Source organism: Nomascus leucogenys, chromosome 10 (genome assembly GCF_006542625.1).
Source record: "Nomascus leucogenys isolate Asia chromosome 10, Asia_NLE_v1, whole genome shotgun sequence".
Lineage (NCBI taxonomy): Eukaryota > Metazoa > Chordata > Mammalia > Primates > Hylobatidae > Nomascus > Nomascus leucogenys.
Genome location: NC_044390.1, coordinates 89654028 through 89714352, shown reverse-complemented (window position 1 = coordinate 89714352; position 60325 = coordinate 89654028). Strand labels below are relative to the sequence as shown.

The following is a 60325-nucleotide window of genomic DNA, read 5'->3' as shown; positions in this document are numbered from 1 at the left end:
TAAATGGATGAGGTGAGGCGTCGCTGAAGAAGGATTTGTTTGGGAAGGGAAGGAGGTGACATCTGAGCTGAGACCTGAGTAACAAGAAGTACGCAAAACTTAGGCGGAACGCGACGTAGGCAGAGGGAACAGAGTGCAAAGACTCGGAGGCTGGGTAGGAAGCGTTTGATGCTGCTGCCGGGTCAAAGCAAAAGCAGAAGACAGTGAGGGAGAGAGCAGTGGAGCCCAATAAAACCTCGACTTCAAGATTGAATTTTATTCTCAGTACAGGGGGTAAAGGGGGAACTCAGCAAACGAGTGGTCTGATTTGATAATTTTGAGATCACTCTGGCGGCGGAATGCAGAACAGATTCGCGAATAGGAGAGAATGAGCAAGATGAAACACTTGTCAGTTAGGCCTCCATACTTAAAACGCTCTCCGCTGGACATCGCCGCCAGCAAAAACCGACTCCAACCTCTCTCCTGCCGGCGTCAAGGAGAAAACAACAGGAACTGAGCAGAGGCTGCAGCTACTTCGTCCCGAACCCACCCCCAGTTCCCTACACAGCGCAGCTCCCCGTCCTCACCTGCAATTGAAGAAACTAAAGAGGAACACTCAAATATCTGGCCCCTCTTCCTGACTCACACAACCGCCTCTAGTCTCTAGGTTCCATCCCACAGGTTTAAATTGGCGGGAGAACACTAAACCCAACCCCTTTACGGCGGCCGGATGAGACCAAGATTACTTTAGACTCGAAATAGGAAGTTGCCCCACCCTGAGTTCCGCCCATTCCGTTCTCCCGACTGCGCATTCCTAGGATGTATTCTTGGCCCCGCCCTCTTCATGGTCCTTACACTCCCCTGTGAAAGAACACCCAATCACCGCCTCGAATTGCGTTGTTATAGAAACTCTTGTTACCGCCCCTTTTCCTCCCAGCAAGCTGTGCGACGCGCCTGGCCTTCTCTCCTTTGTGCCATCCGGGTCTCTCGCGCGAGCGATTTAGTCTGAGGCGAAGCTTCGGAGCGGCCGGTACTGTTGAAAGCGACAAGTGGAGGCGCCGCTCTAGCGGCCGGGACTCTGAACTATGGCGGTAGGTACCGAATCTGAGTTTAAAGCCAGGGATATTTTTCTGGTACGTTCCAACAGTGGGTGAACGGCTCCCAAAGCCTTGTTCGTGTGTGTGTGTGTGGACAAAATGGCGCCGCGGCCTTCTTCTGCGCCCGCCATCACGGCTGCCTGCTGTAGGGAGGGGGAAGTAAGGCGGTGTTGGTGGGGGTGGGGAGCCGCAGGGAGTGCCTTTTTTTTCCAGAACTTTCCTCCTCTCTTCCCCAACCCTACGTTCCTTTCGCCTCACTGAACTTCCTCCATTTTCGCTTATTCACCCTGGCTAGTAATTTATTCTAAGTTTTTTTAGGGCTTGAGAATTTGCGGTGGAGAAAGGGGCTGGGGAAGAGAAAGACGATCAGGAGTGGTCTCTGAAAAGTATTGGGTCAAAAAGGCGGTGTCTGTAAGGGATAGTGTGGGAGAAGAGAGCGACTTGTAGATTTTTTTTTTTGTACGCTCAATGAGATGCTTCTAGTTGCATAATTTCAATTAGTGTTTGTCAGTGTAAACCTTATTATTGTGTATTAACGAGCTAAGAAGGTATTGCTGAAAGGGAGTGAAAATTCAACTTAAAAGGTTGTGGAACTACCAATTCTGACTGATGCGCGGTTTCCGAAGTGGCCCGTGATGTAATCAGTTTGAAGTCCGAGAAGCATTATAGTTAAGTCTTGTCACTGACCTTGTTCCTTTAAATTTAAACCCTTCGTTGACCCCAGAGGAGCTACAGTTTGTGAATTATCTATTCTGAACAATAAGCCTGCGTGTGTATAAGATACCCAATTCTGACGGATGCACATTATTTTGTGCTTACCTCATTTTTCTTCCGTTAAAAGGAAAATGTAAAGATTTTGCATTCCTTTTTACTGACTAAAAAATTATATCATTTTCGATAATAATTATGATTCTTAAACGTAGTGATAATTTTAAAGTTTGCTCTTCCTAACGATTGGAATGCCTGGGATTAGGCAGATGATTTTTCTTTCTCCCCCATACCCCTCTAATATCTAGTTGATTGAGTTTAGACTCGTTTCTTTTACTTACTGTTTTCCTTTGTTTAGTGTTTTGGGCCTCAGTATACTTAAAGAGTAATACTATTTTTCTTGGGTTGCAGGTTTTTTGTGTTTTTTTGAGACAAGAGTTTTGCTCTTGTCGCCCAGGCTGGAGTGCAATGGCGCGATCTTGGCTCACTGCAACCTCCGCCTCCCGGGTTCAAGCGATTCTCCTGCCTCAGGCTCCCGAGTACCTGGGATTACAGGCGCCCACCACCACATCCGGCTAATTTTTTTGTATTTTTGGTGGAGACGGGGTTTCACCATGTCGGCCATGCTGGTCTCGAACTCCTAACCTCAAGTGATCCACCCGCCTCGGCCTCCCAAAGTGCTGGGATTACAGGAGTGAGCCACCGCGCCCGGCCGGGTTCCAGTATTTTAAGAAGTGAATTTAAGCATTTATTTATGCCGTGCCTTGTTCAATAAAAAGACAATCCCCTAGAGAAGTGGCCTAAGTATTCAATCCAGTGCTTACCTCCTTCACAGTGGAAAAAGATTTGTCTACTATGTTTCGAGCCGTTATTAGAGTTTTGCAACAAAATGTAAATTATAAGAAACCAAAGTGGCTACCTTGTAGAGCCATTGCTGGAATAGAAGGCTGTTTTGCAGTTAACGTTTATGTGTACACATAGATTCGTACTAAATTAAATCTTAGAAAATTTCAGAGCAATTTTAATATTCAGTTTTTGGTGGGGTTTTTTCCTGGATACATGTATTATGCTACTATAAAATATCTTCAGGGAAATAAAAGTTTTCCATGGCCTCAATGACCACCTATCATTCCTGTTTAGTGTTAAGATGGTTTTTTTTTGTTGCTCCGTAGTATATTTTACAGATGAAAATGGTTGATATAAGTTTAAGTTAGCCTGTGTCACAGAGGTTTCTCTGTTGCGCAGCTTTGTGATGTTAAGCATAAAGTTAAAGTTAGATAAACCATTGCCTGAAAACTGCCTAGGCTAAGCACTAGCTTTTCCATGCAAAGGTTGTCTTCGATTCTAGTCTTGTTCTCTGCAAAAGTAAATGGGATTTGCCACTAGTTAAGGAATTCTGTCTCTGACAAAAGTGTTGTGCAACTGAGAGAAGTGATAGCGGTGCTTAAAATTTTCGAGATCACTTCTGTTTACCAAGTGTAAGCTGTACAAACACTCAGCAAGTAATAGATGAGTCCGAAATAGTCCTTAAGGATAATGATGGAAAAAAAAATAAAGTGTGCAGTATTCATTGTGAAAAATCAGAATCATCCTTAATGATACAGCATCATTTATTAGTAAACACAGTAAAGAGATGGAGATGCAGTATCATTTTAAGCAAGTCAACTAATGTTGCTGGATTTCATCTGTGAAACGAGAAAGTTGAACTCTATTCTAAGGGATGAAAACCTTTCAGCATAAAAATTTTATGGTTCCAGAAGTCACCCAGACTGGAGAAATAAGTACATACACAATATGCTGGCATGAGAGCCTCCCTGTAGTTACTTTATTTCTTACTGTTTTTTTGTACCATTGTTAGAGGAATAACACGTAATTTATGTCTTTCATCTCATAATTGAACTGCAAAACCTTTCTTTTTTAATTTATCACTTTATTCCCTAAGTCTAGCATTGGTTTTGGCACATTTTTGACCCTTAGTAAATACTTGTTGAAGTAACTCGACCTCTCACGACTTCATTTATTGAAATACAATACCCCCATTTATTGCACTTGATATTTGGTATTCATTTTCTGGACTAACCTTCCTAAAGGAGGAAGTTCTCTAATGTGATTCCTCCTGCTGAAGACTATGGATTCCCTATTTATTCAATCCAGATTCCGTCTGATGTTCTAAGTGAAAAGTCCGTAAACTGTTTCTGTAAAGGGCCAGATGGTAAATATTTTTGGCTTTGTGGGCCATGTGCAGTCTCTGTCACATTCTTTCCCAGGCTGGAGGGGCAGTAGTGCAATCTTAGCTCACTTCAACGTCTGCCTCCTGGGTTCAAGCCATTCTCCTCTCTCAACCTCCTGAGTAGCTGGGATTACAGGCACACCCCACCACACTTGACTAATTTTTGTTTTTAGTAGAAGCGGGGTTTTACCATGTTGGCTAGGCTGGTCTCAAACTCCTGACCTCAGGTTATTCGCCTGCCTCAGCCTCCCAAAGTGCTAGGATTACAGGCATGAGCCACAACACTGGCGTTTTAAGTGCCTTTAGTTTTAACGGTTAAGTCTTTACAGTGCTATTTACTGAAGTTATTTATTAAACATGCCTAAAATACTTTTAAAAACGTAAAAAACCATTCCTAGCTCAAGGCCATACAGAAACAGGATGAGGACCATAGCTTGCCAACCCTTCCTAAGTAATCAATTCCCCAGGTGTATCAATTATTTTATTTTCATATTCTCTGGTCAGATAGCCGACCATTGTCTACCTTCCGCATTAGTTGAAACTTGTAAAATTTATATTGTAATAATTATAAAATGCTTTAAAGCAGAAACAACTTAATGTTTTCATAGCCCAGAGCACATTTGAGGAGAGGCAGACCATATTTTGCAGCAGCACTGTGCCAAGGGGCTGTTTTCATTAAGGAGGGTTAATGACATTAAGATGAGGTTCTCACTTAGGTAAGTTAATTTTCTGTTTATTATTTTATCATATTCTTAGGCATTGTTTTAAGGTTTTATGGTCTTGAGTACCTTTAAGCTTTAACAACTCATTTTTGATGTTTGACATGTATGCTAATTTAAAAGTATTGGTAAAGTCAGCTAAATGCATTTGCACATCTAAAAAGGACTGTATTTTCTCTGCTTGAATGCTTATTAGAAATACTTAGAGCCCTTATTCCTCCCCCACCCCACCCCATGTTTTAAAAGTTATAAGAATCATCATTAGAAAATTAAAGATACATCAGTCTAAATATGTAGGTCTCGCTTTAGTATCAGGTTCGTCATTTCAAGCCATTCAGGCTTATTAGTGTACAAAGCATATTTAGTTACTTGGAAAGCAGGCATTCTGATTTATTAATTGGGGGGCTATCTTCCCTCCCTTTGTCCCTCTTTTAAGAAATTGAAAACATTCAAAATGTAATTAAGAACTTTAATCATTTGTTTTTAAACTTTTAGGCTAGTGATACAGAACGAGATGGACTAGCCCCAGAAAAGACATCACCAGATAGAGATAAGAAAAAAGAGCAGTCAGATGTATCTGTTTCTCCTAGAGCTTCAAAACATCATTATTCAAGATCACGATCAAGGTCAAGAGAAAGAAAACGAAAGTCAGGTATGAAATCTTAGAGGTGGTTACAACTGTCAGCATTTGTATAAGATATGTAGACCTGTTGTATAAGAAGACACATACATTTAGTTTGTTGGCCAGGCGTGGTGACTCAAGCCTGTAATCCCAGCACTTTGGGAGGCCAGGCAGGCAGATCATCTGAGCCGGGAGCAAAAATACAAAAATTGACACAATCTCAGCCCAATGCAACCTCCATCTCCTGGGTTCAGGCAGTTCTCCTGCCTCAGCTTCCTGAGTAGCTGGGATTACAGGCATGCGCCACCACGACCAGCTAATTTTTGTATTTTTAGTAGAGACAGGGTTTCGCCATGTTGGAACATATCAAATATAATTCAACCTGTTTATTTCCTTTAGTTTTTATTTTTCTTAATGGCTTACCTCTCACTGCTAAACCCCCTTATGAATTTGCTATAGACTAGGAAACTAGATGGGCTGGTCAGATTATATGTAAAATACAAAAAGTCTATGACTGTTTAAAAGATGTATCTAGGATGCTTTATGTCCTGGTTTGCTCAGATTTCTTGATTTGTTTCACATATGTGTTGTATTAATGTAGAATAATCCCACCCGTGCCATAAAAAAATTAGTCATTGGAAGAAGACTAATGGGAGTCATTTTTCTCCAGCATTAAGAGTTTTTTAAGATGAAATGTTTCTCCAACTTTGTTTATGGTGATTATTTTTTGTGTGTATTCACAGATAATGAAGGAAGAAAACACAGGAGCCGGAGCAGAAGCAAAGAGGTAATTAACACTTTGTAGTGAATAGGTACTTTAAAATACTTATAAAGTGTCTGGTAGAAAGATTTGTATGAATATAAGACATTGTCAAGGTAAGTACAAAACTTGAAATTTAAAAGGTTTATTGGGTTATAAAATAAGCATGATTTTGATTCATCATTTTTGAAGAAGATGTTTATGTGAAAAGTACCTTCAAAACTTTAATTTTATTATATTGTGAAAATATTCACAAAAATTTCATATGAAGAATATGATTGGTTTTTTTAGGCCTGTCACACAGAGCTTCCATTAATCTGAGGTCCCGAGTCTCCTGGTGCCTGACAGTTGCTCAGGATTTTTAAACAGCAATCATCTTTACATAGCAATACCCTAGATATCTGTGGGCTGCTTTTTCCTCATGAACGATAACAGGAGTTCTTTCTTTTGCAAACTAGTTCAGTTTCCCTAATAGTACTATTGAATTTTGAAATAAAGGTTTGAGTGAGGGACAGCTGAAAAGGTGGCAGTGACACCAAAACTTGAGGAAAAAGAAAGGAACAGCTGTATTGCAGAGGAGTTACTTGTTCACCCACCTGAGAAGACAAGGAATGAGCCAATAAGGAAGTGTAGAAGTAGTAGCCAGAAAGGGAGAAGAGTCTTGTGGGGGCTGGGTAAGGGACTCCTAAAACAAGTGTGGGCAGGGACTTCACCTCTTCCCCTAATGGAAGCTCTGTTAAATTTTTAATTTAGGAGAGTTTTTGTGAAAATGACTATTTTGTTTAGCTCACATGATAACATTTCTATAATAAATCATACTCAGCGTGCTAATGCGCGAAGAGACTGAACTGAAGACGCTGCAGACTCAGATAGCAAAATAATAAGCCTACTTCATGATAAGGTAACTATTAGTCATTCAAACTCCTATTTCCCTTAAATATATCTTAAATCAGTTAAGGGTTTTAATGTTTTTTTTAAATTAATAGTAATGTTATGTTTGAAAAACTGGTTTGAAATAAACTTTAAAACCTTTAGAAGTTTAACCACTTAAGACTTTTCCAGTCTGCCTCTTTATAGCAAAACCAAGGAAAATTTCTTTTCTAAGCTCCTATAGAGAACTGGCAATGAAACTAAAATTTAGTTGTGTCTCCAGGTCTCTTATTTTTCTGCAAATAATGAATTACGTACTATGATCATTTTCAGCTATGTCATCATGCATGTTCCAAAATGATTGGCCAAGTTTTATTTTTAAGAAACATTAATCGTGAGTGGAAAGAAACATGCTATGGCCTTTTGGGAAACAGTAGTGTCTTATTATACTGGAAAAGTGGTAGCCTGGGCATCAGAAAAACATGGGGTATAGGTTCAGCTCACCCATGTAGCTTTGTAACTTTAGATCTTAGTTATACATAAAATAAAGGGATTAAGTTAGAGGATCTGAGTTTCCTTCCAGATTTAAAATTTAGTGATTCAGAGATGTCTAGGATTTTAAACTTTCACTACAAGATGAATTTGACAGATCTTCCTGTAGGGAACTGTAGTATGTAGCACTTCTACTTTGGTATTTGGTAGGATGAGACTTGATCATGCAGTTAATTTTAGCTGAGTCTCTGAATGCAAACGTGAAGGCCTTGGTCTTTTTAAAGTATTGGGGCAGTATGTATTGTGTGATGATGGCACATGGATTAATTGTTACACCTAGTTTGGTTTCTTTAAAATTGAAACATACAGTTGCCATTTCTACCCTAGGTACATGAAATGTAATACTCCTCTAAGCCTATTGGGATACTGCAGGATGAAAAGTGATTGCTTCACAGTTTAGACATTGGGAGGAAAATCAAGAGCTGTCTTTTAGAGGATGTAGCAGGCAGTATAACTAAAAGGGACACTGCATCTCTGTGTAAAATAATTTGAAATTATAGAAAATATTAGTACTTAGTAATAATTATATTTAGCTACCTAATTGAAATGTGTTTCTGGTGCACTTTTTGTGTCATCTCCATTACTTACTTAAACTTTACATTATGTACTCTGGATTTAGAAGTTGATGTATATACATGGTCTGTATTCTTTTAGATAAACATAAGGGATTCCTCTTTTGTCTGGCATAATGGCTTTTCAATATTTCAACTTTAAAAATCATTGTTTCTGTTGTAGTATTGAAAATATTTTGGGGAGGAACTACATTTTGGGTGTTCATAGTAAAAAAAAATAGTAATTACATCTGCAACATTTGGGTGATGTGAAACTAGATCTTTTTTTATTTGCCACACACTCCTAAGGTTACTAATGTTGCATCACAACATTTTTGTCTACTGATACCCATACTAACTCTCTTTGTTGCACTATTTTCCTGAAAGAACCAACTTCTTCTTAAAACAGGCAAGAAGACATGAATCCAAAGATAAATCCTCTAAGAAACATAAGTCTGAGGAACATAATGACAAAGAACATTCTTCTGATAAAGGAAGAGAGCGACTAAATTCATCTGAAAATGGTGAGGACAGGCACAAACGCAAAGAAAGAAAGTCATCAAGAGGCAGAAGTCACTCAAGATCTAGGTCTCGTGAAAGGTAAGTCATGTTGTATTCTAATTTAGTACCTTCTAGTAAGATTTGAGTTACATAAAGTTTCTCATTAACCCAGCAACACCCAAAAAAATCATCATTAGGGAGTTTTTCTTGTTCGTCTGTTTGGGTTTGTGGTTTTTTTTTTTTTTTTTTTGCTTTTGGGCTTTGGGCTTTGCTTTCTCATCATGCAAAAATGGTTTCCAAGAATGGGGTATAAGGGATGACTAAATCTCAAGTGCCTAGATTTCTTTTCTCTTTTTTTTTTTGTTTTGACACGGAGTATTGCTGTGTTGTCCAGGCTGGAGTGCAGTGGCTTGATCTCGGCTCACTGCAACCTCTGCCTCCTGGGTTCAAGCGATTCTCCTTTTTCAGTCTCCCAAGTAGCTGGGATTACAGGCATGTGCTACCATGCCTGGCTAGTTTTTGTATTTTTAGTGGAGATGAGGTTTCGCCATGTTGGCCAGGCTGGTCTCAAACTCCTGACCTCAGGTGATCCACCTACCTTGGCCTCCTGAAGTGCTGGGATTACAGGTGTGAGCCACCGCGCCCAGCCTAGATTTTCTTTTTTGAGGTGGTCTCTCTGTTGCCCTAACTAGAGTGCAGTGGTGTGCTCTCAGCACACTGCAGCCTCTTGGCCTCCAGGGCTCAAGTGATCTGACCTCAGCCTCCCAAGCAGCTGAGACCACAGACATGTGCCACCACACCCAGCTAATTTCTTTGTGTTTTTTTGTAGAGACGGGTTTTGGCCATGTTGTGCAGGCTGTTCACGAATTCCTGGGCTCAAGCAATGTGCCGGCCTTGGCCTCCTGAAATGCTGGGATTTCAGGAGTGAGTCACTGCCCAGCTGAGATTTTTAATCACTTAATCTGCCTGGCACTGAAAAAATCATATTGTTAAACTGTGTTGTTTAAGCTGATAAACAGTCCTTTTGCATCATCGATGGTGATGTAGGTGTTTGCTGCTAAACTGCAATCTAGATTTTTTTGATGTTGGAGTATAGATAAAAAGATTTTTGAGAAACTGGATCACAGCTCAAATTTGTGAATGGTTTTTGGTGAGGGTTTTTTTGGAGAATTCTGTGGGTTGTGTGTGGTATCAGACTCAAAAATTTTCAGTAGATAAACTAAAGTATTAAGCTTTGTAACTACTGTGGGAAGAGTATTAAACGGAAGCTTAAATTTGGGTAGGATGCATTGAACACTTTTGACATGGTAATAGGTTTACTATGTTCTAGGACAAATTATCAAACAAAATGAAGGGTTTTTAGTTAGTATTTCCTTTGAAAACCTCGCTTATTTCTGTAAATAATACAGTGCAGTTACTTGCTTGTCTTAATTGCGTTACTAATTCATGATGTGTATAACTAATTCATGATGTGTATAACTAATTCATGATGTGTATAAATGAAACAACACAACTCTTAATTACAGATCTGTGCACTTTAATTTCAGACGCCATCGTAGTAGAAGCAGGGAGAGGAAGAAGTCTCGATCCAGGAGTAGGGAGCGGAAGAAATCTAGATCTAGAAGCAGAGAGAGGAAGAAATCGAGATCCAGAAGCAGGGAAAGAAAACGGCGGATCAGGTCTCGTTCCCGCTCAAGATCAAGACACAGGCATAGGACTAGAAGCAGGAGTAGGACAAGGAGTAGGAGTCGGTAGGTGACCATCATCTTGAATAAAATTTAATAGGACCCTCAGAGAGTCCGTTTATCTTCCTCAGTAAGAGAGTATTAACATTGTGGGTCACAATTCTATTTATAGATTATGGTAAAATTATTTTAGTCATTACCTAACGTATGAAGAACACACCTAAACACTTGAATAGCATTCACAAGTATTCTCATGATTGATAAATCTCTTGCGAAGTGCAGGTATGAATAGGCCTATTAAAATCGAGTTGTTGGCTAGGTGTAGTGGTTTACACCTGTAATCACAACGAGGCGAGCAGATTTTTTGAGCCCAGGAGTTCAAGACCAGCCTGGGCAATATGGTGAAACCTCATGTCTACAAAAGATACGAAAGTTAGCCTGGGGTGATGACCCACACCTATGATCCCAGCTACTTGGGAGGCTGAGGTGGGATAATCCCTTGAGCCCAGAATGCAGAGGTTGCAATGAGCCGAGATCATGCTGTTGCACTCCAGTCTGGGCGACAGGAGTGAATCCTGTCTTAAAAAACAAAAGAAATTCAGTTGTGTTCAACACTGGATTTGTTGTATTAATTTTATTATCACAAATAACTAAAATCTACTTTTACATACTTACCATATGCTGTATGCTAGAATTCTTTGCATGTTATTAGCTCGTCTAGTTCTCAGAAGAACCATGTTGAAAGGTAACGTGTGTCGTGCTTAAAGACGTTTAAGAAATTTGCCCCAGAATTCCAAAACAGTATCATTATTAAGTGTTAGAGCCAGGACCAGGTTTCAGATATATCTAAGTGCAAATTCCATGCATATGCTTAACCCACTGTATTGTACAAACTACCTCAGATTTTGTTTGTAAATGAACACAATTTAGATTTATCTTGATTGGTGGGAGGAGGCTTTGTTGAGATAGGAAGTGTACAATAGAGCACAGGAGGAAAACTAATTATAAATATTCTTCAACGAATGTGTTATTCTCTGCTTGTTTACATAAGACAGTAGTATACTAACTTTTGTTAATTTATTGCAACTTAGGTCAGTGTATAAAAGATTGAAATATACATTTAAAAAGGGACCTGTACTTAAAACAGTAACTTGGTTTTTATGATTTATCACTTGTTTGATCTTTATTAAATCAATATGAATTTTTACTCAGTGGTTCTAGTTTATAGTAGTTTACTACTTTCAACCTTACCAATTAAGAAATTTTTTTTAAGTGCTTTTTTGGTCAGTGACATCTAGTTTTTTTGTTTTGAGACGGATTCTCACTCTGTCGCCCAGGCTGGAGTGCAATGGCACAATCTTGGCTCACTGCAACCTCTGCCTCCTGGGTTCAAGCGATTCTCCTGCCTCAGCCTCCCGAGTAGCTGGGATTACAGGCACCCAGCATCACGCACGGCTAAATTTTGTGTTTTTGTAGAGATGGGGTTTCACCATGTTGGCCAGGCTGGTCTCGAACTCCTGCCCTCAGGTCATCTGCCCTCCTGAGCTTCCCAAAGTTCTGGGAATACAGGCATGAGCCATGGCACCTAGCTAGACCTAGTTTTTAGTGGTTAATAACTTTTTATTTTTGAAAAACATCTACAAATTCACTATAGATGAAAATAGGAATGATTCCTGTGGTATACATATTGACCTACACAAGCACAAAATGACTAATGTATAAGGCTAGCTTTTGCAACATTGGATATACTATGCAAAAGATTGGAAACAGCCAGATGCCGTGGGGCATGCTTGTAGACCCATGTACCCTGGAGGCTAAGGCAGGAGGATCACTGGAGGCCGGCCAGCCTGGGCAACATGGTGAGACCCTGTCTCTTAAAAAGGGATGAGGGAGTTGGAAACAACTGTTGTTTCCAATGAGTTCAGCTTAACACATGTTTAAATCTTTTGCGTCTCAAACTGAATGTTTTTGTATTGTTGGGATTTTTATTGACTATCAATATAATTGATTTCTTATTAACAAAATAGTTATGACTTGGCCATAATTTGACATATGAAATACGATTTACTACAGAGATAGAAAGAAGAGAATTGAAAAGCCGAGAAGATTTAGCAGAAGTTTAAGCCGGACTCCAAGTCCACCTCCCTTCAGAGGCAGAAACACAGCAATGGATGCACAAGAAGCTTTAGCTAGAAGGTGTGTATATTTCTTAATTCATTTGTTCCAGTTCACCTTTAAATAAATGCTCAGTTGTGTGGATAAGATGAATTCTTTGAGTAAGAGAATGATTCACATACTTTAGTAATATGGTGGCATATTTGTGATCTAGAACTATGTAAATAGTTTTAATTCTCATCTTAAACATTTGCACAACTAAAAGATTGAGATGTCTACAACAATTTCTGTTTTTTCCTTCATGATTTAACTGATTTCATTTTTCTCAAACTTAGACTCCCAAATATTTTCAGTTTGCATTTGAAACTTTTTTTTTTTTTTGAGTCTTAAATCTGGTTCAAGAACTATTATTTTCTCATCTAAGATGACTTTTCCTTTACTTTTTTTCTCCCTCAAATAGACAAAATACCTGAAACAGTAAGTAAAATTTTGTCAATATTATTATTTTGAAGATGGCAATTAACAGATAATACATTATAAGCTAACTTATTTGATCTTGTAAGTTTTATTCCTGATAACTATGGGAGAACTTTTTTTTATTATTATTTTTAATATTCTGCTGTTTCGGCCGGGTGCAGTGGGTCACACCTGTAATCCCAGCATTTTGGGAGGCCGAGGCGGGCGGATCACTTGCGGTCAGGAGTTGGGAGACCAGCCTGGCCAACATGGTGAAACCCCATCTCTTCTAAAAATACAAAAATTAGCTGGGCGTGGTGGCAGACACCTGTAACCCCAGCTACTCTGGAGGCTGAGGCACGAGAATCGCTTGAACCCGTGAGGCAGAGGTTGCAGTAAGCCAAGATCGCGCCACTGCTCTCCAGCCTGGGCAATAGAGTGAGACTCAGTCTCAAAACACACACACACACACATAAATTTTCTCCTGTTTCAAAGATGAGTAATGGTGGAACCACACACAGCACGGCTATATATTGAAATCTGCAAAACTATTCAAAGAACTGCCTCAGAGAGGCAAAAAGTAAAATAAAATCCAAGCACTTGTTTGGAGCATTTCTCATATTTTGAAAAATAGACTTTTTAGGTTTTAAATTTTTTTTCTCTCGTTACAAAATTAAGGTGTTTTGTTTTTAGAGATAGGGTCCCGCCCAGGCTGGGGTGCAGTGGCACATGATGACGGCTCACTGCATCTTGAATTCCTGGGCCTAAGCAATCCTCCCACCTCAGCCTCTCAAGTAGTTGGGACCACAGGCATGCCTGGCTAATTTTTGTATTTTTTGTAGAGAAGACGGGGTCTCCCTATGTTGCCCAGGCTGGTAACACAATGTAACCTGATGTGCTTCCCTGGGAACCCAGCCTGACAGAAACTGCAGCTGAACAGCAGCAAAAGTGTGAGCCTACCCCTTCTTTCCATTCACCTTAGTGAATGGTATTGATTCCAGATCTTCAATGGCCATTTTAATGCAACCAGTTGTAGTCACACATATCTTCTTTCTGAAACTAGTATGGAAATAATTTACTATAAAATCGGATTTAATATATACTAGATTGTAATTTCATTAACTCTGACAAATATTTTTTAAGCCCTTAAGTTATTTATTTGAATGCCATAAGTCTATTCTGTTTGTGTTTTTGGATTTTTTTAAAAGTGAAGCCGTTAACAGCATCCAAAATTTCATTGACATGTAGACTACTTGGTGATCTTTCAGATAAAGTTTTAAATGTAGTCCTTTAATTTCAGAATATGAGATTATTTACTACCTTGAAATCTGGAGAATTTTTTTCTTAATAAGAAACTACCATGTATAGACCTTTTATATTGGTTTCTTTTTTGGTCTTAAACGTCAGGATTTAAAACTGTTTAGGAAATAGATTTCAGATCTGTGACCTACTTTTTTTATTTTTATTTTATTTATTTATTTATTTATTTTGAGACAGAGTCTCGCTCTGTTGCCCAGGCTGGAGTGCAGTGGCATGATCTCGGCTCACTGCAACCTCTGCCTTCTGGGTTCAGGCAATTCTCGTGCCTCAGCCTCCCAAGAAGCTGGGATTACTGATGTGCATCACCACACCCAGCTAATTTTTGTTTTCTTTTTAATAGAGATGGGTTTTGCCATGTTGGCCAAGCTGGTCTCGAACTGCTGGCTTCAAGCAGTCTTCCCACCTTGGCCTCCCAAAGTGCTAGGATTACAGGCATGAGCCACCTTGCCAGGCCTGCGACCTACATTTTATTGTTACCGCTAATTTACAAACTTTTATTCTCAAGGACAAAATCAAGTCTATGCCATGCCTTCCATGCATATGTGCTTCATAAAAGGGAATAAAATTACAGCTTGTTAAATTTCTTTTATGTAAATTTCAACAATTTTTTTTTTCCTTTTCCTTTTTTTTTTTTTGAGATGGAGTCTTGTTGCCTAGGCTGGAGTGCAGTGGTGTGATCTCGGCTTACTGCAACCCCTGCCTCCTGGGTTCAAGTGATTCTCCTGCCTCAGCATCTCAAGTAGTTAAGATTACAGGTGCCCACCACCACGCCCTGCTAATTTTTTGTATTTTTAGTAGATGCGGGATTTCACCACGTTAATAACCATGCTGGACTCGAACTCCTGACCTCAGGTGATCCACTCACCTCAGCCTCCCATAGTGTTGGAATTACAGGCGAGAGGCGCGGAGCCGGGCCAACTTAACAATTCTTAAAGCAAATCCAATTTACTACCCCTACATTATATTACCCGTAGTGCCCCAAAACAAAAACAAGTTTTGTCAGTCCTGTACCCTTTATACCACATTACAGAGGGCGTTAGTGGCATTTGGCTTGATTGATATATCAGGGAATCCTTATGAAGAAAAGAGTTTCTCTTTCAGGAATTCATTGTGAAGATAGTATTACTTGTTATTTGCTATATAGGAAGGGTAAACTTGACATACAGGTTGTTCAGTGTGCATACTCATTAGTGAATTTAATGTGTGCACACTACTCATTCAGTAGAGTGAGTAGAGTGAACAAGCATTCATTTTTGGGCTGGGCATGGTGGCTCACGCCTGTAATCCCAGCACTTTGGGAGGTCGAGGCGGGCGGATCAGAAGGTCAGGAGTTTGAGTCCAGGCTGACCAACATTGGTGAAACCCCGTCTCTACTAAAAATACAAACATTACCTGGGCATGGTGGTGCGTACCTGTAATCCCAGCTACACAGGAGGCTGAGGCAGGAGAATCGCTTGAATCCCAGAGGCGGAGGTTGCAGTGAGCCAAGATCATGCCATTGCACTCCAGCCTGGGCGACAGAGTGAGACTCTGTCTCAAAAAAAAATTCATTTTTGTTTTGGGATGAATTTGTGTTTCATGTTACAAGTTCCTTTGTAAATGATAAATTTGTTCAACTGCTAGAAGTAATTTCCTAATTGAGAGAAGTTTTCCTCCCATTTTATTGGATTACAGAGAATGGCAAGGTTTGCTTGACCTTTTAGTTTTGGCTTTTTGATTTTTATTAAATTGAAGATTTTACTAAGGTCTGTTCAATATAAAAAATTATCCGAATGTCTTGATTGGCTGGCTTTTTCTGCCTCAAGAAACATTTAGATAATTCTGTAAATTTAAGTTATTTACTACTTACCATGCTCTAAAATTTACTCAGCTTTCAATATGTTACTTGCAAGATGTAATTTTTTTTTCACTTCTTAATTGGAACTGCATATAAAAACTGCTCATTTCTATTTAGTCAGTTCAAAAATGTTTAAAACCACTGTTGTAGTGTTCTTCAAATGTAGCTTATATCATCAAGAATGATTGCTTTTTCTTCACATATGGCTATCGGTGGAGGGATGCTAAAAATTTAAAATTTTATGGAAATTGGCTTGTCTCTGTACATGCACATATAGAGAGATATATACAGAATGGTTTTATATTGGTTATTTTAAATTTATTGAAATTATTTTTGCAGGTTGGAAAGGGCAAAGAAATTACAAGAACAGCGAGAAAAGGAAATGGTTGAAAAACAAAAACAACAAGAAATAGCTGCAGGTAATTTTTTTTTTTTTTAATTCTTTTTTAGTCATCTCTATTTGAGCTCTTTCAAGTTTTTTTGTTTTTCAGACAGGGATTTGCTCTGTTATTCTGACTGGAGTGCAGTGGCTCCAGCATAGCACATGGTAGCCTCAAACTCCCAGGCTCAAATGATCCTCCCACCTCAGCCTACGGAGTAGCTGGAACTACAGGCCCACATCACCATGCATGGCTAATTTTTTTCTTACTTTTTGTAGAGAGGACCTTCCACTGTGTTGCCCAGACTATTCTTGATCTCGGGCTTAAGCAGTCCTCCTGCCTCAGCCTCCCAAAGTGCTGGGGTTGCAGGCATGAGCCATTGCACCCAGCCTAAGTTTGACATGTTTTTTGTAGAAAAATTGAAAAATACAGAAAATAGGAAGAAAATCACCTATGATTCCTACTTCCCGTCAGTACACTGTAAAAGTTTATTTTAGTGTTCTCACTTAAGTGTTTTGTAACTTGTTTCTGATGTGGTCCATGTGGATAATTTTTGTTGATAAATTAGTAACGAGTATGTTTATGTAACACTGTAGTCATCACAACAGATTTTGTTGTTGTTGTTACGGAGTCTCGCTCCGTCACCCAGGCTGGAGTGCAGTGGCGTGATCTCAGCTTGCTGCAACCTCTGCCTCTTGGATTTAAGTGATTCTCCGCCTCAGCCTCCCCCGTAGCTGGGACTACAGGTGTGCACCACCACATCTGGCTAATTTTTGTATTTTTAGTAGTGACAGGGTTTCATCATGTTGGACCAGGATGGCGTTGATCTCTTGACCTGGTGATCATCCATCTTGGCCTCCTGAAGTGCTGGGATTACAGGCATGAGCCACCACGCCCAGCCCCAGTTGTCTTTTACGATTTTGGAAATGCAGTTTATGCAAGAAAGTGAACTGATCTGGGCCAGGCGCAGTGGCTCACACTTGTAATCCCAGCACTTTGGGAGGCCGAGGCGGGCGGATCACGGGGTCAAGAGATCGAGACCACGTTGAAACCCCGTCTCTACTAAAAATACAAAAAAATTAGCCTGGCATGTTGGCGGGCACCTGTAGTCCCAGCTACTTGGAGAGGCTGAGGCAGGAGAATGGTGTGAACCCGGGAGGCGGAGCTTGCAGTGAGCCGAGATTGCGCCACTGCACTCCAGCCTGGGTGACAGAGAAAGACTCTGTCTCAAAAAAAAAAAAAAAAAAAAAAAACAAAGAAAGTGAACTGATCTGAAATATGTATTTCTCTTTCAAGAAATCAAGTTTTTATGCATAACAAACATTGCAGATTTTGAAAATTATCACTCCTGGCTCAGTGACTCACTCCTGTAATCCCAGCACTTTGGGAGGCCAAGGCAGGTGGATCACCTGAGGTCAGGAGTTCAAGACCAGCCTGGCCAACATGGCGAAACCCCATCTCTGCTAAAAATACAAAAATTAGCCAGGCATGGTTGCGTGCGCCTATAGTCCCAGCTACTCAGGAGGCTTGAATTCGGGAGGTAGAGGTTGCAGTGAGCCAAGATCATGCCATTGCACTCTAGCCTGGGTGACAGAGTGAGACCCTGTCTCACAAAAAAAAAAAAAAAAAAAAGGAAAAAATTATCACAGAGAGCTTACTATTGATTTGGTATGAAATTTAATCTGGAAGATGGCTTTTTGTTGTTGTTTTTTACATTTTTGTTAAACAATGGCACTTATTTGAAACTCTAAAAGTTTACAAATAGCCATTTTATTTTTACTACATCATTACTGTTTCATAACTCTGGTTCCCATAATGTTGGTAATTTAAGAACTTTTTAAGGTTATATTTTGGGCTGACAAAAATAGGTAATCAGAGGTGTCTTTGTTTACAGAGGGCTGCTCAATCACAGTGGAAATACCAGGGCTTTATTGAACTTGGCCTTAGCATAATACCTGCATACGGTTTTTGTTTTTTTTTTGTTTGTTTGTTTGTTTTGAGACAGAGTCTCGCTCTGTCGCCCAGGCTGGAGTGCACTGGCGCGATCTTGGCTCACTGCAATCTCTGCCTCCCAGGTTCACGTCATTCTCCTGCCTCAGCCTCTCCGAGTAGCTGGGACTACAGGCTCCCGCCACCACGCCCGGCTAATTTTTTTTTTTTGTATTTTTAGTAGAGACGGGGTTTCACTGGTCTCGATCTCCTGACCTTGTGATCCGCCCGCCTCGGCCTCCCAAAGTGCTGGGATTACAAGCATGAGCCACCGCACCTGGCCTGGTTTTTTTTTATTTTGTTTCTGTTTTTGTTTTTTGTTTTTTTTTTTTTTGAGACGGAGGCTCATACTGTCACTCGTGCTGGAGTACAGTGGCACGATCCTGACTCACAATAATCTCCACCTCTCGGGTTCAAGTGATTCTCCTGCCTCAGCCTCCTGAGTACCTGGAATTACAGGCGCCTACCACCACACCCGGCTAATTTTCTTGGAGTTTTTAGTAGAGACGGGGTTTCATTATGTTGGCCAGGCTGGTCTCGAACTCCTGACCTTGTGATCTGCCTGTCTTGGCCTCCTAAAGTGCTGGGATTACAGACGTGAGCCACTGCGCCCAGCCTTAGCTTCATACTGTTTTTCAAGTATATGATGTGAGCATCAAATGAAATGTCCATGAGAACATTTCATAAATTAAAAAAAAAACAAGGTTTCATTGTTTTGTAATTATACCTTAGAAACACTATAGTTCATTTCCACTGAAATCATACTTTCTTACTATTTGCAGAATTCTCTATCCTCAAAGTAAATAAATGGATTTTTGTTTTGTTTTGATACGGAGTTTCGCTCTTGTTGCCCAGGCTGGAGTACAATGGCATGATCTCGACTCACCGCAACCTCCGCCTTTTGGGTTCAAGTGATTTTCCTGCCTCAGCCTCCTGAGTAGCTGGGATTACGGGCATGTACCACCATGCCCAGCTAATTTTGTATTTTTGGTAGAGACGGGGTTTCTCCGTGTTGGTCAGGCTGGTCTCAGGTGATCCGCCCACCTCAGCCTCTCAAAGTGCTGGGATTACAGGCGTGAGCCACTGCACCTGGCAATAAATGGTTTTTATATATATCAAGGGTTTATGTAGAAATATGTCTGTTGATGAACACAATAAATGTTTGCTAAAAACCTACTTGTGAGCTAATACTCAGTCGTTTCCTTGTATTTGGTGAAAATCCTGCCTTTTTGCACATTCATAGCTTTTTATAAATCGTTTGTTAATGTAAATCAGGAGGTTTATGTTTTAAAATCCATTTTTGTATTCTCTTCAAGCAGCTGCAGCTACTGGAGGCTCTGTTCTCAATGTTGCTGCCCTGTTGGCATCAGGAACACAAGTAACACCTCAGATAGCCATGGCAGCTCAGATGGCAGCCCTGCAAGCTAAAGCTTTGGCAGAGACAGGAATAGCTGTTCCCAGCTACTATAACCCAGCTGCTGTTAATCCAATGAAATTTGCTGAACAAGAGAAAAAAAGGAAAATGCTTTGGCAGGGCAAGAAAGAAGGAGTAAGTTCTCTTATTCTGCTTTTCTGTCATTTATTCCTAATTAGTAATTGCTTAGAAAAACAAATTTGGGTTGAAAAATATTACTTTGGGCTTAACTTTCTAAGAACGTGGGGTGGCCAGACGCGGGTGGTTTATGCCTTTAATCCCAGCACTTTGGGACGCCAAGGCGAGTGGATCACTTGAGATAAGGAGTCCAAGACCAGCCTGGCCAACATGGCAAAACCCTGTCTCTACTGAAAAAATAAAAATTAGCTGGGTGTGGTGGCACACACCTGTAATCCCAGGTGCTCGGGAGGCTGAGGCAGGAGAATCGCTTGAGCCTGGGATGCAGAGCCTACAGTGAGCCAAGATCATGCCACTTAGCCAGGCGTGGTGGTGGGCACCTGTAATCCTAGCTACTTGGGAGGCTGAAACAGGAGAATCACTTGATCCTGGGAGGCGGAGGTTGCAGTGAGTGAGTTTCCAGCGAAACTCCATCTCAAAAAAAAAAAAAAAAAAAAAATCTTGCCACTGCACTTCAGCCTGGGTGACAGCGTGAGACCCTGTCTCAAAAAAACAAACAAAAAGCTAGGATAGTCTTATTTGCCAATTACTAATACTAAAATAAAACATAATTGATTGAAGTCAAGCTTTCAAAGAAAACTAATATTAGGCCGGGCACAGTGGCTCACGCTTGTAATCCCAGCACTTTGGGAAGCCGAGGCGGGCGGATCACGAGGTCAGGAGATCGAGACCACAGTGAAACCCCGTCTCTACTAAAAATACAAAAAATAAGCCGGGCGTGGTGGCGGGCGCCTGTAGTCCCAGCTACTCGGAGAGGCTGAGGCAGGAGAATGGCGTGAACCCGGGAGGCGGAGCTTGCAGTGAGCCGAGATCGCGCCACTGCACTCCAGCCTGGGCGACAGAGCGAGACTCCATCTCAAGTAAAAAAAAAAAAGAAAAGAAAAAAGAAAACTAATATTACCATAGAAGTAGTAAGGAAAAGAGGCTACTTGGTTTAGAATTTTTCGTAGATTATGAGGTACTTTTTTTTTTTTACATTATTTGCAATGACAAATGACATTAAATGCAAATGACATGCAGTCGCAAAAATTGCATGTTAAAAAAGGTCTATGACAGGAAAAGAATCCTTTTTTTTATTTTATTTTATTATTTTTGAGACAGGGTCACGCTCTTGCCCAGGCTGGAATGCAGTGGCGTGATCTCAGCTTACTGCAACCTCTGCCTCCCGGGTTCAAGCAATTCTCCTGCCTCAGACTCCTGAGACCCTCCTGGGTCTACAGGTGCCCACCATCATACCAGGCTAGTTTTTTTGTATTTTTAGTAGAGACGGGGTTTCACCTAGTCAGCCAGGCTGGTCTCAACCCTCTGACCTCAGGTGATTTGCCCGCCTCAGCCTCCCAAAGTGCTGGGATTACAGGAGTGAAGCACGGCGCCCAACCTCTTGCTTATATTTCTTTACTTTGTGGTTTCTTAAGTCTTGAAATAATTAAACTTACATTGATTGAATGCCATCCATGTTTTTTTTTTTTTTAATTTAGAGATTGTTGAGAGATTTCATGTCCTAAAAAATATTTAAATTTTACATATTTTAAAGTTCAGTGTTTCTTAACAGGACAAATCCCAATCTGCTGAAATATGGGAAAAATTGAATTTTGGAAACAAGGACCAAAATGTCAAATTTAGGAAATTGATGGGTATTAAGGTGAGTTTCAAATGTGCCAGGGGATCTTTGTATTAGCTATTAGCCCTTCTGCACTGTTCTTCCCTCATTTTCTTAGTTCTGGTCTTCGCTCAGGTGTCAGCGTTTTTGAGTTCTTTCCCCCACCTTTTATAAAATGACAAGCAATCCCATTCCGAAACATTCCTATCTCCCCTACCCACTGTCCTCCCTACACACACACTTTGAGTGAGAGAGACGGGGTCTTGCTCTGCTTGCTCTGTCACTCGGGCTGGAGTACAGTGGTGCAAACTTCGAGGCTCAAGCAGTCCTTCCACCTCGGCCTTTCAAAGCCCTGGATCACAGTTCTGAGCCACTGCGCCCAGCCTCCATCCCATTTTCTACTTTACTTTCCTCTGTGGCATTTACACCCTGACATTTCTACATATTATGTTTTTTCCAACCTACTGAACTGAAGTTAACTTTTGTTACACCCTGCTATATTCCAGACCTAGAAAGAACATTGCCTTGTACTTTGGAGGTGTTCAATAATGAATGGAAATTAAGTTATTGAGATCAAATACATATCCCAAAAGTATAATTTTTTTTTTTTTTTTTTTTTTTTTTTTTTTTTTGAGAGTTCCTTATCCCCAGCTGGAGTGCAATGCGCAATCTCTCACTGCAAGCTCCGCCCCGGTTCACCATTCTCCTGCTCAGCCTCTCGAGTACTGGACTACAGCGCCCCACCCCCGCTAATTTTTGTATTTTTGTAAGACGGTTTCATGTTTCATTCCTACTGTGATCCGTGTCCAAGTGTATTAAGTGAGACCGGCTTTTTTTTTAGTATAGACGGGGTTTCACCATGTTGGCCAGGCTAGTCTCGAACTCCTGACCTCAGGTGATCCACCCGTCTCAGCCTCCCAAAGTGCTGGGATTACAGGCGTGAGCCACACTGCACCCTGTCAAAAGTATGATTTAATAATAGTGTCAGCCTAGCTCACACCTGTAATCCCAACACTTTGGGAGGCTGGGGGGTGGCGGCGGAGGGGGGATCCCTGAGGTCAGGAGTTCGAGACCAGTCTGACCAATGTGGTGAAACCCCATCTCTCCTAACTACAAAAATTGGGACCGTGCACAGTGGCTCACGCCTGTAATCCCAGCATATTGGGAAGTCGAGGCAGGCGGATCATGAGGTCAGGAATTCAAGACCAGCCTAACCAACGTGGTGAAACCCCATCTCTAATGAAAATACAAAAATTAGCTGGGCATGGTGGCGTGCGCCTCTAATTCCAGCTATTTGGGAGGCTGAGGCATAAGAATTGCTTAAACCCGGGAGGCAGAGGTTGCAGTGAGCCGAGATGGCACCACTGCACTCCAGACTGGTCAACAGAGCGAGACTCCATCTCAAAAAAAAAAAATACATAAAAAATAGTGTCAAGTGAGAGAATATTTATCTCCATCTGAATTCATTGTAATGTTTTGTGTCTGATTTTTAGAGTGAAGATGAAGCTGGATGTAGCTCAGTTGATGAAGAAAGTTACAAGACTCTGAAGCAACAAGAAGAAGTATTTCGAAATTTAGATGCTCAGTATGAAATGGCAAGATCACAAACCCACACACAAAGAGGAATGGGTTTGGGTTTCACATCTTCAATGCGAGGAATGGATGCAGTTTGAAAATGATCACACTTGTAAAGTTTGGGACTTACAGACTTCTTGTTCCGATGTCAGGTCCTTGTTCACCAAACAGCTAGCACTCTAGCTTGCATGGGTGTTGCATTGACTTTAATTTATTGAAAAATACAAATTTTTGTAAATATCAGATCAGTGATACTGGTGTTAGTGTTGTAATCAGGTTAAACCCACTTCCATTAAACTTGACAGGACTATAGAAGGACAATATTTTTTAGTTCATGAATTCTACTTTTCAAATATATAAAAGCTGCAGGTGGGGATAAAATCTCATACATGGATTTTTTCGTGTCCGCTGTCTTGTGTACTTTTGTACTTAACCTTGTACAGTTATTTTCATCTCTTGAAACATGAAAGAAATGTTATGTAGATGTTCTTTAGAAGATCTGGCCATTTGGTACATAATCCAGCACAGATAAGCTGGGTGGTGATGATAATAAAAATGGTTTTCTCAAAACTGGTGTTAATTTAAGTTACCTGGGATGTTTCTTTGAATTTGTTTTATGGTTTCTGTAGCATTTGGCAATTGCTGTTAGAAAACACTAGCTAGAAATTCCCCCCCACCCCCTTTTTAAGGCCAGTTAACTATACTACAGGCAATACCATGGTGAGCAAAAATGTAAAAGGTGGAAGGAGAAAACTTAATAAAATAGTATGTTTTCCTATTATAAGGGACACACATGGTGTTCAGTATTTGTCAAATATTACATGTGTTATTCAGGAAATAGATTAATGCATTAAAGGGATGTAAGCACTTTTATTTTAATAAAGTGCCTTATAACAAGTTCTTTGTATGCTTTTTGCTCATTATCCCTTTGAAGTCTTCTCCAGCATAGACTATAAAATACTAAAATATTAGAAATTTTTTTTTTTTTCATTTTTGTTTTTGAGACAGGATCTTGCTCTGTTGTCTAAGCTGGGTGCAGTGGCATAATCTCGCTCACTGCAGCCTCTGCCTTCCAGGTTCAAGCAATTCTCCCACCTCCGCCTCCCAAGTAACGGATTACAGGCGCACCACCACACCTGGCTAATTTTTGTATTTTTAGTAGAGGTGGGGTTTTACCATGTTGGCCAGGCTGGTCCTGAACTCCTGGCCTCAGGTGATCCACCCTCCTCTGCCTCCCAAAGTGCCAGGATTACAGGCGTGAGCCACTGTACCCAGCCTAGAAAATGTTTTGTTATTAGATGGAACATAAATCTGGAGCCAAGGGGTGGGGGGACCCTGCAAAACTTGAAGTTAATTTATTTTTGTTACAACAAAGTAATAAGGTTTGGCTTTCCTTTGAAAAATCCTTTGGAAAACATCACAGTATGAGAGCACATTACAATCAGGGAAGACTACAGGAATAAGATTGACACCCTTATTTTAAAAGCTGGGATTAAGTCTTGCCAACTTTCTCATTAGGCATTTTTTTTTATACATGAAAATCAAGTAATGGGAGTGTTTTTTTTTGCTTTCTGTCCTAGGCTGGAGTGCAGTGCAGCAGGCTCCCCCGGGCTCAAGCAGTCCTCCCACCTCAGCCTCTTGAGTAGCTGGGACTGCAGGTGCTCACCAACACACCCAGCTTGTTTTTAATTTTTTGTAAAGACAAGGTCTTGTTAGGTTGCCCAGGTCGGTCTTGAATTCCTGGCCTCAAGCAGTCCTCCCACCTCAGGGCTCCCAAAGTGATGGGGTTACAGGTGTGATCCACTTCACCAGCCAGATTGTAAGATTTCTAATATATTTTAATAAGCTTTTCATTTTCCCAGAGCACAGTAATTCTATGGCAAAATGGCTTTTCGCCGTGTTTTGGTGACAAATCTAAGCCTTCTAAGGAAATGCTACTATGGATCCTTCGTTTCGTGATCATCAACATTTTTCAATTAAGCTCTGCCTTTTTAAATCAATCTTATTAAAAATGTTCATGACCTTGTAAGGCAGTGTGGATGCAAAAGCTTCCTGTGTGTCTACAGTTACTTTAGGAGCTGACCATACATGATGAGTGAATACGGCCTGTCCTTTGCTCATCTAGAGCAGCACTGTCCAATAAAATATATCTGTATATATGTATATTGGCCCAAGTGATCTTCCCACCTCACTCCCCTGAGTAGCTGGCACCAAAGGCCCATGGCAACATATCTGAGATGGGGTTCTCAGGCTGTTGGCCAGGCTGGTCTCCCACTCTTGGCCTCAAATGATCTGCATCGTCTCAGCCTCCCAAAGTGCCACCTGGGATTCAGATGTGAAGCCACAGTGCCTGGCCTAAGTACTCTTTTATTTCAATTTCTTTTTTGAGTAGCCAAATGCAAATAATTAAAAGATGAAATTACAGTTGTCCCTTGAACACATGGGTTTGAACTTCAGGGTCCACTTACATGCAGATTTTTTTTGTGTGTGTGAGAGTCTCTGTTGCCCAGGCTGGAGTGCAGTTGCATGATGCCAGCTCACTGCAACCTTTGTCTCCTGGGTTCAAGCGATTTTCCTGCCTCAGCCTCCTGAGTAATTGGGATTACAGGCGCCCACCACCATGCCCGGCTAATTTTTGTATTTTTGGTAGAGACGGGGTTTCACTATGTCAGCCAGTCTGGTCTTGAACTCCCAGGTTATACCATGTTGGCCAGGCTGGTCTTGAACTCCTGACCTCATGATCTGCCCCGCCTAGGCCTCCCAAAGTGCTGGGATTACAGGCGTGAGCCACCGTGCCCAGCCTCATGCAGATGTTTCAGTGAAAGTAAACCTGGGAGGCAGAGGTTGCAGTGAGCCGAGATCATGCCACTGCACCCCAGCCTGGGTGACAGAGTGAGACTCTGTCTCAAAAAATAAAATTTCAAAAAAAAAAAATTTAAATGGCCAGGCACAGTAGGTCATTCCTGTAATCCCAGTATTTAGGGAGGCAGAGGCAGGAGGATAGCTTTAGCTCAGAAGTTCAAGACCTGCCTGGGCAATATAGGGAGATCACGTTGTCCACAAAAAGAAAAAAAAAAAGTAAAATGTGTAAATGACTTCCCAGTGTTGTAAATGGAGAGAGGCTTCCTTAAGGGCCTTTGAGTACTGACCTAGTAGTGTTCCAGCCTCATCTTGCTCCACTCTGCCTTTTCACTCAACATGGTGGTTCTTACACCTAAGACACACTTCCATCCTCCCACCCCCAACTTTGCCCATCCTTAAAGTCTCACTTCCCCACTTCACTGACTCCCACAGACTAGGGTGTTTGTTAAATATTCGTAACTTACTGTGTTTTTCACCTTTTTTTTTTTTCTTTTTTGAGACAGAGTCTTGCTCTGTCACTCAGGCTGGAGTGCAGTGGCACGATTTCGGCTCACTGCAACCTCTGCCTCCCGGGTTCAAGCGATTCTACTGCCTCAGCCTCCTGAATAGCTGGGATTACAGGCATGCACCACTACGCCTGGCTAATTTTTGTATTTTTAGTAGAGACGGGGTTTCTCCTTGTTGGTCATGCTCGTCTTGAATTTCTGACCTCGTGATCCGCCCGCCTCGGCCTCCCAAAGTCCTGGGATTACAGATGTGAGCCACCACGCCCGGCCCACATTTCTTTGTGTGATCAATATCCATCAACAACCATCTCGACCCAAGAACAGGAACATTTATAATTACGGGGTTTTTGTTGCTTTTTGTGGACTACAGCCTTCGTGAGAGGAGGAATTACTCTATTGTGGTTACTCTTGCATACTCAGGTCCTAGAGAAGTGCCCGTTGAAGATGTAAGTAAATAATGTGATTGAATGAACAAGTGATTGAACAAGAGAAACCACAGAAAGCCTCAACAGACTAAAATAGTTGAATCTAGCTAATCTTGCATTAAAAACGAAGCAAGCTCAATAAACTAATCTACAACAGTGATCTCTGTAGCAAAGCTGGAGTTTCTTATTCTCTTTTATATTTATTTTTATTCAGTTCCCTTTCAGGCTATGGAGTTCCTTATTCTCACGTGTGGCACGCACACCAGAATCTGTGAGAAGCTATGCGTCGTGCTCTGATTTTTCACCCTTAGTTGCCTAACAGGAACATCCCATACTGGTTTTTGTTTTTGTTTTTCTTTTTGAGACAGGGTCTTGCTTTGTCGCCCAGGCTGGTGTGCAGTGGCGCCATCTGGGCCCAATGCAGCCTCGACCTCTTGGGCTCAAACCCTCCCGTCTCAGCCTGCCGAGTACCTGGGACTACAATCTCCCAGCTAATTTTTATATTTTTTGTAGTGTCTGGGTCTCGCTCTGTTGCCCAGGGTGGTCTCCAACTCCTGGGCTCACGTGATCCTCCCGCCTCTGCCTCCCGAATAGTTGGGATTACAAGCGTGAGCCACCGCGCCCTGCCCCCAGATTGCTTTAGCGCATTCTAACCTACTCCAGCTTTCTTCACGTTTCAAAAAGCACCAATCCCAGGATGCAATGGAGACAATGAGTGCCAGTCGCTTAGAAACCACACGTCCCAGCATGCCGTCCCCCGGGCAATCGCTAGCCCGATAGGCCCCGCTGCATTCTGGGAGTTGTAGTCTCTAGCGACTGGCCCCGCCCCGTGTGCAGCTTTCGCGGCCTGCGTCTGGAGAAAACCCTAGCGGGTGGCTCCGTGCGGCCAGAGCTCTGGAGAGTGGTGCCGCCTTCCAACCTTCTTCCCCCAGCCCTGGTGGCCAGCTCCGCCTCCTCTCGAATCTTTTCCACAGCCCAAAATGGCCGCAGAGGTGTATTTTGGCGACCTAGAGCTGTTCGAGCCGTTCGACCACCCAGAGGAGTCGATTCCGAAGCCGGTTCACACTCGCTTCAAGGACGACGACGGCGACGAGGAGGACGAAAATGGGGTCGGCGACGCGGAGCTACGGGAGCGGCTTCGGCAGTGCGAGGAGACCATCGAGCACCTCCGCGCCGAGAATATCCTTTCCGCTCGCTGGGCCCTGTCACCCGGGTGTGGGGCCGGGGCAGCGCCGGGCGAGGGCGAGGGCGAGGGCGCGGGCGGAAGTTCCAGGAGGGCCAGAATTCCAAATGATTTCTGTCACCTGCCGGCGGGCCGAGAGTCTAGGGTTCGGGGCGCGCAGGCTGCCCTGGCGCCTCGGCGCAGACCTCTTCCCCTCAGGGAGGCCGTCTCCTGACCAGACCCACTCCTGCCTCCCACCCGGGTGCCGTGTTTAGGGTTATTTTAGGCTGCTCACCTGACAGGTTGTACACAAGCCCCTAATTGCCCCCCTCTGTTTGAGGTCGTGATAAGGTTTCATATTTTGCAGCCACGCTCAAGTTGTGCCGTCATGTTATAGTTGTAGGTGATGAAATACCGGCTGCTTATACGCGGGATCGGTTTTTATACCGGGGCAAACGCTAGTGGTCCCAGAATGCAGAGTTGGGGGCCTCAAGGAATCCGGGTGTGCTGAGATAATTGGTTAATTGCTTGATTAAAATTGGGGATTAATCTTAGAGTTCTTCCACTCGGAGCTCGCTTCCGTGCTGAAGATGCTTTGCAGCGCCTTGGGGAAAACGCGCCAAAGAAGTTTCTGTTAGACTTGAGTTACAAGATTGCAGATTTTTCTTGATTTGCTAGTATGGTTTTTTTTACGTTCTTAGAGTTTTATAGGTAGATAGATAACTTTGGTTCGGGTAGTTTTCCTTTTAAAATTTGTAGAGAAATTTTAAAAGGAAATTTTAAAGTGGCTGATATGTTAGCTTTTTTAGGGGGACGGAGTGGGGGAATGGAGTCTCACTCTGTTGCCCAGGCTGGAGTGCAGTGGTGCAATCTCCGCTCACTGCAACCTCCGCCTCCAGGGTTCAAGCGATTCTCCTGCCTCAGCCTCCTGAATAGCTGGGATTACAGGCGCCTGCCACCGCGCCCAGCCAGTATACCAGCTTTTAAGGTTTGTGAAGCCCGATTTATTTTTTCAGAATGTCTTCCTCCACATTGTGAGGAAAATTTTAAGAATACAAAAAGTTGAGGCCGGGCGCTGTGGCTCACGCCTGTAATCCCAGCACTTTGGGAGGCCGAGGTGGGCGGATGACGAGGTCAAAAGTTCGAGACCAGCCTGGCCAACATGGTGAAACCCCGTCTCTACTAAAAATACAAAATTAGCCGGGCGTGGTGGCGCGTGCTTGTAATCCCAGCTACTCAGGAGGCTGAGGCAGGAGAATCCCTTGAGCCTGGGAGGCGGAGGTTGCAGTGAGCCAAGATCACACCATTGCACTCCAGCCTGGGCGACAGGGTGAGACTTTGTCTCAAAAAAAAAAAAAAAGTTGAAAGGATTCTACAGTGGACATCCATAGATTTATTCCAGATTCTAAAGTTGTTAACAGCTCGTTATACTACATTCTCTTTATCACATAGTGGTTGTTGAAAGGTTTGACAGGAACACTGATGCTTTAATAATGTTTTTGGTTCAGTTTGTTAGTCTGTTGAACTTCAGGATCGTGCCTTAGAATATATGTTCGAAAGGATAAAAACCGTATTTTAATTTTGGGTTTCAAAAGCCTACCCTTGCAACAAAATAGAAGCTCAATAAGTGTGTCATCCTCAAAATATCCGTGGGTCTTTTATCTTTATAGTATTCTGACACCAAAAGTGAGAGAAGTAGTAGTTGAATTTTATGATCTGCGTTGTTAAATGAGGGTTTATCTTCCTTAACAAATAATAACATCAAGAACTTAAACGAAAATTGAACATTCTGACTCGACCGAGGTATGAGATTTTTGAAATTACTCCATAGTTGTCCCTTATTATTTATCCTGATATTAATATTTAATCAGAATTTCATTGTAAAAAGTGTATGGGATTTTTGTATCATTTTTATTTGTTTAGCATACTCTGAAGAAGTCAAAGTAATAGTTCTTTATTTGTGGGGATAAGGTCTGAATTCTCATAAGTGGATTAAAATTGTAAGCTCATTTATTGGATGGAAGGATGAAACAAAATCCAGAAAATGTTTACTTAATGTTCAGAATAGGCAAGTTGTTAACCTAGCTATTCCTATTTAACAAACATTTCTAGAAAGTTAGAAGTAAGATTACAATACTGGCTGGGTCTGGTGGCTCATGCCTGTAATTCCAGCACCTAAAAGAAAAAATTATAGTATAATGGGCCAGGGGCAGTGGCTCACGCCTGTAATCCCAGCACTTTGGGAGGCCGAGGTGGGTGGATCAACTGAGGTCAGTTTGAGACCAGCCTAGGTGACGTGGTGAAACCCTGTCTCTACTAAAAATACAAAAATAAGCTGGGCATGGTGGTGGGCGTCTGCAATCCCAGCTACATGGGAGGCTAAGGCAGGAGAATCCCTTGAACCCGGGAAGTAGAGGTTGCAGCAGTGAGCTGAGAGTGACAAGAGCGAAACACCGTCTGAAAAAAAAAAAAAAAGACCACAGTGTTACTCTAGCTGAAGATTTATTTACATAGTTAAAATTTGTTCGTAAATAGAAACAATGAAAGAATCAGCATTTTAGAAGAAAAAGTAATGTGCTTTTGAAAAAGATATAGTGTGTAGATTTGCATTTAGGCATCTGATTTTATGTTTTTGTTTTTGTTTGAGACAAGATCTCACTCTGTCACTCAGGCTGGTGTACAGTGTTGCAATTATAGCTCACTGAAACCTTGATCCTCCCACCTCAGCCTCCCAAATAGCTTGGACTACAGGCAGACACCACCACACCCAGCTAATTTTTTTTTTTTTCTAATAGAGTCAGGGTCTTGCTATGTTACTCAAGCTGCTCTCAAGCTCCTGGCCTGAAGTGATCCTTCTGCCTGGGCCTCCCAAAGTGCTGGAATTACAGGGATAAACCACCATGCCCAGCCTAGGCACCTAACTTCTGGTATCTCAAAATATAAATTTATTTAACAGGTCACTAAATCTAAAGTATTTGTTAAAGTACAGATTATAAGAAATTATATTTTCAAGCTTTCAGAATTTGGAGGTGCCATGATGTAATTTCACATGTACTTTTTTATTTTTTTTTATTTATTTTTTAATTTTTTTGAGACAGTCTCACTCTGTTCCCCAGGCTAGATTGTGGTGGTACTATCTCAGCTCACTGCAACCTTCACCTCCTGGGTTCAAGCAATTCTCCTGCCTCAGCCTCCTGAGTAGCTGGGATTACAGGTGCCCACCACCACACTCGGCTAATTTTTATATATTTAGTAGAGATGGGGTTTCACTATGTTGGCTAGGCTGGTCTCGAACTCCTGGCCTCAAGTGATCTGTTCACCTCAACCTCCCAAAGTGCTGAAATCACAGGCATGAGCCACTGCACCTGGCCTCACATGAATTTTTTAGTCCCTGGCATAACTGGCTGCAGTGGTGACTACAAGTCTAAACTTTAGAATTTAGAAACATTTCAGATTTTTTTTTTTTTTTTTTTTTTTTTTGAGATGGAGTCTTGCTTTGTCACCCAGGCTGGAGTGCAGTGGCGTGATCTCGGCTCACTGCAGCCTCCGCCTCCTGGGTTCAAGCGATTCGCCTTTCTCCTGCCTCAGCCTCCTGAGTAGCTGGGACTACAGGTGCCCGCCACCATGCCCGGCTAATTTATTTGTATTTTTAGTAGAGATGGGGTTTCACCGTGTTGGCCAGGATGGTCTTGATCTCCTGACATCATGATCTGCCCGCCTTGGCCTCCCAAAGTGCTGGGATTACAGGCATGAGCCACTGCGCCTGGCCAATATTTCAAATTAACTTCCTCATATCTCACCCTTCTTTCTCTATGTGAGCTCACTTTGTGTATCTAAACTCGTTTTTGGCTGGACACAATGGCTCACACCTGTAATCTCAGCACTTTGGGAGGATTGCTTGAGACCAGAAGTGGGAGACCAGTCTGGACAACATGGTGAGACTCTGTCTCTACAAAAAATTTTTAAAAATTAGCTGGATGTGGTGGCATGTGTCTCTGGTCTCAGCTACTTGGGAGGCTTAATAAAATAAACTGAATTTTGATTAGGTATTCAGTATATTAAATATAACTAGGATTCCTCATAAAAGTCATAATTTTTATATGTTAAAAATGTTTTATTTAGATAAGCTTACATTTTCTAATGGAGTCATTCATTTAAACATTTAATATTTATCTTAAATTGGGTGATTTTTATCCGAGTTCAAATGATTACCGCATCATATAGGCTTTGCCGGCTTATAAGCACAAAGGATTAGTATCATGAAAAAAAAAATAAATTAGTATTTTCTTAGAATTGGTGCCCTCCCGCGGTGGCTCATGCCTGTAATCGTAGCACTTTGGGAGGCCGAGGCGGGTGGATCACGAGGTCAGGAGATCGAGACCACCGTGAAACCCCGTCTCTACTAAAAATACAAAAATTAGCTGGGCGTGGTGGTGGGCGCCTGTAGTCCCAGCTACTTGGGAGGCTGAGGCAGGAGAATGGCGTGAACCCGGGAGGCGGAATTTGCAGTGAGCCAAGATCACGCCACTGCACTCCAGCCTGGGCGACAGCGAGACTCCGTCTCAAAAAAAAAAAAAAAAAGAATTGGTGCCCTCCATATTGTCAGGCTGATAAAGCGTTGTACAGAAAACCAAGGAAAAAGGACAAATGAAATTATTTAGATAAAATTTGTACTCCCAAGTCTCTTGATTTAGTCCTTATTTTTGAAACTTATAATCAGAAGTTTCTCCTGTTTTTTTTAATTTTTTTATTTTTGAGACAATTTCTCACTCTGTCGTCTAGGCTGAACTGTAGTTGCGCAGTTACTGCTCACTGCAGCCTCAACCTCCCAGGCTCAAGTGATCCTCCCATCTCAGCCTCCTGAGTAGCTGGAACCACAGGAACATGCCACCACACCTGGCTAACTTTTGTATTTAGCTTAGAGATGGGGTTTCGCCAAATTGCCAGGCTGGTTTCAAACTCCTAGGCTCAAGTGATCCTCCTGCCTCAGCCTCCCAAAGTCCTGGTATTACATTGGGCTTAGTCTGTTTCTCCTCTTTTTTTTTTTTTTTGAGACAGCGTCTCACGCACCCAGGCTGTAGTGCAGTGGTGCGATCTTGGCCCACTGCAACCTCTGCCTCCCAGGTTCAAGTGATTTTCCTGCCTCAGCCTCCCGAGTAGCTGGGATTACAGGTGCACACCACCATGCCCAGCTAATTTTTGTATTTTTAGTAGAGACGGGGTTTCTCCATGTTGGTCAGGCTGGTCTCGAACTCCTGACCTCATGATCCACCCGCCTCGGCCTCCCAAAGTGCTGGGATTACGGGCATGAGCCATCGTGCCCAGGCCTCTCCTCTTTATTTAATCAATAAACATTTTGTTGGGTTTTGTTTGTTTGTTTGTTTTACTTTCTGTTTGTTTTTGAGACAGAGCCAGAGTCTCACTCTGTTGCCCAGGCTGGAGTACAGCAGCATGATCTTGACTCACTGCAGCCTTTGACTTCTGGGTTCAAGCCATTCCTTCACCTAGGTCTCCTGAGTAGCTGGGGCTACAGGTGTGTGCCACCACACCTGGATAATTTTTGTATTTTTTGGTAGAGATGGGGTTTCACCATATTGGCCAAGCTGGTCTCCACCTCCTGACCTCAGGTGATCTGCCATCCTCAGCCTCCCAAGGTGCAGGATTATAGGCATGAGCCACTTTGCCTGGCCTTCTTTTACTTTTATTGTGAAAATATACAAAAAATGGAAAGAACAGTATGGTTAACACCCGTATTTTCCTCACTTAATTTAACATGTAATATTTTTGCCATATTGCCTCCTCCTAATCCCATGCACATTTCAGCCCAAATATTTCAATGTGTATTTTTAAAAATAGAGACTTTTTCATGCATAACCACCACTCAATTGTCACACCTAATAACTGCAATGACTTCCTTAATCATATCTCTTACCAACTCCATATTCAAATTTCTCCAACTGAGTATATTTATAGCTGGTTCATCAAACTGGACTCAATTTAGGAACCATGCAGCTGCATGTGACTTTTAAAAACATCCCTGGTTGGCCGAGCGTCTTGCTCTGTCACCCCGCTGGAGTGCAGTGGCGCGATTTCAGCTCACCGCAACCTCTGCCTCCCCTGTTCAAGCGATTCTCCTGCCTCAGCCTCCCGAGTAGCTGGGACCACAGGCACGTGCCACCACACCCGGCTAATTTTTTGTTTTTTAGTAGAGTTGGGGTTTCACCGTGTTAGCCAGGATGGTCTCCATCTCCTGACCTTGTGATCCACCCACCTCGGCCTCCCAAAGTACTGGGATTACAGGCGCGAGCCACCATGCCTGGCCCCTTTTTTTTTTTTTTTGAAACAAAGTCTCGCTCTGTCACCCAGGCTGGAGTGCAGTGGCACGATCTTGGCTCACTGCAACCTCCGCCTCCCGGGTTTAAGCAATTCTCCACCTCAGCCTCCCGAGTAGCTGAGTTTACAGGCGTTTGTCACCACGCATGGCTAATTTTTGTTTTTTGTTTTGTTTTGTTTTTAGTAGAAACGGGGTTTCACCATGTTGGCCAGGCAGGTCTCGAACTCCTGACCTCGTGATCCGCCCGCCTCTGCCTCCCAAAGTGCTGGGATTACAGGCGTGAGCCACTGCGCCCAGCCTCTTATTTAATTTGTTTACTTGATATGGACAATTCCAAATAGAGACATTTATTTCACATGCTGTACAGGAAAAGAAGTATGAGGCAGGTGAGAAGAGGAAGAATCAGACATTCAGCTGACCCCAGGTTACCCATGGGATATATTACACGTTTCTAGGCTGCATTCTAGTTCTGTTTTTTGCAGTATTTGAAAGTCAAATCCAGGAATAGTATACTTTTTTATATCTCTTCTTTAGAATCTTGGATTTGAGATATTTAGTACAATATGCTTTGCCCTCCAAGAGTCTATTTATAAAGTGTTCTTTCCTATATACTTCCAAGCCAAATTCATTTAGATTCCTTTAGAAAAATACAGGCACAGACTGGGCACAGTGGCTCACGCCTGTAATCCCAGCACTTTGGGAGGCCGAGGCGGGTGGATCACGAGGTCAGGAGATCGAGACCATTATGAAACCCCGCCTCTACTAAAAATACAAAAAATTAGCCGGGCGTAGTGTTGGGCGCCTGTAGTCCCAGCTACTCGAGAGGCTGAGGCAGGAGAATGGCGTGAACCCGGGAGGCGGAGCTTGCAGTGAGCCGAGATTGCGCCACTGCACTCCAGCCTGGGCTAAAGAGCCAGACTCTGTCTCAGAAAAAAAAAAGAAAACTGAAAGATTAACTGCAGTTCTTAATTTTTTGTTAAACATTTAAAAAAAAGTGATACCTCTGTATAAAATTATTAAAGTAGATAAATTGGTGAAAATTTATAATTTTCTTGAGAAAACTGCAATATGTGGAAAATACTATATGATCTTTGGTACTTAAGAATTTTAAGTCTGGTGAGATGGTTCACAGCTATAATCCCAGCACTTGGGGAGGCCGAGGCAGGTGGATCCCTTGAGCTCAGGAGTTCGAGACCACCCTGGCCAACATGGCAAAACCCTGTCTGCACAAAACATACAAAAATTTGCTGGACGTGGTGGTATGCACCTGTGGTCCCAGCTGCTTGGGAAGATGAGGTGGGATTGCTTGATCTCGGGAGGCGGAGGTTGCAGTGATCCAAGATCTCGCCACTGCACTCCAGCATGAGCGACAGAGTAAGAACCTGTCTCAAAAAAGGAAAAAAAAGTACAAAAGTTATGCTTTTATATATACATATGCAAGTTTTACTTAAATATCTTCTAAGATATGTTCTAACTTCTGTTTTAGTGGAATATTGGTGAACGATACTAAGTTAGATGGACCTATATTACAGATTCTATTCATGAACAATGCTATTTCAAAGTAAGTAATTTTTTCCCTCTCCTAAATATAATAATGTGTTTATGGAACAATTTTCTCTGTAAATATGCTGTTTTCATTTGTACTTATATCATTTTTATTATTTTACTTAAAATGCCCCTGGAGTTAAAGCGTAAGGAATCATGATTAAGAGCAAGGACATTGGAGTCACAGTGACCTGAATATCTAGACTCTTACTTTCTATGTCCGTGAACCTGGGAAGGTCACAGGTCTTTGCTGCATCATCCGTTACTTCACTGGAAAACAGGATAGTCATAGTAACTACCTATGAGGTAGCTACATGAGCACCTCTAAGAGCTCAATAAATAGCTTCTAATAAAAATCATCACCATCACTGTAACAATAGCAATGACGTTCACCATTTCTCTTTCTGAATCAGGTAACTGAGTTTTCCATGTTGACCATCTTCAAAGCCTACTCACTTGATTATTTATTTTAACAGCAAAACTAGACTTTTGCAAACCATCAGCATCAGGGTTTAGGGTGACCCTGTGCATTCCTGCAGTGCTTGCTCAGAGTGTTCTAAAATGGTTTGCTCTGTCCCTTCTTCAGAGCATGGTCATAGACATTTCACATAGTTGCTTGCTCCCTCAAAAGTCACTTAGTCATATTGTTGTCTTCTGAATGCTGACCAAGGTCAAGAAGAAGGAACAGTGCCAGGTCCATAACCTACCCTATCTCAGCAGAAGTGAAACCCAAGGCTCTGAGGGTGGGGAAGCTGGATGTTAAATACAGCAGCAAGGTGCTGGGCACAACTGGGCTGTAGCACTATTGTCCCTCCTATGCCCAGGTTAGAATCAGTAACTCTCTAGCTTATGACGGTCTCATTTCTGCACCATTCACCTAGTGTTTCACCTGCAGAAATCTTTTTTTTTTTTTTTTTTTTTTTTTTTTTTGAGAGGGAGTTCCAGTCTTGTTGCCCAGGCTGGAGTGCGGTGGCACAATCTCGGCCCACCATAACCTCCGCCTCCCAGGTTCAAGTGATTCTCCTGCTGCAGCCTCCCACGTAGCTGAGATTACAGGCATGCACCACTATGCCCAGCTAATTTTGTATTTTTAGTAGAGATGGGGTTTCTCCATGTTGGTCAGGCTGGTCTCGAACTGCCGACCTCAGGTGATCTGCCCATCTCGGCCTCCCAAAGTGCTGGGATTACAGGTATGAGCCACTGCACCCGGCCTTTTTTTTTTTTGAGATGGAGTTTCACTCTTTTTGCCCAGGCTGGAGTACAGTGGCATGGTCTTGACTCACTACAACCTCCACCTGCTGGGTTCAAGCAATTCTCTTGCCTCAGCCTCTCAAGTAGCTCAGGTGCCTGCCACCAGGCCTGGCTAATTTTTGTATTTTTAGTAGAGATGGGGTTTCACCATGTTGGCCAGGCTGGTCTCGAACTCCTGACCTCAAGTGATCTGCCCATCTGCAGAAATCTTAAAATGTCAGAGCTACAAGATACCTAAAAAATCATCAAGTCTGTGAGAAGGAAACTGAGTCTGAGACATTATGGCTCCCCGATTACATGGTAATAAGACTTGGGCTCCTTTGACACCTCCTGAACTGAGCACTACTGAATATATGATGAGCTTGGTTCTTGACCTGGAGGGCTGGGGAAAGCAGATCTCAGTATTTTTTCTTGCTTTGCATTTTGATTTTATCTTTTCCAGTTTCATATTTATATTGGCGTTTCCTTACGTATGTATTAAGAATCTCTGGGCCGGGCGCGGTGGCTCACGCTTGTAATCCCAGCACTTTGGGAGGCCGAGGCGGGCGGATCACGAGGTCAGGAGATCGAGACCACGGTGAAACCCCGTCTCTACTAAAAATACAAAAAAAATTAGCCGGGTGTGGTGGCGGGCGCCTATAGTCCCAGCTACTCGGAGAGGCTGAGGCAGGAGAATGGCGTGAACCCGGGAGGCGGAGCTTGCAGTGAGCCGAGATCGCGCCACCACACTCCAGCCTGGGTGACAGAGCGAGACTCTGTCTCAAAAAAAAAAAAAAAAAAAAAAAAAGAATCTCTGGGAGGAGGATGTAGAAGACCTAAATATATGGACTGTCTTTGTGTTGCAGAAATAGATGGCCAAGAGACAGGGTAGGAAGGGAGCTTTTCGTTATGTAACCCTTTTACTTCTCTTGGATTTTGAACTATTTACGTGTAGTATCTATTTAAAAATTAAGTATACAGAATTTATAGATAAAATCCATGTATTCTTTGCACAACTGATTGACAGTTGTTATGCCAATCACTGTGTTACTTTATCATAATTATTGCATTAACTTGGCAATAATATGTAATTTATCTTAAGGAATATGTTCCTGAGTATTACAGAGTCAGTGATTTGTTAAACTTCTGAAAAACAACAACATTCACACTTGACATCTTATAGTAATGCATAAGACTTCAGTCTATTGAATGTTTTACTCTGTCTGGGTTCTGACCATTTTGTCCTCTTACACAGGCAATATCATCAAGAAATAGAGGAATTTGTATCAAATTTAGTAAAAAGATTTGAGGAACAGCAGAAAAATGATGTGGAAAAGACTTCCTTTAATCTTTTGCCCCAGGTATTTCAAATTTAAGAGACTTTAAGATTAGTAAGTTATGCGTTTCACTGCCAATTATTGGGCCACAAGGATCCTCTTTAATCAAAACCAAAATGATTAACACCGTTTACCACTTCTTCTACTGGCTTGCTTTTCCTGAAGCCTGACTGGTTTAGCCACACGGCGTTCTTTTAGCTTGTGGCTCAGACTTTTTACATTGCCTAACTTGGACATGTAGTTTTGGGCAGAAAATTAATTTTAGGCCAGAAAAAAATCTAAGTTTCTGGGGTTTATAAAAGATGGATTCATTTTATCTAAAACAAACAGGCTTGTGGACTATCCTTTTTTCCCTCTACTTGTTTTTAGAAAATCAATTGTGTGCCCAAAGAAATCTGAGAAGTTTTACTATGTGAATATTAGATCATGCATTTATGTTTAAAAAAAGAGAGAGAGGAAAATCAGAGTTAAGATTTCTGGGTCTTTTTTTTTAAATTAAAAAGGTAAGTAGAATTTCTCAAACAAGGAACTTTAGCTGTTTATCCTTTGGAGAACAGTGTTCTGATTGATTACGTTTTTTATTGCCTTTGGTTTTTATGTATTCTGTACAATTTTTAAAGATTCAGCAAACAAAATACATTTAACAATAAAAACCATACTGAATATTATTTTTGATTCAAGGAAACTTTTGTAGTGGCTTGAGGTCTGTGAGGGTTATATTATCAGTATTGACCAGTAATGTAAAACTATATATTTTTAATCTTTCTGGTTATCTGCCTTGCCAGTTTTAAGTGTTGAAAGCGGCATAATTAATATTGGTTAAAAAAAAAGTCATAGTGCATGCTAATGCTTCAGAAGAAGCTCTCCTTTTACATCTTCCATTCTCCCACATGAAATGTCATTCATAAACATTCTTAGCTTAATTTCTAAACTTACTAACTTCCATTTAAACTTGTTAAAAATTGGTTACCCGTTGTAATGTGTGTTTTTCTTTGTATTAGCCATCCAGTATTGTGCTAGAGGAGGACCACAAAGTGGAAGAGTCCTGTGCCATTAAAAACAACAAGGAAGCTTTCAGCGTAAGTTTGGACATTTCAGTTTGAATTCTGCCAATAGGTGTTTCCTATCCTATGTCAACTGGGTGGCGTTTAAAAGATAAAGTAGTGTAGTCATATATCTTCACTTGATAACAGCATCTTTTTGTGGTAAATAGCAGTTTGGACTTTAGCCTCTAAATATTACAGTTTGCTTTTTAATAATGGTTGCGTTGTGACCTGGGGCACAGTAAACATACTTTGGAGAACTTTGTTTTTGTATTGACCAACCACTTTGTTTATTCAAGAAGTTGGACGAAGATATAGAAAGCATGCTTGTTGACCTTATACATGGCTAAAGCTGAGAGGGATAGATAGCTAATAGAACATATGGCAAATTTGGAATTTAAAGTGTTGACAGTCTCAAATGGTGGGTGAAAAATAGAAGAAGTTATCAGGGATGACCTACATTTAGGCTACAGCCTTTCAATACCTATGCAAAATTCATTAGTGTTAATACAATGTAGTAGTATGATTTTGCAGCTTATAATTTTTTTTTTTTTTTTTTTTTTTTTGAGACGGAGTCTTGCCCTGTCACCCAGGCTGGAGTGCAATGGCACAATCTCGGCTCACTGCAACCTCCACCTGCCGGGTTCAAGCAATTCTCCTGCCTCAGCCTCCCTAGTAGCTGGGATTACAGGCACCTGCCACCACGCCCAGCTAATTTTTGTATTTTTAGTAGGGACAGGGTTTCACCATGTTGGCCAGGCTGGTCTCGAACTCCTGACCTTGTGATCTGCCCTCCTTGGCCTCCCAGAGTGTTGGGATTACAGACGTGAGCCACTGTGCCCAGCGCAGCATGTAATATTTTAAAAGGTAATGTAATAGTGGATTCTATAATATTGAAGGAAAACTGGTTTTCATGTTTATGTAGTATTATCCCGTATTAGTATACTACAATTTTAGGCTGGGTGCAGTGGCTCACACCTGTAATCCCCAGTGTTCTGGGAGGCCAAGGTGGAAGGATTACCTGAGTCCAGGAGTTCCAGACTAACCTGGGCAACATAGCCAGAACTCATCTCTATGAAAAATTCTTAAGAAATTAGCCAAATGTGGCTGGGTGAAGTGGCTCACACCTGTAATCCCAGGACTTTGGGAGGCTGAGGCTGATGGATCACTTGAGGTCAGGAGTTCGAGACCAGCCTGGCTGTCATGGTGAAACCTTGTCTCTACTGAAAATACAAAAATTAGCCAGATGTGGTGGTGCACACCTGTAGTCCCAGCTACTCAGGAGACTGAGTCATGGAAATTGCTTTGAACCCAGGAGACTGAGTCATGGAAATTGCTTTGAACCCAAGAGACTGAGGCTGCAGTGAGCCAAGATTCGCCACTGCACTCCAGCCTGGACAACAGAGGGAGACTCTGTCTCAAAAAAAAAAAAAAAATTAGCCAAGTGTGGTGGCATGGACCTATAGTCCCAGCTACTCAGGAGGCTGAAGTGGGAGGACTGCTTGAGGTCAAGGCTGCAGTGAGCCATGATTGTGCCACTGCACTCCAGTCTAGGTGACAGAGCAAGACCCTGTCTCAGAAAACAAGCAAACAAACAAAATATATATATATATATGTATAGATACATATGTGTATATAAAAAAGAAAGAGATACGGGCCTACTGGGATGACGAAGAGCCCACAAACTTTATTGAAAGGAAAATTTACAAAGGATGTCACATCTCTACAAATAGGATAAAGGTTGTTATTTGTAAAAGACTAAAAGTTATTTTAAATCACCCTTTAAAGGGCCAAGTGGCAGAATTAAGACCAGTGATTGAATTGAGTATAAGAAGGTACATTTCAACTCAACCTTTAGAAAGTTCAAGTTTCTATCAGAGATGTGAAAAATGATATGACCTGGCTTTCAAAAAAAAAAGAAAAAAAAAGTGAAATGGCACTTCTCATTTATAAAAGTGAATTCAGTATTACTGGAGTCAAATAGGGACTGAGATGTTATCAGGACACTTTAAAGAAAAATTTCTGAATTTGAATGAGGTAGTTTTTCATTTTCCTTCTGACCCTAAGTTTCTGGGATTGAAAGTGGCACTTGCCTAGAAACTGGGAATTTTGTTTATTTATTAATTTAGACCTTTAAAAAATACGAAAATATTTAGTGAATGCTGTTTTGTCCCAGGGATCCTTCTAGGTTCCAGGGAGACAGCAGTGAAAAGAAGGGCAAAGTCCCGGCTCTGATCGAATTACACTGTAGTCAGGGAAGGTAGTGCCCTGAAGAAAAATAAAGCAGGGAAAGCAGAGTAGCTGTGGGGTAGGTGGTTTGTATAGTGACTGACAGCCTCTCTGAGCCGAACCTTGGATGAATTGAGGAAGTGAGTGGAGGCTGTGCTTTGAATGGGGCACTCCAGGCAGTAGGAAGGGTAAGTAGAAAGCCCCAAGGCAGGAGCACTACCTGCCATGTAAGTTCTAAGCTCATTAAAGGTATTACTCATGAAGGTGCTCTTAGGCTTCAGTTGTACAGATGAGGAAACAGAGATGGAAAGCTAAGTAACTCGCCAGTGGGTTAGCGAGTGGCAAAGCCAGGGCAGGGCTTAAAACCAGGCCCGTGGCCTGGCACAGTGGCCCACATCTGTAATCCCAGCACTTTGGGAGGCCAAGGCAGGCTGATCACCTGAGGTCAGGAGTTGGAGACCAGCCTGGCCAACATGGCAAAACCCCATCTCTACTAAAAATACAAAAATTAGCTGGGTATGGTGACTGAAGCCCATAATCCCAGCTACTCAGGGGGGCTGAGGCAGGAGAATCGCCAAAACCTGGGAGACAGAGGTTGCAGTGAGCCGAGATCATGCCAGTGCACTCCAGCCTGGGCAACAGAGCGAGACTCTCCCTCAAAAAAAAAAAAAAAAAAGCCAGGCCCTTGGAGTCTGGAGCACATGGTCTGAATCTGTAGGTTGTGCAATAGACTGTAATGAGGACTTTAGATTTTACTGTAAGATGAGAAGCGATAGAGGGTTTTAAGTAGAAATGTAACATGATATGAATTGACTTTTTTTCTTTTTTTTTTTTTTTGAGACAGACTCTCGCTCTGTCGCCCAGGCTAGAGTGCCGTGGCACAATCTCGGCTTACTGCAACCTCCGCCTCCCAGATTCAAGCAATTATCCTGCCTCAGCCTCCTGAGTAGTTGGGATCACAGGCGCGTGCCATCACACCTGGCTAATTTTTGTATTTTTAGCAGAGATGGGGTTTCACCATGTTGGTCAGGCTGGTCTCAAACTCCTGACTTTGTGATCCACCCACCGCGGCCTCCCAAAGTGCTAGGATTACAGGCATGAGCCACCATGCCTGGCCATGAATTGACTTTTTAAAAGAGCTGGGTTCTGTGTGGAAAATAGTCTGTAGCTGGTTACCTGTGGAAGCTGAAAACCAGTTAGGAAGTTATTGTGTTCAACTCAGGTGAGAGAAAATGGTACTGAGACTGGAGTGAGGGTGGTGCTGCTGAGAAGTGCTTAGAACGTGGATGTACTCGGGAAGTAGAGCTGATCAAATGTGTTGATGAATTGGATGCAGAATATGAGAGCAAGAGAGTCATCAGAGTGACTCAATTTTTGACCTGAGTGCCAGTAAGAATGTCGTCGTAAAAACTTAGCCGGGTGTGGTGGCAGGCGCCTGTAGTCCCAGCTACTTGGGGGGCTGAGGCAGGAAAATGGCATGAACCTGGAAGGCAGAGCTTGCAGTGAGCCGAGATAGCACCACTGTACTCCAGCCTGGGCGACAGAGTGAGACTCCATCTCAGGAAAAAAAAAAAAAAAAAAAAAAAGGATGTCGTCATATTTTCTCTGATGGGGAAGACTAGGGGAGGAGCAGGTTTCGGGGGTGGCTAGGAATCCAGTGCAGTTTTAAGCAGGTGAGTTTGAGATGCCACTTACACGCCCCTTGAGAGCTGTCAAGTTGACGCTTTCTTTTTTTTTTTTTTTTTTTGAGACAGAGTCTTGCTCTGTCACCCAGGCTGGAGTGCAGTGGCGCAGTCTCGGCTCACTGCAAGCTCCGCCTCCCGGGTTCACCCCATTCTCCTGCCTCAGCCTCTCCGAGTAGCTGGGACTACAGGCGCCCGCCACCACGCACGGCTTATTTTTTGTATTTTTAGCAGAGACGGTGTTTCACCGTGGTCTCGATCTCCTGACCTCGTGATCCGCCCACCTCGGCCTCCCAAAGTGCTGGGATTACAAGCGTGAGTCACCGCGCCCAGCCCAAGTTGACACTTTCATATATAAAATTGGAGGTTAGGACTGACGAGAACTTGACTGTAAAGGAGAACATATATTCAGGGCAACATCAATCTATGCTCCCAGTGAAAAAATAATAATTAAAAAGTAGTAACTTAGGCCAGGTGCAGTGGCTCATGCCAGTAATCCCAGCACTTTGGGAGGCCAGGGCGGGCAGATCACCTGAGGTCGAGAGTTTGAGACCAGCCTGACCAACATGAAGAAACCCTGCCTTTACTAAAAATACAAAATTAGCCGGGTGTAGTGGTGCATGCCTGTAATCCCAGCTACTTGGGAGGCTGAGGCAGGAGAATCCCTTGAACCCAGGAGGTTCAACCGGAGGTTGCAGTGAGCTGAGATTGCGCCATGGCACTCCAGCCTGGGCAACAAGAGCGAAACTCCGTCTCAAAAAATAATAATAATAACTTGACCTGGCCGGGCGCGGTGGCTCACGCTTGTAATCCCAGCACTTTGGGAGGCCGAGGTGGGCGGATCACAAGGTCAGGAGATCGAGACCACGGTGAAACCCCGTCTCTACTAAAAATACAGGCCGGGCGCGGTGGCTCATGCTTGTAATCCCAGCACTTTGGGAGGCCGAGGCGGGCGGATCACGAGGTCAGGAGATCGAGACCACGGTGAAACCCCGTCTCTACTAAAAGTACAAAAAAATTAGCCGGGCCTGGTGGCGGGCGCCTGTAGTCCCAGCTACTCGGAGAGGCTGAGGCAGGAGAATGGCGTGAACCCGGGAGGCAGAGCTTGCAATGAGCCGAGATTGCGCCACTGCACTCCAGCCTGGGCGACAGAGCGAGACTCCGTCTCAAAAAAAATAATAATAATAATAATAACTTGACCTTTAGTAGTAGTAAGCATATATATTATACTTCATACCATGGGTCAGGATGAACCACCTGGGTAGTGAAAGTGGAGAGGAGGACTGAGACCTAGGGCACTCTAATACATGGAAGATAGAGGGATGAGAAGAGTCTAGTACAGAAGAGCAAGGCTCAGTCAGCAAGGAAAGAAGAGAATGGAGAAGCATATCCTAGAAGACAAGGGAGGAAGATGTTTTTAGGAGGAAGGAAGAATTGTGTCAATTGTCGCAGATAGTTTAAGAAAGATGAAGAGTGAGAACTATCCATTGAATTTGGCTGCGTGGAGGTCATCGGGAAGCTCCATTGTTAGGAGCTCAGCCCAGTGATAGGTATAGAAGCATTACTGGAAATGTTCAAGAGAGAGGGCAATGTCATTAAAAAAATGGAGGCCAGGCACAGTGGCTCAACACCTGTAATCCCAGCACTTTGGGAGGCTGAGGCGGGAGGATTGCTTGAGGCCAGGAGTTTAAGACCAGCCTGGGCAACATAGCAAGACCCCATCTCAAAAAAAAAAATTAGCTGTGTGTAGTGACACAACTACTCGGGAGACTGAGGCAGGAGGATCATTTTAGCCCAGGACTTTGAGGTTACAGTAAGCCAAGATCATGCCACTGCATTCCAGCCTAGACAACAGAGCAAGACCCTGCCTCAAAAAAAAAAAAAATTAAAAAGTATATGTGAGGCCAAGTGCAGTGGCTCATGGCTGTAATCCTAACACTTTGGGAGGCTGAGTCAGGTGAATCGCTTAAGCTCAGGAGTTCAAGACCAGCCTGGGCAACATGGCAAGACTCTGCCTCTACTAAAAATACAAAAAATAGCTGGGCAAAAAATAGCTGACCATCCTTGTGGTCCCAGCTTCTCAGGAGGCTGAGATGGGAGGATCGTTTGAGCCTGGCAGGCGGAAGTTGCAGTAAGCCAAGATTGCACCACTGTACTCCAGCCTGGGCAACAGAGACCCTATCTCAAAACAAACAAAAAAGTGTATGTGTGTGTGTTCAGTGTATGTATAAAGAGAGAGAGAGGCAGACAAAAATGTTAAACTATTAACAGTTGTTTAGGTGAAGGATACATTGGGTATTCATTGTACCACTTCTCCAACTTGTCTGTATGGAATTTTTTCAAAAAGAACTGGAGGGACAAGAAAAGAGTAAATGGGAAGAAAAGAAATGGAAACCATAACTAAAGGTCCTGCATGTCTCGCAAAGAGAAGCAATGAAATGGGGCATTGGAGGGAAATATGAGAGTCAAGGTTTTCATTTTTTGTTTGAATTCTGGAGAGAATGCAGCTGATAGTCATGATCCAATACAGAGGAAAAGCAGTGATCTAGCAGAGAGAGGGAACTGACGATGTAGTTTCTACTTACACATCAAAGTCTGGCTCCTTAATAACAAGGAAGTTATTATTTCTAATAATTCCATCCAAAAATAAATTGTTAAAACAGTTAATCATAGTCTTACATTATTTAATGTCTTTTTTTTCTTCTTAAATAGCAATATTTTTTGACTTGTTTTCTGCAGGTTGTAGGAAGTGTCCTGTATTTTACTAATTTTTGCCTTGATAAATTGGGGCAACCGCTTCTAAATGAAAACCCTCAGCTTTCCGAAGGATGGGAAATACCCAAGTATCCTACATAGTGAATGAAGATCTTTTATGCATCTTGCCACTAAGTTCACCTTTAAAACAATTTCCAAATTTTGCAGACCATGATAACTATTCCTTAATAAAATTCACTAAAGGTACCATCAAGTCTTCAGCCACATTGTTTCTCTAGAAGGGCAAGAAATACAAGTAAAGGCAAAAAGGTTTGTGTGGGGAGTTGTTTTGTTTTACTTACTTACTTTTTTAACCGAAATCATAAACTTTTGGCTTGAAAAGTTCATGTTCTTTACTGCTGGTTTACTCTAAGGTTAATTACAGATTGAGCTAGAATTTTAATCCATACATATATGTTAAATGTTTAAATGGATCATCTGCTTCTTGGAATTCATTGGTTCTCACCTAATGTGCCTGGGCGGGTGGAAAGGTATAATTGTTGCTGTCAATTTGATTGCAGTCTTATAACCATCTGCCTTCTTTCCATGTTACCTAACAGAAATATGATCAATTGTTCACCTTGATTCTTCTGTTGTTAACCACTTAAAAAACTCAAAAGAGGTAACAGATCAGTCAGGAACAGAAGGGTTCTTGGTTAAAAGACTCTGCATAGTACTATTTAAATCACTAAATACAGGCGATTAAAGTGTACTTCTTGTTGCAGATATTAGCGATCTGTGATCAACTTGCTTTCTTGTCTCTCTGATACACTTTGCTGTCATATAGAATTTTATTGATTTGCTTTTCTATTTTTATTGACATTATAAAAATCTTTGTCTTTTGACCAAATAGGCCAAAGCCTCACTGTTTCAATTGTGGTTCTGAAGAACACCAAATGAAAGATTGCCCAATGGTAAATTTTTCTCATGTTAAGAAAAGTCTTTGAACAAGAGCTTTCTAATGTTTTCAACATATTTATGGTATTTTGTGACATGAAGGAACTTTCTTTGTTACTTTCCTGTGTCTTTTAATTTGAAATCTTTTCAAATTTGTGTTCATATTTTAAGACATTAAATTTTTTTAGTAAATAATGTAAAACAGTACTCTTTGTATTTGAGATGAATAAACATGAGAGTTGAATTTTAGAGTTTATCCTAAAAACTTGATTTAATTTATGTAATACTGAGGTAATAAATAGACTGCTCCTTTGCTTACGTATTTTTCTAAAATATTCACCCTCTTTTACACTTGTTCGTCATACATTAAAACTAAAATAATCTGTTTACTTGATCTAAAAAAAAGTATTTTTATTTAATTTCTGAAATATTTCCGAGTTGCATGAAACCATTCTTTTCAAATGTGTCATGATGTAGCCTCGGAATGCTGCTCGAATAAGTGAAAAGAGAAAAGAGTATATGGATGCCTGTGGGGAAGCAAACAATCAGAATTTCCAGCAGCGATACCATGCAGAAGAAGTAGAAGAAAGATTTGGAAGATTCAAGCCAGGAGTTATTAGGTACTAATGGCATTTTACCATAGAAAGTCATTTTTATTTCCCTAGCATTTGGAATGTTCTGTGTCTCTTTGGGCTAATTATCAGGATATGAGTGTACTCTGGCAAAGCCCTAGGTAATATACATTAATTCATTTAGAAACACTTCTTGAAATTTTAATTATATTTGTTAGATATCATGGCATGTAATATAGGCAAGAAATGTTTTAAAATACCAGAATAGTATGTGTTTTCATGCAAACAAGAATTCAGTATTTTTCTTCCTCCTTTGTCTTTACTTAGTGAGGAACTTCAAGATGCGCTAGGTGTGACAGACAAGAGTCTTCCACCTTTTATCTATCGGATGCGCCAGCTAGGGTACCCACCAGGGTGGCTCAAAGAGGCTGAATTGGAGAATTCGGGGCTTGCACTCTATGATGGAAAAGGTATAGTATCTTAAGTTAGAGAAGTCACCTTAAGTGTTTCCTTTTTTTTTTTTTTTTTTTTTTTTTTTTTTAAAGAATCACAACAAAATGTGATAGGAATGGCTGGCTTCTTTAATGTGTGCTAACTAAAAAATATCATGATGATGTTTCCTTGGTAAATTTTACAAGGAAGGAACTAAAATTTCAGTGAGTTCGTAGATTATCTGATGGTTTTCTGGGCTTGCTCAAGTACTGTCTAGGCTAGAGTATCACCTCTCCAGCCAGTCCTCATAAGCTCTTATCTTTGTCAGTAATAATAACAGACATAGACCCTCAATGCCAGGAGACCTGTAAAATGTAAAATACAGAAAACCTCTAATAGTCTAGAACTTCTCTCCTAGATACCTACCCTAGAAAGATATTCACACATATGCAAAAGAAATTGTATGTATACAAGAATCTTTTTGTATCATTGAATATGACAGTGAAAAATCTGAGACAACATTAAGGCCCTAAAGAAGAATGGTTAAATAAATTGGTAGTTCTGAGCTATGGGCTCCCTGCAACATATATGAAGAGTGGAATAAATCTGTATGAGCTGACATGGCAAAATCTTTGTGCAGTATTGAGTTTTTAAAAAGCAGGTTTCAGCCGGGCACAGTGGCTCATGGCCGTAATCCCAGGATTTTTGGAGGCTGAGATGGGTGGATCAGTTGCGGTCAGGAGTTCAAGACCAGCCTGGCCAAGATGGTGGAACCTGGCCTCTACTAAAAATATAAAAATTAGCCAAGCATGGTGGCAGGTGCCTGTAATCCCAGCTACTCGGGAGGCTGAGGCAGTGGGTGGATCTCTTGAGCTCAGGAGTTTGAGACCAGCCTGGGCACCATCGTGAAACCCCGTCTCTACTAAAAATACACAGCCTACCCTGGTGTGGTTGTGCGTGCATGCAGTACCAGCTGTTTAGGAGGCTGAGGTGGGAGGATCACTTGAGCCTGAGAGGCAGAAGCTGTAGTGAGCCAAGATGGTGCCACTGCACTCCAGCCTGGGTGACAAAGCAAGACCCTTTCTCAAAAAAAAAAAAAAAAAAAAGGCCGGGCGCGGTGGCTCACGCCTGTAATCCCAGCACTTTGGGAGGCTAAGGCGGGTGGATCACGAGGTCGGGAGATCGAGACCATCCTGGCTAACACGGTGAAACCCCATCTCTACTAAAAAATACAAAAAATTAGCCAGGCGTGGTGGCGGGTGCCTGTAGTCCCAGCTACTCAGGAGGCTGAGGCAGGAGAATGGCATGAACCCAGGAGGCAAAGCTTGCAGTGAGCTGAGATCATGCCGCTGTACTCTAGCCTGGGTGACAGAGCGAGACTCTGTCTCAAAAAAAAAAAAAAAAAGTTCTGTCCTAATGATTTAGAAAAATTATAATGAAAATTGAAAGCCATTTCTGTTGCCATGATTATAAGCACTTTCTAGGTGGACTTTTGGTCTGGGGAGGGATATATATTGACATTTAGCAATATTAACACTTTTTATGGTCTATAATAGATGGCACTGATGGGGAAACAGAAGTTGGAGAAATACAACAGAATAAAAGTGTCACTTACGATCTCTCAAAATTGGTCAACTATCCTGGTTTTAATATATCTACTCCCAGAGGAATTCCAGACGTAAGTATATTGATTTTTTTAAATTATCGTGTGATGTGATATTATTATGTTAAAGATTGGTCAAAATATTAACTTGTTGGCTACGCATGGTGGCTCACACCTGTAATCCCAACACTTTGGGAGTCCGAGGCAAGATGATCACTTGAGCCCCAGAGTTCGAGACCAGCCTGGGCAACATAGCAAGACCTTGTCTCTATAAAAAAATTTAAAAACTAGCCAAGGGTGGTGGCACATGCCTGTAGTCTTGGCTACTAGGGAGGCTGGGGTGGGAGGATTGCAGAGGTTACAGTGAGGTGAGATCATACTAGACCCTGTCTCAAAAAATAGTTAATTCATATACACATACAAACTTATATAGCAGTTACTATTTAAAGGAATAAATTTGTTACTTGTTTACATTTTTAATTTCTTCTGTAGAATCTTTCTAGAATCTTAACTGAAGTCTTATATTCATCAATAGCAGTTTTTTCTGATTTTGTGCCCTCAGAAAGGGAGGCAAAATAGATTGGTTAGAGTATCTAAATCTAAAACTACTATAAAATTTTAAAAGTCTTTAACAATATGGATTTTTCTGAGACAGTATTATTAATTTTACAGAATTGGGAAATAAGTTTCTATCTATAATAAATCTAAATATACTATAACTCTTTTTCCTGATTATTCTTGCCTTTTTTCCCCTCAAAGTAAAATTTCTCATTTTGTATATGAATGGTTTTTCCACACTTAACTCTTTTCCAGCTTCCATCTTAGGTCTCAAGATTCAACAATGAACTATTGTACTGTTTTATTTAAAAAGCATATTCTTGGCCGGGCGCAGTGGCCCGGGCCTGTGTAATCCCAGCACTTTGGGAAGCCAAGGCGGGTGGATCACCTGAGCTCAGGAGTTTGAGACTAGCCTGGCCAACATGGCAAAATCCTATCTCTACTAAAAATATAAAAATTAGCTGAGCGTGGTGGCAGGCGCCTGTAATCCCAGCTACTCAGGAGGCTGAAGCAGAAGAATCGCTTGAACCCAGGAGGTGGAGGTTGCAGTGAGCCGAGATCGCGCCATTGCACTTTAGCCTGGGTGATGAAAGCGAAACTCCATCTCAAAAAAATATAAAAATAGGCGGCCGGGCGCGGTGGCTCACGCTTGTAATCCCAGCACTTTGGGAGGCCGAGGCGGGCGGATCACGAGGTCAGGAGATCGAGACCATGGTGAAACCCCGTCTCTACTAAAAATACAAAAAATTAGCCGGGCGTGGTGGCGGGCGCCTGTAGTCCCAGCTACTCGGAGAGGCTGAGGCAGGAGAATGGCGTGAACCTGGGAGGCGGAGCTTGCAGTGAGCCGAGATTGCGCCACTGCATTCCAGCCTGGGCGACAGAGCGAGACTCCGTCTCAAAAAAAAAAAAAAAAATATATATATATATATATATATATATATAAAGTGTATTCTTGGTGTTCTTAGGAACTGGACAGTAGGGAAACAGCCAAAGACTTGAAGTTAGAGTATAGTGAGCAGATAGAAAGTTCTCAATCACACAAGACTGTGTAATTAATTACGGGCGGAAGTGCATGATACAAGCCATCAGTGCTTCTGGAAGCCAGTCCAGCTTCCAGTCTACTTCAGAGTTCCCTGGGAATACTCGTTAGAAATGTACATTCTTGAGTCCCACCCTTAGACTTAACTGATTCAAACCCTGGAACCTGTATGTTTCACAAGAGTTCCATGGGATTCTTACCGAGAACCACTGTTGAATGTGCGATTAGAGATGAGAGAGAAACGAGCTGTATGGAATCTTTAAAGATGATGCTGTATTTGGAAAGAGAAAGAGCAGAAGATAGAAAACTCATGAGTAAGTGTGTTAGGAGAAGTGGGCGATGAACGGCCCTGTTAGCAGTGCCAGTGCTTGATGGGAGAGAGACTGGAGCCTGGGAGGCCCCATAGCAGTCACTCCTGCCTACATCTTTTGCTTGCAGTATATAGAACCTTTTTTGGCCAAGTGATTGTGTCAGGTAGTCTTTTAGTATTCAGTCTTAATTATTTTGCAGGCAGGTTTATTAGTTTTCCTTCAACACATCATTATTTTCCTTAATTTCCAATAAAGGAAAAGTAACATAAGAAGGAAAAATGTAATTTGAGATCTCCACTATACCTCCTTTGAGCAAAATCTCAAAACATGACATTTTCCAAATACATGTGTTTTTTTTTTTCCTTCTCTTTTCATCATTAGGAATGGAGGATCTTTGGTTCCATACCAATGCAGGCATGTCAGCAGAAGGATGTGTTTGCCAATTACCTTACTTCTAACTTCCAAGCGGTAAATAGATTTTAAGGGTGTGCTCTATAAAATGTTATGTCTGCGAGATTTTTTAATTTATTAGCATCTTACAGCCTTTTCTTGCTTTGTTATCTTGACAGACCAAAAGGAAAACAGTGGCAAAATTCACCAGTTACCTAGACTTAGCTCCAGATTGTTTTTCTACATCATTTTAAGTGAAGGGATGGAGTTTAATTCGTTGTCTACCCCACCTAACTTGCGTTTGGTTTGGTTGCTCTTTTAGCCGGGTGTGAAGTCTGGCAACAAGAGGTCTTCATCTCACTCTAGCCCAGGTAGTCCAAAGAAGCAGAAGAAGGAAAGCAACTCAGCGGGATCCCCCGCCGACATGGAGCTCGATTCGGGTAGGTTTCATCCTATGGCTCTGATTTCTCTGTTTTTTTTTTTGAGATGAAGTCTCACTCTTGTCGCCCAGGCTGGAGTGCAATGGCATGATCTCGGCTCACCACAACCTCCGCCTCCCGGGTTCAAGCATTCTCCTGCCTCAGCCTCCTGAGTAGTTGGGATTACAGGCATGCACCACCACGCCCAGCTAATTTTTGTACTTTTTTTTTTTTTTTAGTAGATACAGGGTTTCACTATCTTGACCAGGCTGGTCTCGAACTCCTGACCTTGTGATCCACCCACCTCAGCCTCCCAAAGTGCTGGGATTACAGGCATGAGCCACCGCGCCCAGCCCCTGTCTTCATTTTCAAATTCACAGAGCGCATTTAAAGACCATGAATTAAGCTGGGCGTGGTGGCTCACGCCTGTGATCCCAGCACTTTGGGAGGCTGAGGCAGGCGGGTCACAAGGTAAGGAGATCGAGACAATCCTGGCAAACACGGTGAAACCCTGTCTCTACTAAAAATACAAAAAATTAGCCCGGCGTGGTGGCAGGCACCTGTAGTCCCAGCTACTTGGGAGGGTGAGGTAGGAGAATGGCATGAACCCGGGAGGTGGAGGTTGCAGTGAGCCGAGATCAGCCACTGCACTCCAGCCTGGGCGAAAGTGCGAGTCTCCATCTCAAAAAAAAAAAAAAAGATCATGAATTAAATTCCCTTAAAGTTCAAAGGGATTAAAGCCCCACATGAAATTATTTTGCACAAGTGACTTCAAAGTTCAGAATCAAAGCCCTCAAATTATTTCCCCTAAGTTTTTCTTTGTTTTTTCAAGACAGAGTTTCACTGTCGCCCAGGCTGGAGTGCAGTGGCGCAATCTTGGCTCACTGCAACCTCCGCCTCTTGGGTTCAAGTGATTCTCCTGCCTCAGCCTCCCAAGTAGCTGGGATTACAGGTGCCCACCACCACGCCTGGCTAATTTTGTATTTTTTGTAGAGATGGAGTTTCTCCATGTTAGCCAGGCTGGTCTCAAACTCCTGACCTCAGGTGATCCGCCCGCCTCCGCCTCCCAAAGTGCTGGGATTATACGTGTAAGCCACCGTGCCTGGCCCGTGGTTGTCATTTTTTGAAGTTTGGGGATTTGTGGTGGTGGCACCCCTGTCACCAGGGTCACACACTTCTGTGTAGGCATTTTCAGTTTTGAACTAGGGGCACTTTCCTCTATTTCTGTATTCTTTTTTTCTTTTTTTTTTCCTTTTTTTTTTTTTTTTTTTTTGAGACAGGGTCTGCCTCAGTTGCCCAGGCTGGAGTGCAGTGGTGCGATCATGGCTCAGTGCAACCTTAGACTCCTGGGATCAAGCAGTCCTGCCACCTCAGCCTCCCGTGTAGCTGGGACTATAGGCATGTGTCACCAAATCCAGCTAATTTTTGTATATTTTGTAGAGACCGAGGTCTTACTTTGTTGCCCAGGCTGGTCTTGAACTCTTGAGTTTAAGCGATCTGCCTGCCTCAGCCTCCCAATGTTACTGTCATGATCCACCGTGCTGGGCCGTGAGTTGACTTCTAAGTGAGAGTGTGTTATTCTCCTCACAATCTTATTGTCTATAGAATAAAGTTCAGACCCCCTACTAGACCTTGAGGACAGAAAGCTTAATAAGACAGTATTGCTGCCCTAGTTACCACTCTCTGTCACCTCGGGATTGCAGATGTGTAAACATTTTCATATAAATGTGGTGGCCCACAGTGATACATACAGAATGATAGTATTACATATTGCTGCCACAGAGCAGGTTCCAGACTGTAATGGTGGCACAGAGGAAAAACAGCATCTGTGCTGAATGAAGTCATAGGGCAACTTTGAACTGCATCTTGAAGGATGAATGCAGGGATTTACCAAGGAAATGAGGAGGAGGGCGTTTGAGACAGAGGGAAGTGCAGATGCAGGATAGTGAAACTTCACAGCACATCAGGCCAGCAGCAGGGTGACAGCTGGAGTTTGAGCCAGGCAGTAGGCGATGACATGATGGAAGTAGGGAAACTGTATCCTAGAGGGCCATGGAGGAAGATTGGACTTCATCCTGTGGGGTCTGGGCAGGCACTGAAGGGTTTCCAATGGAGATGGGAAAGGTCATAGGGCCAGACTTGTGATGAATCTGGCAGTGGTTTGGAGGACAGACACAAGGAAGATGAATCTAGAGGTCAGGGTGATTCTGATGTTCCTGGCAAATGTAATGGGCCTGAAGCAAGGTAGCGGCTGTGGCAGACAGCAGGAGAGCATGCACCCCAGAGAGCCAAAGACCTGGGGATGGATGGAAGGAAAGAGAGTACTCTCAGATGACAAGCAGATCCACTGGTGGTGCCGTTAGTGAGAATAGCAGATGGGAGAACAGTCCTCATTTTAGGAAGAGATCATTTGTTTTAGACAGGTTGTGTCTGTGGAACATATAGGTGGATGGTCAGTGGGCAGTTACATATGTGAACCAGCAGTTCAGGCGAGCAGTCTAGATTAGAGATAACAATTGGGGGCCAGGCACAGTGGCTCATGCCTGTAATCTCAGCACTTTGGGAGGCCGAGGTGGGCAGATCACTTGAGATCAGGAGTTCGAAACCAGCCTGGCCAACATGGAGAAACCCCGTCTCTACTAAAAATACAAAACAGCCGGGCATGTTGGCATGCGCTGTAATCCCAGCTACTAGGGAGGCTGAGGCAGGAGAACTGCTTGAACCCGGGAGGCAGAGGTTGCAGCCAGCTGAAATCATGCCACTGCACTCCAGCCTGGGCAACAGAGCAAGACTCCGTCTCAAAAAAAAAAAAATTGGGAAATTGGGCAATTAGGCTGGGTGCAGTGGCTCATGCCTATAATCCCAGCATTTTGGGAGGCCAAGGCAGGTGGATCGCCTGAGGTCCAGAGTTTGAGACCAACCTGGCCAACATGGTGAAACCCTGTCTCTACTAAAAATACAAAAATTTGCCAGGCGTGGTGGCGCACAACTGTAATTGCAGCTGCTTGGGAGGCTGAGGCAGGAGAATTGCTTGAAGCCGGGAGACAGAGGATACAGTGAGCTGAGATTGTGCCACTGCACTCCAGCCTGTGCGACAGAGTAAGACTCTGTCTCAAAAAAAAAAAAAAAAAAAAAAGCTACGAAATAACCCAGGGTGTACTCCTGCCTTGCCCCTCACTTCCTCCCCATTAGCCTTCCACTCACTCAGTAGCCAGCCTGCACCTCCAGTCAAATTTCCTTCTGCATTCTGCCACGAATTTTTGGGTAGAGTGTACTACCTTGAAATTCTGAAGTCTCCAAGCAATTGCTCGCATTTCCTCAATCTAAAATGATGCACACAGCACAGAAACAGATCTCCCGAGGGATAGCCTCTAGCACCAGAAGATCCTGACAGCTCTCCCTGCAGATCTTTTCAGGTGGACTGAGGATACCAGGTGATGGTCATGGCACCTGAGAATCCAGAATTTCCCTCATGTTAAGCCAGTTATTTTTGGCCATTGAATTTCTGGATACACCTGAGTTCAAATAACAAATTTTAGTAAAACCAAATGCTATTATAAGTTTTAAAGTATCTCTTAACTTTCTTACATCAGATATGGAGGTACCACATGGTTCTCAGAGCAGCGAAAGTTTTCAGTTTCAACCACCGTTACCTCCTGATACTCCTCCACTCCCCCGGGGAACTCCTCCACCCGTCTTCACCCCTCCACTCCCAAAGGGCACACCGCCGCTGACTCCCAGTGACTCACCCCAGACCAGAACAGCATCTGGAGCTGTGGATGAGGACGCACTGACTCTAGAAGAACTTGAAGAACAGCAGAGGCGGATCTGGGCAGCTCTTGAGCAGGCCGAGAGCGTAAACAGCGACTCCGATGTTCCTGTGGACACACCTTTAACTGGCAATTCCGTTGCCTCATCACCTTGTCCAAATGAGCTAGACCTCCCTGTCCCGGAGGGAAAAACATCTGAAAAGCAGATGCTGGATGAGCCTGAGGTACCAGAGGTTTTTACAAAGAAATCAGAAGCTGGACACGCCCCCAGTCCAGATTCTGAGGTGACATCACTTTGTCAGAAGGAAAAGGCAGAGTTGGCTCCGGTAAACACTGAAGGTGCCCTTCTTGATAATGGCAGCGTCGGACCAAACTGTGACATCAGCAATGGGGGCAGCCGGAAGCTCTTTCCTGCAGACACCAGTCCTTCAACGGCCACTAAAATTCATAGCCCTATACCTGACATGAGCAAATTTGCAACTGGAATCACGCCATTCGAATTTGAGAATATGGCAGAATCTACTGGAATGTACCTCAGAATAAGAAGCTTGTTAAAGAACTCACCCCGAAACCAGCAGAAAAACAAAAAGGCCTCTGAATAATGGCTTGACTTAGCACTGAGAGCTATTTAATAACTTTGTTCCGTTAATTAGTACTAATTAAGTGGATAGATAGAATGGTTTTCCTGTTTGTCCCTCCCATGTTTAAAAATCTATCCAAGGTTCATGTTCCAAAGTCAAGCCTATTTTAAAGAAAGACTGAGCTCACTAGTTCAGTATATTTTATTCTCACTGACAAAACTTGGGGGGAGATGTGAATATGACCTGGTTTAGAGAGGGTTTGTTAAGGTTTATACTATTTTTGGATTGTGACTGTCCGTCAAGAGTGATGATTTTTATCTGTCTTTTGTACATTGTTTTCCCTTTCTACATTTTGCTAATTATCCTGTATATAAGTTTAATATATCACTTTTTAAAAGAAAAAATTCTACCATTTTAAATTCATGTTTCAACTACTACAACCAAATGAGAAAAATCAGGGATGAGCAGCTTTATCCCATTTGGGGTATTTTTATAACTGATTTACATGAGTCAATTTTAGTAATACTTTTACTTTTTTATAACTTCATTCTTCATATATGCTTGCTATACAGGTGTGTTCATCTTTGTGTACAGAGGTTTAATAAATTAGTTTTCATATACATAATCTAAGACTTTGAATACAAAACAGTGATTCACAAGTAAAATCAGTGTATATAACCTTTTTTTTTTTTTTGAGACAGAGTTTCACTCTTGTTGCCCAGGCTGGAGTGTAATGGCATAATCTCGGCTCACCGCAACCTCCGCCTCCCGGGTTTAAGCAATTCTCCTGCCGCAGCCTCCCGAGTAGCTGGGATTACAGGCATGCACCACCACGCCCAGCTAACTTGGTATTTTTAGTAGAGGTGGGGTTTTTTTTTGTTTTTTTTTTTTGTTTTTTTTTGAGACAGAGTCTCGCTCTTTCACCCAGGCCAGACTGCAGTGGCGCTATCTAGGCTCACTGCAAGCTCCGCCTCCCGGGTTCACGCCATTCTCCTGCCTCAGCCTCTCGAGTAGCTGAGACTACAGGCGCCCGCCACCGTGCCCAGCTAATTTTTTGTATTTTTAGTAGAGATGGAGTTTCACCATGTTAGCCAGGATGGTCTCGATCTCCTGACCTCGTGATCCGTCCGCCTCGGCCTCCCAAAGTGCTGGGATTACAGGCGTGAGCCACCGCGCCCAGCCAGAGATGGGGTTTTTCCATGTCGAGTCAGGCTGGTCTTGAACTCCTGACTTCAGGTGATCTGCCCGCCTCGGCCTCCCAAAGTGCTGGGATTACGGGCGTAAGCCACCTCACCTGGCCAGTGTATATAACTTTTAAGTTTAAAAGTAAATTGTTGGCCAGGCATGGTGGCTCATGCTTATAATCCTAGCACTTTGGGAGGCCAAGGAGGAAGGATCACCTGAGGTCAGGAGTTCGAGACCAGCCTGGCCAACACGGCAAAACCCCATCTCTACAAAAATACAAAAATTAGCCAGGTGTGGTGGTACATAACTGTAATCCCAGCTACTTGGGAGGCTGAACCCGGGAGGGGGAGGTTGCAGTGAGCCGAGATCGCGCCATTGCATTCCAGCCTGGGCAACAAGAGCAAAACTCCGTCTCAAAAAAAAAAAAAAAAATGGTAAATTGTAAAAATTAGTGGTAGCAAAACAAAAATAATGATAGGAATTGCAAGTTTGGGTGCTTTCAGTGGATTTCAGTCTTAAATATAGAAACAGCAGAATTTTTGAAAAGTAATTATTTTGAAAAATGAATGGCATGCAGCTAGCCTTTGTATAAAAATAATTTTCTAGATTTGAACCCTAATAGTTAAAAATTAGACATAAACATACTGCTTTTAATTGTCAGATATATGTATATATATATATAAGATAGAGCTGAAACTGTGGTTTAGGTCTTTCTGTGGAATGCCATTACATCTTTATATTAGTCAAGGCCATGAAAATAAATGTTTAGATCGTCTTGAATTGTTAGTCTCAGGCAGTGTTATCCTGCTCTCAGGCCAACAGGGGGAGCAAAATAGAAACATTCCAGATGTAGTTTTCATTTTTGAGAACTTGAGTAATCAGAATTTACTGTTCTGTAAAGAATAAAGGAAAGGAAAATTATAAAGAGAGAAATTTCTTTTTAAAGCCCTCACAGAATGTGCTAGAAATAGAATAAAATTTAAAATACTTTTGGCTTCTTTTCCTCAGAGCTTAAGTTCAAAATAAAAGCAATCCTTTACAGTTGTTTACATAGTGTTTTTAACCTGATCTCGCTCAGCATTTCTGTCAGGCAAATTATTATCACCACCTGGAAGTAAGGAAAGGGAGGCAGAGAGAGGTTAAAGGAACTTGTCAACATTCCAGAAGTGGTTCTTTTTTTTTTTTTTTTTTTTTTTTTTTTTTTTGAGATGGAGTCTTGCTCTGTTGCCCAGGCTGGAGTGCAGTGGCGCAATCTCGGCTCACTGCAAGCTCCGCCTCCCGGGTTCACGCCATTCTCCTGCCTCAGCCTCTCCGAGTAGCTGGGACTACGGGCCCCGCCACCGCGCCCGGCTAATTTTTTGTATTTTTAGTAGAGACGGGGTTTCACCGTGGTCTCGATCTCCTGACCTCGTGATCCGCCCACCTCGGCCTCCCAAAGTGCTGGGATTACAAGCGTGAGCCACCGCGCCCGGCCCAGAAGTGGTTCTTGAGAGGTGAGTGTTCAACTAAAGACTTGACTATTCCCTAACTCAGAGCAGTAGTTGTTTAAATGTCCCTTTAAGAAGTATTGCATTAGTAGAGTCACCTGTGAATACCAGCGGTCTCTTAATAGTTATCTCTTTGCCATTTACCAGACATCATGTCAAGGTATTTTTGTGCATTACCCCATTTTCACAGTCACCACATTGGGTAGGCATTGTTAACCTCATTGTTGAGAAGAAATACACACAGCTAAATACACACATAACTAAAACACATAGCTGATACACAACCTAGTAATCTAAATCCAGATCTCTCTGACCCCCGTATCTGTGTTCTTAACTGCTGTACTGCCTCCTTGTCAAAAGCTCTACAAAAGCACTGATTCTTTTTTTTTTTTTTTTTTTTTTATACAGAGTCTTGCTCTGTCGCCCAGGCTAGAGGGCAGTGGCATGATCTCGGCTCACTGCAAGCTCCGCCTCCCGGGTTCAAGTGATTCTCCTGCCTCAGCCTCCCAAATAGCTGGGATTACAGGCATGTGCCACCACACCTGGCTAATTTTGTATTTTTAGTAGAGACGGGGTTTCTTCATGTTGGTCAGGCTGGTCTCCAACTCCCGACCTCAGGTGATCTGCGTGCCTCTTGCCTCCCACGGTGCTGGGATTATAAGCGTGAGCCATCGGGTGCCTAGCCAAAAGCACTGATTCTCAAAAAGAGGGCTCCTATTTCATTTGTTCAATTTTTTTGGGGGGTTGAGGGGTGGGGGACAGGGTCTCGCTCTGTCACCGAGGCTGGAGTACAGTGGCATGATCACAGCTCACT

The 60325-nt window shown here is 42.5% G+C and overlaps 2 protein-coding genes and 1 long non-coding RNA gene across 9 annotated transcripts; 2 read left to right on the top strand and 1 right to left on the bottom strand.

The window, feature by feature from the left end:
• Positions 1–236: 236 nt before the first annotated feature.
• On the bottom strand, positions 237–672 carry LOC115837011. The gene is made up of 2 exons (XR_004032077.1): positions 567–672; positions 237–462 (listed from the first exon to the last, which is right to left on the bottom strand). It is a non-coding gene; the product is annotated as an uncharacterized LOC115837011 (long non-coding RNA).
• Positions 673–855: 183 nt separating this feature from the next.
• Positions 856–24055, top strand: RSRC2 (arginine and serine rich coiled-coil 2). Of its 5 annotated transcripts, none has more exons than XM_003280702.3 (11): positions 860–1070; positions 5229–5385; positions 6099–6142; positions 6939–7016; positions 8476–8688; positions 10137–10340; positions 12348–12470; positions 16342–16421; positions 19691–19920; positions 21536–21625; positions 23077–24055. In XM_003280702.3, the coding sequence occupies exons 4-11, from the start codon at positions 7009–7011 to the stop codon at positions 23254–23256; spliced, it is 1128 nt and encodes a 375-aa protein (XP_003280750.1). In that variant the 5' UTR covers positions 860–1070; positions 5229–5385; positions 6099–6142; positions 6939–7008; the 3' UTR covers positions 23257–24055. The 5 variants fall into 5 exon arrangements, with proteins under 5 accessions (XP_003280749.1, XP_030677428.1, XP_003280750.1 ...); XM_030821569.1 differs by having other exon boundaries at positions 862–1070; positions 19688–19920; XM_030821570.1 differs by lacking the exon at positions 860–1070 and adding an exon at positions 4381–4730 and having other exon boundaries at positions 19688–19920.
• Positions 24056–27698: 3643 nt separating this feature from the next.
• ZCCHC8 (zinc finger CCHC-type containing 8) lies at positions 27699–57464 on the top strand. 3 transcript variants are annotated; one of them, XM_003280700.3, is made up of 14 exons: positions 27699–28130; positions 29874–29916; positions 35934–36008; positions 38478–38583; positions 39561–39638; positions 46253–46356; positions 46472–46537; positions 47121–47181; positions 47642–47784; positions 48064–48206; positions 49725–49846; positions 52061–52147; positions 52392–52509; positions 56082–57464. In XM_003280700.3, the coding sequence occupies exons 1-14, from the start codon at positions 27932–27934 to the stop codon at positions 56858–56860; spliced, it is 2124 nt and encodes a 707-aa protein (XP_003280748.1). In that variant the 5' UTR covers positions 27699–27931; the 3' UTR covers positions 56861–57464. The 3 variants fall into 3 exon arrangements, with proteins under 3 accessions (XP_003280748.1, XP_030677426.1, XP_030677427.1); XM_030821567.1 differs by lacking the exons at positions 46253–46356; positions 46472–46537 and having other exon boundaries at positions 27915–28130; XM_030821566.1 differs by lacking the exons at positions 46253–46356; positions 46472–46537; positions 47121–47181.
• Positions 57465–60325: the final 2861 nt, after the last annotated feature.

What these genes read in the sequence shown, in the direction of transcription:
- RSRC2 (XM_030821568.1), top strand. An exon ending in GCCGGAGCAGAAGCAAAGAG is followed by an intron (nt 6,143 to 8,497) that starts GTAATTAACACT and finishes TTCTTAAAACAG; the next exon opens with GCAAGAAGACATGAATCCAA. An exon ending in GGCAGGGCAAGAAAGAAGGA is followed by an intron (nt 19,921 to 21,535) that starts GTAAGTTCTCTT and finishes GTTTCTTAACAG; the next exon opens with GACAAATCCCAATCTGCTGA.
- ZCCHC8 (XM_003280700.3), top strand. Translation starts at nt 27,932, where the DNA reads ATGGCCGCAGAGGTGTATTTTGGCGACCTAGAGCTGTTCGAGCCGTTC. An exon ending in CGAGCACCTCCGCGCCGAGA is followed by an intron (nt 28,131 to 29,873) that starts ATATCCTTTCCG and finishes ACAAATAATAAC; the next exon opens with ATCAAGAACTTAAACGAAAA. An exon ending in ATACAAGTAAAGGCAAAAAG is followed by an intron (nt 46,538 to 47,120) that starts GTTTGTGTGGGG and finishes TTGACCAAATAG; the next exon opens with GCCAAAGCCTCACTGTTTCA.